The 72,089-nt window shown below is 34.4% G+C and overlaps 6 protein-coding genes across 6 annotated transcripts; 2 read left to right on the top strand and 4 right to left on the bottom strand.

Moving 5' to 3' along the window:
- The first annotated feature begins 26,185 nt into the window (after positions 1 to 26,185).
- Positions 26,186 to 27,003, top strand: K441DRAFT_649220 (NAD(P)-binding protein). Its single transcript, XM_067646930.1, has 2 exons — positions 26,186 to 26,384; positions 26,462 to 27,003. Exons 1-2 carry the CDS (start codon positions 26,297 to 26,299, stop codon positions 26,833 to 26,835), a joined length of 462 nt encoding a protein of 153 aa, XP_067496545.1. The 5' UTR covers positions 26,186 to 26,296; the 3' UTR covers positions 26,836 to 27,003.
- A 792-nt stretch (positions 27,004 to 27,795) lies between these two features.
- On the bottom strand, positions 27,796 to 28,811 carry K441DRAFT_623707 (uncharacterized protein; the record flags this gene model as incomplete). The annotated part of the gene is made up of 1 exon (XM_067646051.1): positions 27,796 to 28,811. One exon carries the CDS (start codon positions 28,809 to 28,811, stop codon positions 27,963 to 27,965), a length of 849 nt encoding a protein of 282 aa, XP_067496544.1. The 3' UTR covers positions 27,796 to 27,962.
- A 2,629-nt stretch (positions 28,812 to 31,440) lies between these two features.
- Positions 31,441 to 32,129, bottom strand: K441DRAFT_377438 (uncharacterized protein). The gene has a single exon (XM_067641483.1). The coding sequence runs from the start codon at positions 32,073 to 32,075 to the stop codon at positions 31,548 to 31,550; it is 528 nt and encodes a 175-aa protein (XP_067496543.1). The 5' UTR covers positions 32,076 to 32,129; the 3' UTR covers positions 31,441 to 31,547.
- A 249-nt stretch (positions 32,130 to 32,378) lies between these two features.
- Positions 32,379 to 33,050, top strand: K441DRAFT_596361 (uncharacterized protein; the record flags this gene model as incomplete). Its single annotated transcript, XM_067645031.1, has 3 exons — positions 32,379 to 32,461; positions 32,730 to 32,782; positions 32,962 to 33,050. Coding segments are annotated over 3 exons (225 nt in total), but the record flags the coding sequence as incomplete, so codon positions are not given.
- Positions 33,051 to 33,091: 41 nt separating this feature from the next.
- K441DRAFT_671380 (Arv1-like protein) lies at positions 33,092 to 34,444 on the bottom strand. The gene is made up of 3 exons (XM_067650418.1): positions 34,235 to 34,444; positions 34,114 to 34,167; positions 33,092 to 34,061 (listed from the first exon to the last, which is right to left on the bottom strand). The coding sequence occupies exons 1-3, from the start codon at positions 34,421 to 34,423 to the stop codon at positions 33,405 to 33,407; spliced, it is 900 nt and encodes a 299-aa protein (XP_067496541.1). The 5' UTR covers positions 34,424 to 34,444; the 3' UTR covers positions 33,092 to 33,404.
- A 406-nt stretch (positions 34,445 to 34,850) lies between these two features.
- K441DRAFT_596277 (uncharacterized protein) lies at positions 34,851 to 36,396 on the bottom strand (the record flags this gene model as incomplete). The annotated part of the gene is made up of 4 exons (XM_067645029.1): positions 34,851 to 34,903; positions 34,960 to 35,349; positions 35,405 to 35,489; positions 35,542 to 36,396. The coding sequence occupies 4 exons, from the start codon at positions 36,394 to 36,396 to the stop codon at positions 34,851 to 34,853; spliced, it is 1,383 nt and encodes a 460-aa protein (XP_067496540.1).
- Positions 36,397 to 72,089: the final 35,693 nt, after the last annotated feature.

The raw sequence follows: 72,089 nt of genomic DNA, 5'->3' as shown, positions 1-72,089 counted from the left end.
TCACTATAAGGAAGAAACTATCTAGGTAGGGACTAAGGGTCCTTAAATACATAACTATACTCCTATAAAATCCTTCTTATACGTAATATACGTCTTATACATAAGGTACGTAAGTTCCTCTCATTCCTCTTGTTTAATACGTAGTATATTATATAACCTTAGTTACCATTCCTCGTTACATAGTTCTACCGGATTTATCCTAAACCGTGCTTAAATTAACTAACTAGCTTCTTCTAACTCCTCTCCTAATAGTCGTAATATTGTACTTAAAGCGTCTATAACACCATCTCCCTCCTCTTTATCTTTATCCTTAAAGATCCTTAATATCTTTAAGTCGTTTACTAAAGGTGTAATATCCATCTAATTAATTTAGTTAATATTGTTACTCATTATACCTAAAGTAACTTCTTCTTTATACGCCCAACGTCGTGCCCGCACTATTACTACAATATTATCCCTTAGTAAGATTATGCTATCTCCGTATTCTTATTATATAAGAGAGGGGTTAGTTTATATTGCGTTAGCAAGTCCTTTCTTACAATAACTATCCTTTTACTTAGAGTGCACTAAAGCAAATATTTATTTATCCTATGACGTTTGCTTTACCTCTAATGCTAAGTATACGCGACCTATTACTCTTAATAGTTATCTAGTTTCCTAACTAATTTGTCTTAGGGTTTTATGTTTAATTTACTACTATATAGCTAGATAGTAAACTGTCTTAAGCCCTTACTAAGTTAGAACGTTCTTATAATACGGAATAGAAGGCCCTAAATACTTACATTATAGCGTCTACTTAATTACTTCGCCTTAAGAAGGTATATAAGAAGGTCTGTTTTAAGGAGTAGAAACTTATAGAATAAGGTCTTTAGAAACTAGGTAATAAAAAAACTGGCTCTCCTTTTATAGTAAAGGGAATAACTCTAAGTAGTTCAGCAGTCGCTCTTCCTAGGTCCCCCTTAGGTGACTTATTTTTTAACAATCCTTTAATATTACCTAACTTGTTTTCTTTTAATACTCCTATACCTTTCCTATAGCGTTTTTTAAATTCTCTAGTAGTTCTTAGATAGTCTTAGTGTAGCCTATTTACTTAACCTTATACTATATTTTATTATTAATGTCCTTATAACTAATAATCCTTAAAACTTGCTATTTGTCTTCTTTTTATCCTCTATACATATCTATCTTGTAAACTAGTAGCTTAATATTTCTATATACTGGCTCTAGTATTACAATATGCTATATAGGGTAGATCTTTATTTTAGCTAGTAGGTTTAACTTAAATATAACCAGTAAAATCCTTTATATAATTTTAAAAGGTCCTAGTCTAATATAGTCCAACTTCTTACTTAGTTATTAACTCTTAAAATTTTTATATAGTAGCTATACTTTATCTCCCTCCTTAAGATCTAGTCCCTTAGATCTCTTAGCGTTATAGTATTTTTTTATTCTTTATTATACTACCTTAGCTATTTCCATAAGGTTTGCATAAAGATTTATTAAAGTCTCTATTCTTTTTTTAGCTCTACTACTTATTTTCTTTGCTTAACGTAGCGATAATAATGTCCTTAGCTTATATCCATAATTCGCCTTAAATAGTAACGTACCTATTCCTTCTTATAGTGTTATATTATATGCAAATTATATAACTAGTAATAGCAATACCCAATTATTCTATACGTAATTAATATAATGTCTTAGATACTACTCTAGTATCTAGTTTAATCTTTCTATTTAACCGTCTATCTGCGGATAATATACGGTAGAAGTTACTACTCTAACTCCTTATTCCGCTAAGAATACCTCCTAGAATACTGCTATAAATCTTAGATCTCTATCTAATATAATTTTATTTAGTGCTCCATGTTTTATAAACACTTCTTTAACATAGATTCTAGCGATATCTTTTACTAATATTTCTTCTATACATGCTATAAAGTATCCCTACTTTATAAGCTTATCTACTATTACTAAGATCGTGTTATAATCTTATCCGGTAATAAGATCTTTTAACTTTAGTAACTTAATAATAAAGTCCCATAATATAACCTCCTATGGTCTCTCTAGTATTTTAATAGGTTGCAGCCCTCTGTATAGCTTGTATCTCGCTAGTTTATTCCTTTAGTAATCTAGACACTCTTTAGTGACCCTCCTAGCTATCCTTTAGATTCTGTTAATAATATACTCCTCCTAGAGTCTTAATACTAAGCCTATAGCTCTGTTATGTCCTTAAGTTAGTTCCTTATAGAAGTTCTCTATAAACTGCTTTGCTATACTTCTTAGGATATACCTTACTTCTTAATTTTTATATATATCCGTCTATAGATCTTCTAGCTATATTTCTAGAATTCTTTATTTCTAAAAGCTTTCTAGTATCTTATAGACTTTTTCTAACTCACTTTCTTAAGTTACTACAATTTTTAGATAATTGTACCTAATTAGTCTATCTATATCTTTTCGCAGTAAAGCCCCTAATGGCTTATTATTATTCTATAGTTTAGCCTTTTAACTTAACGCATTAGCTCGCGTGTTGTCTATGCCCTTAGTATACTAAATCTTAAAATAGTATTCTGTAAGTATTTCCGCCTATCTTACCTATCTCTAGTTAAGTTCCTTTATTATTAGGAATTCTATTAGGTTCTTATAATCCGTTTTAACTATAAATAGTTTATCTATGCCTTATAAGAATGCTCTCTATTTCTTTAGTGCTGCTATTATACCTAATAACTCCTTGTTATAGATGTCGTAGTTTAACTCTAGTGGTGTTATCTTCCGACTATAATATGCCACTAGGTGCTATCCATCTTAATATTTTTATATAAAGTATACCCCTAGTATAAAGTCTAATATATTTATTTCTACAACCGTTTCTAGTCCTAGTTAATAGATTTTAAGAACTGGCTCTTAGGTAAACAACTTTTTAACTTTCTTAAAGAGTTCTCGCTGTTCCTCTCCCCATACCTATAGTTCTTCTTTCTTTATTAATTGCATAAATGGTTTAATATCCTTTAACTATTGCGCTATAAACCTCCTACAGTAATTGTAAAACCCTAAAAACAACCTTAACTATATAACGTTCTCTAGTTCTTGCTAATTTACTATAGCCTTGATCTTTTTTGGATCTATACTAAGTTGGCTTAGTTTAATAATAAATCTAATAAAATTGGTCTTCCTAGTGAAGAATTCGCATTTCTTAATTGCTACTAGCATTTGTTCTTCTTATAGTCTCCTTAAGACCCATTTAATATGTTCCTTATATTCTTCCTTAGTTATTAAGTAGATAATAATATTGTTAAGGTATACTATAACAAATTCATCTAAATGTTCTCCTAATATATTATTAATACGCTTTTGGAACGTTGCTAGTGCGTTTATAAGCCTAAATTGCATAACTAATAGTTTATATAGTCCTTCCTTTAACCTAAAGGCTGCCTTTTATTTGTCGCCTTCCTTAATCCTAATCTAATGGTACGCCTATCTTAGATCTATCTTTGTAAAGATTTGCGCATTGCCTATCCTATCTTAGATTTCGCTAATTAAGGGTAAAGGATACCTATCCTTTCTAGTAATGCTGTTTAACTATCTATAGTCGATGCATAGCCTTAGTTTGTTATTCTTTTTTGGTACGAACAGTACTAGATAACCTACTAATAACTGCGATGGTCTAATATATTCCTTTTATAGGTTTTCCTAAATAAACTCTTTTAATACTCTACCTTCTTCTTCAGTAAGCTTATAGATTAGAAAGAATCTTAGACTTATTCCTAATTCTAATTCTATTTTATAGTCCTATACTATATATTCTAACAGCTTTTTACTCTTAGGTAATTATAGTTTCTTACTATACTTATAGTATCTCTTTAGTATGTAGCTTAGTCCTTTTTCCGTTTCTTTATAGGTTGCTCCTACTTAGTACTATACTAACTTAGCTTATTATTATATCTTATAGCGTTAAGTATCTCTAATATTAACCTAACCTGTAATCTAATTGATTTTTAGATTATATTCCTATAACTAAGGCATTCCTAATACTGCCTTATTATTCCCTAATGGTAATATATTAAAAGACATCTCGACTTATCTTCCCTTAATAGTTAACTAAATAGGTTTTGTTTTAAGATTAATAATGCCTCCTCTATAGGCTATCAAATCTCCTAAAATTATCACTAATAGGTAAGGACGTTCCTTCTATCTATATAGTAACCCTATTCTTTTAACTACTGCTAGCATGATATGGTTTCTTATTACTCTACTATCTATTAACGCCTTAAACTATTAATCTTGTCACTTAATTCTTAAATTTAGGTGCTGTTTTTAAATTCCTTTAAGGGTCTAAGGCTCTATTACTAGCTCCCTCTAGTTTTGTGGGCCTCTACTTTTCCTAACTACTAGCTATTAGATCCTATTTATACTTAGTCTAACTTAGGCCAATACTTAGTTTGCTTTTTGTCTTTAATATACTATAGATAGGTATTCTCTAGATATTCCCACTATTATTATCTATCTAGGCATTCTTCTATAAGGAATCTTCCTAGTTAAAGTATTAAGTCCCCTTATTTTTAAACTTCTACTAGGTGCCAACTATGTATGTATTTAGCGTTTCGATACTTTGCCTTGTCCGTCATCTAATATATCCTTATTAAATACTTCCAATTTTTATCTTTTAGTGCTCTATATATGTTGTACATATTATCCACGCATGCTATCTATAATAGTGTGTAATATGCTTAATGTCTTAGGTTAACTCTTGGCTTATCTTTATCTTTAAGTTTAAACCTTTCTTGTGTTAATCTAAGCGTTATAACTTTATTTATGGGTACTAAGATTCGTCTTTTGCTTCTCTAGTCCTCTAATTACTCCTCTAAATCCTTTAATGTTATAATTAAGGCCCCCTTAATGTGAGTTATAGCCTTCTCTATAATTAGGTGGTCTTAGATAACTTTTTCGTCTAACTATATATAGAAATCTTCCCACTTATTATTGTGTCATTGCCTATACTACTTTTAGTATAGCTACTTAAGTGTATACGGCTCGTCCGTAAAGAAATATCTCTTTATTACTACATTATAACAGCCTTTAGTGTGTCGTTCCTTAAACCTAGTAGGAATCCCTAGATCCTCTTCTTATTCCAGTTTAGTAAGCTATTTAGCTCTTAATGTGCCTATTTTAGGCCTATTAGTAATCCTTTATACTAGCGCTCTGTCCCTTATACGTCCTAATATACTAGATCTCTTATCTAGTTTCTGTTCTTGCTATAAGGTAATTCTTACTCTAAATTCCTCTATGGTTTCCTTTATATTACGTCTTACAAGTAGATCCTTAAAGTCTTCTTACTTCTTAATCTTAATATTATCTTTTTAATCTTTAGGCTAAACACTATATTCCCCTAGTAAGTCCTCTAAGTTTATATATCTGTCTCCCAGTCTAATTACTATTTGCGCTATAGATTCTCTAATCTATAAAGAAGCCCCTTGCCTCTTACTTATAGGTGTCCTAATTCGCGCCCCGAATTCTTGGTCCCTTAGATTCTTTAATCCTAAGCTTACTTTTAACTTAAGCTTAGCCCCTACCTTAGTCTAACTAGGCGTCTATGGTGTTCTTATCTCGTCTTAAGAGTCTTAAATCTTACTTATCTCATCTTAAGAATCTTATGCCTGTAGGAAACTCTATCCCGAGCTTATTTGTATATTTTTGAACTAAGCTACTGCCCTGCTCTATCGGTTTTCGTCTATTATAGGTCCTTAGGTGTGCCTTATCTCACTTTAAGAATCTTAGTTATCTTTTATCTCGTTTTAAGAATCTTAAGCCTTTGGCTTTTTGCCTTTATTAAGTACCGAAGTAGTTTATTATTCTACTTCTCTTACGTCTTATAAAGCGATAGACATCGTATCTAGTAGGGTCTCGATCCCTACTAATGTTCCCTATTCTATAGTGGAATTATCCTCTACCTCTAGTATAATATCTCTAAGGTCTACTCGTTCCTAGTAAACGGCCTGTGTTGCCTTATTGTTATAAAATGTTTCGCCTACGTTAAATTTATTGTCCTTAATGTCCGATCTGCGAACTAGTTTATTAGTTCCTCTTTACTCTATAGATTTTAGCTCCTATAGCCAATAGCTTACGCCATACTTAGCGTCTTTATAAATTTAGTAGGCGTTATTATAATAAAATACAAAACTTCTAATTAAACACTCTTTTGTTCCTTATAGTATACTATTATCCCTCTATACGTATGTGTCTTCTATTGTTAGTCTAGTTCCCTTTATTACATAGTAACTCTAACTATCTTTATAATTCCTTGCGAAGTAACTTTATTTTCCGTAATTTATATAAGCTCCCTTTCTAAACTATTATCTTTATTATAGAGTCCGCCTAAATATCTTCTGCTACTAAGATCCCTAGTTTAGCCTCTACTCCCTAGTCCTATAATTACTAGATCCTTAACCTCTAGATTTCTATAGTTTCTTATTTTCTCTCTTATAGGCTTCTCTAGTACTACTTAGGTCTATTAGCTCTGCGCTATACTACGGTTTCTAACTTGGCTTTAGTTAATGCGTATTATACGTCTTATACAACTATAGAACTCTATCCTAGCCTCTCTTAACCTGTTCCCTTTAGTAGATCTAATTATTAATCTTAATTGCTTAATCTATTAGTTCCTGTAGGGTGTCTATATTTTCTATTAGGATAATTATATCCTAGACTTTAGCCTTAAGTCCCTATTTATACTATGCTATAAGCGCCCTATTATTTTACTTAACTTATATAGCTAACGTCTAGAACTATATTATATACTTAATTGCTAAGGTTTGTTGCGTAATATTTTAGAGTTTTCTTTCTACCGTGGTTACTGCCTCTAGGTCTCTAAATATTTGTATAAGTCGCTCTGCGAATCCCTCCTAGCTTAAAAACATAAATCGCACCTCCTAATTAGTGGTTATTATTCCGTTTACCTGTATTTCTATAAGGTAAGGTTTAAACTATTTAAGTGCCTTCCCTAACAGGAATAGTCCTGCGTAGGCTATTCGATCTATAGGTGTTAGTAGCTTTGCCCCTTCCTGCGTAACCTTAAAGTATATTTGCGTAAGAAATCCCTTAAGCTTTAATCTCTCTCCTAAGTATCTCTTAATTAATAGTAACTTGATCTTTGCTGCTTCTATCCTATTAACCCTTTCTTCCAACGCTGCATTATTAGTTATTAACTGGTTAACTATTTCTTGTAACTGTCTAACCGTTATAGGTTATTATAAGTTAGTATCTGCTATACTGGTATCGTTTCCTAACCTTAAAGTAGTTGCCGCCGTTAATAGCGTTATGGTGGCTGCTTTTGGTGGTATGTTATTTAACTTCTTTATATTTAACACCGTAACTAGGTAGTAATTATATAACGGAACCTTGTAGCAAGTACTACGATGGGCTCGTTATTAGGCTAGGTGTATAAGTAAAGTAAATAAAAGAATTAATAACGTAATAATAACTAGTGGAGTGGTTGCCTAATAGATTAATTCTAATTATATTCTAAGAATTACTATAAGGAAGGAACTATCTAGGTAGGGACTAAGGGTCCTTAAATACACAACTGTACTCCTATAAAATCCTTCTTATACGTAATATACGTCTTATACGTAAGGTACGTAAGTTCCTCTCGTTTCTCTTATTTAATACGTAGCATGTTATATAACCTCGGTTACTATTCCTTATCACATAGTTCTACCAGATCTATCCTGGACCGTGCCTAAATTAACTAACTAGCTTCTTCTAACTCCTCTCCTAGTAGTCGTAATATTGTACTTAAAGCGTCCGTAACATATAGCTTATACCTTATCGGTTTATTTCTTTAGTAATCTGGATATTCTTTTATAACTTACCTAGCTAGTCCCTAGATTCTATTAATAATATACTCCTCTTAAAGTCTTAATACTAAGCCTATAGCTCTATTATATCCTTAAGTTAGTCCTTTATAAAATAACTTAATAAACTCTTTTATAATAGCTCTTAGTATATATATTACTTCTTAATTTTTATACTACTTTAAGTCTGGATCCTCTATTTATATATTTAGGATCTTTTATATCTAATTACTCTCTAGTAATTTATAGATCTTCTCTTCTTATATTACTATAATCTTTAAATAATTATACCTAATTAATCTATCTGTATCCCTTTGTAACAAAGCCCCTAATAGCTTTTTATTATTTTATAGTTTAGCTTTTCTACTTAGAGTATCCGCTTATATATTCTCTATACCCTTAGTATACTAAATCTTAAAATAGTATTCTATAAGCATCTCCGCCTATCTAACCTATTTATAATTAAGTTCTTTTATTATTAGGAACCCTATTAGGTTCTTATAATCCATCTTAACTATAAATAGTTTTTTTATACCTTATAAGAATAATCTCTATTCCCTTAGTACTATAACTATACCTAATAACTCCTTATTATAGATGTTATAGTTTAGTTCTGGTAGTATTATCTTTTAACTATAGTATACCACTAGGTGCTATCTATCTTTATATTTCTATAGAAAGCATACTCCTAGTATATAGTCTAATGCATCTATTTTAACTACTATCTCTAATTATAGCTAATAGATTTTAAGAACTGGCTCCTAGGTAAACAACTATTTAACTTTTTTAAATAGTTCCTTTTATTCCTCTCCCTATACCTATAGTTCTTCCTTCTTTATTAATCTTATAAATAGCTTAATATTCTTTAACTATTAAGCTATAAACCTTCTACAGTAGTTATAGAACCCTAAAAATGACCTTAACTATATTATATTTTCTAGTTCTTGCCAATTCACTATAGCCTTAATCTTCTTTAGATCTATATTAAGTTAGTCTAGTTTAATAATAAATTTAATAAAATCTGTCTTCCTAGTAAAGAATTTGTATTTTTTAATTACTACTAGCATCTATTCTTTTTATAGTCTCTTTAAAACCTATTTAATATATTCTTTATATTCTTCCTTATTTATTAAGTAGATAATAATATTATTAAGGTATACTATAATAAATTTATCTAAGTATTCTCTTAATATATTATTAATACACTTCTAAAATATTACTAGTGCGTTTATAAGCCTAAATTATATAACTAGTGGTTTATATAGTCCTTCCTTTAACCTAAAGGCTACCTTCTATTTATCGCCTTCCTTAATTCTAATCTAATAGTACGCCTATCTTAGATCTATCTTTATAAAGATTTACGCATTGCTAATCCTGTCTTAGATTTTGCTAATTAAGGGTAAAGAATACCTATCCTTTCTAGTAATGCTGTTTAACTGTCTATAGTTAATGCATAGCCTAAGTTTTCCATTCTTCTTTAGTATAAATAGTACTGGATATTCCGCTAATAACTATAATAGTCTAATATATCCCTTTTAAAGGTTTTCCTAGATAAACTCCTTAAGTAATTATAACTCTTTTTTTGTTAACTTATAGGTTAGGTAAAACCTTAGACTTATTTCTAGTTTTAACTCTATTTTATAGTCCTATACTATATAATCTAACAGCTTTTTACTTTTTAGTAACTATAGCTTCTTGCTATACTTATAGTATCTCTTTAGTATATAACTTAATCCTTAATTAGTCTCCTTATATATCGCTCTAACTTAGTACTATACTAACTTAGTTTATTATCACATCTTATATTATTATATATCTCTAATATTAACCTAACCTATAACCTAATCAATCTTTAGATTATATTCCTATAACTAAGGTATTCCCAATACTACCTTATTATTCCCTAATAGTAATATATTAAAAGACATCTTAACTTATCTCCCTTTAATAGTTATCTAAATAGGTCCTATTTTAAGATTAATAATACCTCCTCCATAGGCTATTAGATCTCCTAAAATTGTTACTAATAAATAAGGGTGCTCTTTTTGCCTATATAGTAGCCCTATTCTTTTAACTACTACTAGTAAGATATAGTTCTGTATTACTCCATTATCTACTAATACTTTAAACTATTAATCTTACTAATTAATTTTTAAATTTAGGTATTGTTTTTAAATTCCTTTAAGGGTCTAAGGCTCTACTACTAGCTCCCTTTAGTTCTATAGGCCTCTACTTTTCCTAACTATTAGCTATTTAATCCTTATGCACTTAACTTATTCTTTAGCCAATACTTAGTCCGCTTTTTGTCTTTAATATACTATAGACAGGTATTCTCTAGATATTCCCACCATTATTATCTATTTAGGTATTCTTCTATAAGAAATCTTCTTAGTTAAAGTATTAAGTCTCCTAACTCCTAAACTTCTATTAGATGCCAGCTGTGTATATACTTAATATTCCTATACTATTACTTATCTAGCGCCTAATATATCCTTATAGGGTATTTCCAGTTTTTCTCTTTTAGATTTTTATATATTTTATATATATTATCTACGCATATAATTTATAATAGCGTATAGTATACCGCGTACTTTAGGTTAACTCTTAACTTATCTTTATTCTTAAGTTTAAACCTTTATTACGTTAATCTAAACGTTATAACTTTATTTATAGGTACTAAGACGCGCTTCTTACTTCTCTAGTTCTCTAATTATTTCTTTAGATCCTTTAATATTATAATTAAGGCTCCCTTAATATAATTTATTACTTTTTCCATAATTAGGCGGTCTTAGATAACTCTTTTATCCAACTATATATAGAAATCTTCCTACTTATTATTGTATCTTTGCCTATACTACTTTTAATACAGCTACTAGAGTATATACGGCTTGTCCGTAAGGAAGTATCTTCTTATTACTACGTTCTAATAGCCTTTTATATATCGTTCTTTAAACCTAGTTAGAATCCTTAAATCCTCTTCATTTTCTAGTTTAGTAAGCTACTTAGCTCTTAGTATACCTGTTCTTAGCCTATTAGTAATTCTTTATACAGGTGCTCTATTCCTTATACAACCTAGTATACTAAATCTTATATCTAGTTTCTTTTCTTNCTATATAANNATTNTTNCTCTAAACTCNTNTATNGTTTCTTNTNGTTTACGTCNTATAACTAGATCCTTAAAGTTCTCTTACTTCTTAATCGCTATATTAACTTTTTAATCTTTAGGTTAAACACTATATTTACCTAGTAAGTCTTCTAGGTCTATATATCTGTCTCCTAATCTAACTACTATTTATACTATAGATTTTCTAATCTATAGCAAAGTCTCTTACTTCTTTCTTATAGGTGTCCTTATTCGTACTCTAAATTCTTAACCCCTTAGATTTTTTAACCCTAAGCTTACTTCTTTCTTAAGCTATACTCTAGCCTTAGCCTAATTAGGCTTTACTAGTGTCCTTATCTCATCTTAAGAGTCCTAGATCTTACTTATCTTATCTTAAAAGTCTTATACCTTTAAGAAACTTTATCCTAAGCTTATTTATATATTACTAAACTAAGCTATTACTCTATCCTATCGGTTTTCGTCCGTTATAGGTCCTTAAGCATACCTTATCTTATCTTAAAAATCTTAGTTATCTCTTATCTCGTCTTAAGAATCTTAAGCCTTTAGCCTTTTACCTTTATTAAGTAGTAAGCTAGCACTAGCAGTCATTTACTTACTTAATTGTCTTTAGATATTACTCCTTCCGTCTTATAAAGCAATAGATGCCGTATTTAATAGTATTATAATACCCGTTACTAAACCTTACTCTATAGCGGTCTTAGTCTCTACCTCTATTACGTTATTAAGGTTTAGATACCCCTAGTTAGTTCCTTTACTATCCTTATTACTATTAATTAATAAGTACTCCAACTTTATTATTATTATTACTAATCTTTATCTACACGTTACTATAATATCTTAATCCAGCTTATAGAGTTAATCTTATTCTTTATCTAACTCTTTAGTTTCTTTAAGTCCTCTTAACTTTAGCTCTTATGGCTAATAGCTTATACCGTACTTAGCGTCTTTATAAATTTAGTATACGTTATTATAATAAAACGTAAAACTTCTAATTAAACATTCTTTTATTCCTTATAGCACACTATTATCCCTCTATACGTATATATTATATACTACTAGTCTAGTTCCCTTTACTATGTAATAACTCTAACTATTTCTATAGTCTCTAGTAAAATAACCCTATTTTTTATAATTTATATAAGCTCTATCTTTAAACCATTGCTTTTATTATAGAGTCCGCTTAAACATCTTCTACTACTAAGATCCTTAGTTTAGCCTATACTCCCTAGTCCTATAATCACTTAATTCTTAACCTTTAGGTTTTTATAGTTTCTTACTCTATCTCTTATAGGTTTCTTTAGTACTACTTAGGTCTATTAATTCTACGCTATACTATATTTTCTAATTTAGCTTAGGTTATTATATGCTCTATATCTTATATAACTATAAAATTCTATTCTAGCCCTTCTTAGCCTATTCCCTTTAGTAGATTCTATTATTAATCTTTATCGCTTAATCTATTAGTTCCCTTAGGGTGTCCGTATCTTCTATTAGAATAATTATATCCTAGACTTTAGCCTTAAGTCCCTATTTATACTATACCATAAGCGCCTTATTATTCTACTTAACTTATATTACTAGTGTTTAGAACTACGTTATATACTTAATTACTAAAGTTCATTTTATAATGTCTTAGAGTTTTCTTTCCGCTATAGTTATTACCTCTAGATCTTTAAATATTTACGTAAGTTGCTCTATAAATCTACCCTAGCTTAAAAATATAAACCATACCTTTTAGTTTATAGTCGTTATTCTATTTACTTATATCTCTATAAGGTAAGGCTTAAACTATTTAAGTGCCCTTTTTAATAAGATTAATCCTATATACGCTACCTAATCCATAGGTATTAGTAGCTTAGCTCCTTCTTATAAAACCTTAAAGTGTATTTATATAAGAAATCCTTTAAACTTTAAACTTTCTCCTAAGAATCTTTTAATTAATAGTAGCTTAATCTTTACTGCTTCTATCCCATTAATCCTATTTTTAAGTATTACATTATTTTCCGTTAGTTAGTTAACTATCTCTTATAACTGTCCTACTGTTATAGGTTATTATAAGTTAGTGTTTACTATACTAGTGTCGTTACCTAATCTTAAAGTAGTTGCCGCCGTTAATAGTGTTATAGTAGCTACTTTTAGTGGCATATTATTTAACTTATTAAAACTATAACTATAGTAGTAATTATATAACGGAGCCTTATAGCAGGAACTACGGTAGACTTATTAATAGGCTAGGTATATAGGTATTGCAAGTAAGTTAACAACGTAATAATAACTAGTAGAGTAGTTGCCTAACAGATTAACTCTAATTATATTCTAAGAATTACTATAAGGAAGGAACTATCTAGGTAGGGATTAAGGGTCCTTAAATACACAACCGTACTTCTATAAAATCCTCCTTATATATAATATACGTATTATACGTAAGGTATATAAGTTCCTCTTATTCCTCGCGTTTAATACGTAGCATGTTATATAACCTTAGCTACTATTTCTCGTTATATAGTTCCACGGGTTCCATCCTAGACCGTGCCTATATTAACTAACTAGCTTCTTCCAACTCCTCTCCAAGTAGTCGTAATATTATACTTAAAGCGTTCGTAACAAACTAGGATTAACCCGTAAAGATATTCTATAACGCCTACTAAAGGAGTTTAGTAAATATATTAAGTATTTCCTCCCTAAAAATATAGATAAGCTGCCCCCTTACCGACCATAGGACCATAAAATTAAGATTACCCTTGGAAACTAGGCCCCGTACTATAACAATAGACCACTTTTACCTACTAAACTTAGGTATATAAAAAAGTGGATTAATAAGATGCTAAATAAGGGTTTTATCTACAAATTAACCTCACTAGCTACTACACTACTCCTCCTCGCTGCTAAGCCCGGCGGTAGTATATAAATTTACTATAACTACTAAGACCTAAACACAGTCACTATTAAAAATTAATACCTACTGCTACTAATCCGCGAGATACTTAACGCACTTTATGGTGCTAAGTACTTTACTAAACTTAATATAATTGCTGCGTTTAACTAGATCCGGATTACGGAGGGCTATAAGTAGCTTATAGTATTTATTACCCAGTTCAGACTCTATAAGATGCTAATTATACTATTTAGCCTCTATAATATACCCGCTATATTCTAAAACTATATTAACTATATTCTATATAACGCCCTTAATAACTACTACACTGCCTACCTTAATAACGTCTTTATTTTTTCTAAAACACGCGCTAAGTATACTAAGTATATAAATAAAGTCATCTAAAGGCTCGGTAATGCTGGACTTTAGATTAATATTAATAAGTCTAAGTTCTACTCTACTAAAATAAAATACCTTAGCTTAATTATCTTAACTAATAGTATAACTATAGACCTTAAGAAGGTATAGGCCTAATAGGAATAAAAGGACCCGACATTAATTAAAGAACTATAATAATTTCTTAGCTTTGCGAACTTCTACTAACAATTTATCTAAGGCTACTCTGCTATTACTACACCTATAACAAAACTCCTAAAGAAGGATATTAGATGGCTATAGGGACTAAAATAAGCTAAATTATTTAAGGCCCTTAAGGGAGCCTTTACTTTAGCACTAGTACTAGCATACTATAACTATATAAAGAAAACAGTGGTAGAGACAGATATATTAAATTAGGCTTCTAGCAGAGTCCTTTCCCAGTATAATAATAATGGAAAATTAAGACTAGTCGCATTCTTCTTTATAAAGCACTCTACGCTAAAGTATAACTACAAGATCTATAATAAAGAATTCTTAGCTATTATTAATGCTTTAAAGGAATAGCGTCCTAAGCTATAAGGGACTAAGGAGCTGTTTAAAATTATTACCAACTATAAGAACCTATAGACGTTTATAACTACTAAGTAGCTAAACTAGCGCTAAGTCTAGTAAGCAGAGTTCCTTTTATAGTTTAACTTTATAATTATATATAGACCTAGTAGCAAAGCCATGCTCCCTAATACCCTAAGCTGGCTACTAGGAATAAGGCCTAAGGATATTAATAATAAACGCCTCCGCCATTAAGCCTAAGTTATTATACCGCCCTAAAAAGTTAACCCTATAATCTTAGAAGAATTACTATATAAGCCCCGTAACTTTAATAACGCGGAGTTTATAGCCGCTCTAGACCCTAAAATAGCTAAAAAGTTATTAAATAAGTTAATTTAGCTAGAATACTAGGAGAACAAACTTGTAAAAGATATAGTAGCAGCCCTATGTAATTAGAAAGCTTGCTATTAGCTAAAGAAGATTAGGAAATTACTTTATTATAATAAGTTAAAATATAGTATTATTAATGGACAGATCTACTTCCGCTAATATCTCTTTGTCCCTAACGCCCTAGACCTCTACCTAAAAGTTACCTATTACTCTTATAGCAGCGGCCCCGCTAATTACCCCGGCTAGGTTAAGACTCTTAACCTTTTAAACCGAATATACTAGTAGCTGGGAATTTCCTAGTTCACGGCTACCTTTATTAAAGACTATACCCTATACTTTTACACTAAGACCCCCTATTCTACCCCGCTATGTTTTCTAAAGCTATTAAAATTACCTGCTTACCTATAAACTAATATCTTAATTAACTATATTATAACGCTGCCGGTATACTAACGCTATAGTAAAATATATAAATATATCCTCACTACTATAGACCGCCTAACTAAAATATAACACCGCGTTTTAGTAATAGGACTCTTAATAAAGGAGCTAGTTAATAGCTTTGTTAATAATATATATAAGCTCCACGGCGCACTAAGTATAATTATCTCTAATTGTAGTATATAATTTATTAGCAACTTCTAGCAATAACTAAGTAAACGCCTTAAGATAACCTTGTAACTAAGCTTAGCCTAATATTTAGAAATGGACGGCTAAACTAAAATTATTAACGCTGCCGTAAATAAATACTTTTATACTTTTATTAGCTTTATATAGGATAACTAGGTTAACTACCTACCGCTTACTAAGTTTGCTATAAATAACCAAGTTAATAAGAGTATAGGTATCTCCCCATTTTTTATAAACTATAGCTTTAACCCTTACCTCGGAATTAAGCCTACTAGCTCCCGCCTACTAACACTATTAGTATAAGTAAAAAAGGAGTTCTTCTACGCAGACTTTATAGCCAACCACTTTAAGCGGATATTAATATAGCTTAAGGCCCTAGCCTAGATTTTATAGTAACGCTATAAAGATAATANTAATACCTATAGGGATAAGAGCGCGTTATTCTATAAAGGTAATATAGTTATAGTTAGCTTAGAAAATATAAAAATAAACAGACCTAAGAAGAAATGGGACAATAAATGGGACGGCTTATACCCCGTACTCGCAGTATACTAAGGGGCAGTTATAGTAGACCTTCTAAACTATATTTAAGTAAATAAATCCTTTTATATATCTAAGGTCCGCCTTTAAGCTACTAAAGAGATCCCTAGCTAAGCAAATATTAATACTATAGAGCGCTATAATATATAAGGACGAGTAGTAGAGAGAGATAATAACGGTAATATAGAAGATAAATAGGGGTTTAAGAAAATCCTTAATATATATAACGAAGACCCCTAGGGCCTAACTTATAAGATTAAATAGAAATATTATAAGGATATAACCTAGCAGCTAGAGGAAGACCTAAAGGGTTATAAATAAGCTATATAGCGCTTTTATAAGCAATACCCTAAGAAGCTAGGACTTCTAGACTGGGCATAAGATAAGGAAAAGTTATGCTAAGGTCGCTGTTACGAACGCTTTAAGTACAATGTTATAACTACTTAGAGAGGAGTTAAAGGAAGCCAGTTAGTTAATATAAGCACGGTTTAGGATAAAATCCGTGGAACCATATAACAAGGAATAGTAAGTAGAGTTACGTGATGTAATCCATATAATCTATATAATCTGCGAGATCTATAATAGAGTAAATAGAGCAGATAGAGCAGATAGAGTAACGACTTCCCTAGGAGTACGGTTGTGTATTTAAGGACCCTTAGTCCCTACTTAGATAGTTCCTTCCTTATAGTAATTCTTAGAATATAATTAGAGTTAATCTGTTAGGCAACCACTTTACTAGTTATTATTACGTTATTAACTTACTTACAATACCTATATACCTAGCCTATTAATAAGTTTACCGTAGTTCCTACTATAAGGCTTCGTTATATAATCACTACTACAGTTATAGTTTTAATAAGTTAAATAATATGCTACCAAAAGCAGCTACTATAACGCTATTAACGGCGGTAACTATGTTAGGATTAAGTAACGACACTAGTATAGCAGATACTGATTTATAACAACCTATAACAGTAGGATAATTATAAGTAATAGTTAACTAGTTAATAGGAGATAACGTAGTACTTAAAAATAGGATTAATAGAATAGGAGTAGTAAAGGTTAAGTTACTATTAATTAAAAGATTCTTAGGGGAAAGATTAAAGCTTAAAGGATTTCTTATATAAATATACTTTAAGGTTGCGTAAGAGGGAATAAAACTAGTAATAACTATAGATTAAATAGTATACGTAGGATTGTTCTTATTAAGAAGAGCACTTAAATAGTTTAAGCCTTATCTTATAGAGATATAAGTAAATAAAATAATAATAACAAACTAAGAGGTATGGTTTATATTCTTAAGTTAGGGAGGGTTTATAGAGCGACTTATATAAATATTTAGAGATCTAGAGGTAATAACTATAGCGGAAAGAAAACTCTAAAATATTACGTAATAAACCTTAGCAATTAAGTATACTACGTAGTTCTAAACGCTAGTAATATAAGTTAAGTGGAATAATAAGGCGCTTATAGTATAGTATAAATAGGGACTTAAGGCTAAAGTCTAGGACGTAATTATTCTAATAGAAGATGCGGACACCCTAAGGAAATTAATAGATTAAGTAATAAAGATTAATAATAGGATCTACTAAAGGAAATAGGCTAAGAAAGGCTAGAATAGAGTTCTATAGTTATATAAAATATAGAGTATATAATAACTTAAGCTAAATTAGAAAATATAGTATAGCGCAAAGCTAATAAACCTAAGTAGTACTAAAGAAACCTATAAGAGATGGAGTAAAAAACTATAAAAACCTAGAGGTTAAGAATTAAGTAATTATAGGACTAAGGAATATAGGCTAAACTAAGGATCTTAGTAATAGAAGACGTTTAAGCGGACTCTATAATAAAAGTAATGGTTTAAAAAGGGAGCTTATATAAATTATAGAAAATAGGGTTATTTTACTAGAGACTATAGAAGTAGTTAAAGTTATTATATAATAAAGGGAACTAGACTAGTAGTATATAATATAAACATATAAAGGGATAATAGTATACTATAAGGAACAAAAGAATATTTAATTAGAAGTTTTGCGTTTTGTTATAATAACATATACCAAATTTATAAAGACGCTAAATATAATATAAGCTATTAGCTATAAGAGCTANAGTTAAAAGGACTTAAAGGAACTAAAGAGTTAGATAAAGAATAAGATTAACTCTATAAGCTAGATTAAGATATTATAGTAACATACGGATAATAATTAGAAATAATAATAATAGAGTTAGAGTACTTATTAATTAATAGCGATAAGGATAGTAAAGGAACTAACTAGGGATATCTAAACCTTAATAACGTAATAGAAGTAGAAACTAAGACCGCTATAGAGTAAGGTTTAGTAATGGGTATTATAACACCGTTAGATACGGCATCTATTACTTTATAAGACGGAAGAAGTAATATTTAGAGACAATTAAGTAAGTAAATAACTGTTAGTACTAGCTTACTACTTAATAAAGGTAAAAGGCCAAAGGCTTAAGATTCTTAAAATAAGATAAGAGATAACTAAGATTCTTAAGATAAGATAAGGCACGCTTAAGGACCTATAATAGATAAAAACTAATAGGATAGAGCAATAGCTTAGTTTAATAATATGTAAATAAGCTTAGGACGAAGTTTCCTAAAGGTATAAGACTTTTAAGACAAGATAAGTGAGATTTAGGACTTTTAAAATAAGATAAGGACACTAGTAAAGCCTAGTTAGACTAAGGCTAGGGCGTAGCTTAAGAAAGAAGTAAGCTTAGGGTTAAAGAATCTAAAAGATTAAGAATTTAGAGTACGAATAAGGACACCTATAAGAAAGAAGTAAGAGACTTCGCTATAAATTAGAGAATCTATAGTATAAACAGCAGTTAGATTAGGAGACAGATATATAGACCTAGAAGACTTACTAGATAAATATAGTGTTTAACCTAAAAATTAAAAAGTTAATATAGCGATTAAGAAGTAAGAGAACTTTAAGGATCTAATTATAAAATATAAATAATAAGAGACTATAGACGAGTTTAAAGCAAGAATTATTACATAGTAAGAAAAGAAACTAGATATAAGATTTAGTATACTAGGTCGTATAAGGGACAGAGTACCTATATAAAGAATTACTAATAGGCTAAGAACGGGCACACTAAAAGCTAAGTGGCTTACTAAATTAGAAAATAAAGAGGATCTAGGGATTCTTACTAGATTTAAAGAACGATATATAAAAGGCTGTTATAACATAGTAATAAGAAGATACTTCTTTATGGATAAACCGTATATACTCTAGCAGCTGTACTAAAAGTGGTATAGGCAACGATATAATGATAAGTAGGAAGATTTCTATATATGGTTAGACAAAAAAGTTATCTAAAACTACCTAATTACGGAAAAAGTAATAAATTATATTAAGGGAGCCTTAATTATAATATTAAAGGATCTAAAGGAATAATTAGAGGACTANAGAAGTAAGAGGCGNGTCTTAGTACCTNNAAATAAAGTTATAANGTTTAGATTAGTGNNATANAGGTTTAAACTTAANNATAAAGATAAGTTAAGAGTTAACCTAAAGCACCTAGCATACTATACGCTATTATGGATTATATGCGTAGACAATATATACAAAATATATAAAAATCCAAAGGAAAAGAACCGGAAATATCCTATAAGGATATACTAGATAATAGAGGAATAATAGTATAGGAATGCTAAGTATATACACAGCTAGTATTTAGCAGAAGTCTAAAAGGAAGGAAATTTAATACTTTAACTAGGAAGATTTTGTACGGAAGAATGCTTAGATAGATAATAATAGTGGAAATATCTAGAGAATACCTATCTATAGTATATTAAAGATAAAAAGCGAACTAGGTATTAGCTAAAGAATAAACTAAGTATAATAAGATTAAGTAGCTAATAGTTAGGAAAAGTAAAGGCCTATAGGACTAGAGGGAGCCAGTAGTAAAGCCTTAGACCCTTAAAGAAATTTAAGGATAACACCTAAACCTAAGAATTAATTAGTAAGATTAATAGTTTAAAGCGTTAGTAGATAGTAGAGCGATATAAAACTATATCTTATTAGCAGTAGTTAAAAGGATAGGGCTACTATATAGACAAAAAGAGCACCCTTATCTATTAGTAATAATTTTAGGAGATTTAATAGCCTATAGAGGAGGTATTATTAATCTTAAAATAGGACTAATTTAGATAACTATTAAAGGGAGATAGGTTAAGATGTCTTTTAATATATTACTATTAGGGAATAATAAGGCAGTATTAGAAATGCCTTAGTTATAGAAATATAATCTAAAGATTAATTAGGTTATAGGTTAGGTTAATATTAGAGATATATAATAATATAAGATATAATAATAAACTAAGTTAGTATAGTACTAAGTTAGAGTAATATATAAAAAGACTAATTAAGGATTAAGCTATATACTAAAGAGATATTATAAGTATAGTAAGAAGCTATAGTTACTAGAAAGCAAAAAGCTGTTAAATTATATAGTATAGGACTATAAAATAGAGCTAGAACTAGGAATAAGTTTAAGGTTCTACCTAACTTATAAGTTAATAGAAAAAGAGTTATAGGCACTTAAGGAGTTTATCTAGGAAAATCTTTAAAAAGGATATATTAGACTATCGCAGTTATTAGTAGGATATTTAGTACTATTCATACTAAAGAAGAATAAAAAACTTAAACTATATATTAACTATAGATAGTTAAATAGTATTACTAGGAAGAATAGGTATCCTTTACCCTTAATTAGCGAAATCTAAGATAGAATTAGTAACGCGTAAATCTTTATAAAGATAGATCTAAGATAGGCGTACTATTAGATTAGAATTAAGGAAGGTAATAAATAGAAGGCAGCCTTTAGGTTAAAGGAAGGACTATATAAACTACTAGTTATATAATTCGGGCTTATAAATATACTAGTAACGTTTTAGAAGCAAATTAACAATATATTAAGAAAATACTTAAATAAATTTGTTATAGCATACCTTAATAATATTATTATCTACTTAATAAGTAAGGAAGAATATAGAGAATATATTTAATGGGTTTTAAAGAGACTACAGGAAGAATAGATGCTAGTAGCAATTAAGAAATGCAAATTCTTTACTAGAAAGATAGATTTTATTAGATTTATTATTAAATTAGGCCAACTTAGTATAGATCTAAAGAAGATTAAGGCTATAGTAAATTAGCAAGAACTAGAAAATATAATATAGTTAAGGTTATTTTTAGGATTCTGCAACTACTATAGAAGGTTTATAGCTTAATAGTTAAAGGATATTAAGCTACTTATAAAATTAATAAAGAAGGAAGAACTATAGGTATAGGGAGAGGAATAAAAGGAACTATTTAAAAAAGTTAAATAGTTGTTTACCTAGGAGCCAGTTCTTAAAATCTATTAACTATAGTTAGAGACAGTAGTTAAAACGGATATATTAGACTATACACTAAGAGCGTGCTTTCTATAAAAATATATAAATAGATAGCACCTAATAGCATACTATAGTTAAAAGATAATACTACTAGAACTAAACTATAACATCTATAATAAAGAGTTATTAGGTATAGTTGCAGTACTAAAAAAATGGAGATTATTCTTATAAGGTATAGAAAAACTATTTATAGTTAAGACGGATTATAAGAACCTAATAGGGTTCCTAATAACAAAAGAACTTAATTATAGATAGGTTAGATAGGCGGAGATGCTTACAGAATACTATTTCAAAATTTAGCATACTAAGGGAATAGAGAATGCACGAGTAAACGCTTTAAGCAGAAAGGCTAAATTATAAAACAATAAAAAGCTATTAGGGGCTTTATTGCGAAAGGATATAGATAGATTAATTAGGTATAATTATCTAAAAATCGCAGTAATATAAAAAGAAAAGACCTATAAATTACTGGAAAGTAATTAGATATAAAAGATCCTAGATATATAAATAGAGGATTTAGACTTAGAGCAGTATAAAAATTAAAAAGTAATATATATACCAAGATCTATTATAAAGGAGTTTATTAAGTTATTTTATAAAGGACTAACTTAAGGACATAACGGAGCTATAGGCTTAGTATTAAGACTTTAAGAAGAGTATATTATTAATAGAATTTAGGGTCTAGCTAGATAAGTTATAAAAGAATATCTAGATTGCTAAAGGAATAAACTAATAAGGTATAAGCTATATAGAGAGCTATAACCTATTAAAATACTAGAGAGACTATAGGAGGTCATATTATAGGACTTTATTATTAAGTTACTAAAATTAAGAAATCCTATTATTGGGTAAGATTATAATATAATTCTAGTAATAGTAGATAAGCTTATAAAGTAGGGATACTTTATAGCATATTTAGAAGAAATATTAGCGGAAAATATTGCTAGAATCTATATTAAAGAAGTATTTATAAAATATAGAGCACTAAGCAAGATTATATTAGATAGAGATCTAAGATTTATAGTAGCATTTTAGGAAATATTCTTAGTAGAGTAAGGAGTTTAAGCAGTAACTTCTACCGTATATTATCTACAAATAGATAGCCAAATAAAAAGATTAAATTAGATACTAGAATAATATCTAAGGCATTATATTAATTATACGCAGAATAATTAGGTATTGCTATTACTAGTTATATAATTTGTATATAATATAATACTATAAGAAGAAATAGGCATATTACTATTTAAGGCAAATTACGGATATAAGCTAAGAACCTTATTATTACTATATTAAGTAAAGAAGATAAGTAGTATAGCTAAGTAAAAGATAAAGAGTTTAATAAATCTTTATATAGACCTTACGAAAATAGCTAAGGTAGTATAGTAAAGGATAAAAAAGTACTATAATGCTAAGAGATCTAAGGGACCAGATCTTAAGGAGGGAGATAAAGTATGGCTACTATATAAAAATTTTAAGAGTTAATAACTAAGTAAGAAGTTAGACTATATTAGACTAGGACCTTTTAAAATTATATAAAAATTTTTATTAGTTATATTTAAGTTAAACCTACTAGCTAGGATAAAGATCTACCCTATATAGTATATTACAATACTAGAGCTAACACACAGGAATATTAAGCTATTGGTTTATAAAGCAGACATATATAGAGGATAAGAGAAAGACAAATAGTAAGTTTTAAAGATTATTAGTTATAAGGACGTAGATAATAAAATATAGTATAAAGTAAAGTAGATAGGCTATAATAAGACTACTTAGAAACTACTAGAGAACCTAAAAAACGCTATAGGAAAGGTATAGGAGTATTAAAAGAGAAAAGGTTAGGTAATATTAATAAAGAGAAATTGCTAAAGAACGAGTTACCTAAGGGGGACTTAGGAAGAGCGACTGCCAAACTACTTAGAGTTATTTCCTTCTCTATTGGAAGAGAATCCGTTCTTTTATTACTAAGTTTCTATAAACCTTATTAAATAAGTTTCTACTCCTTTAAATAAACCTTCTTACGGACACGTTCTAAACACTAAAGACGGGCGTAAGCTAGACGCTAAGCTTTAAGGACACATACGGATTCTTCTAAGGCATATTAGACCGTAAGTAACGCTAAGGATAGCTTACTATTAAGCTTTATAGCGGTAGATTAAACACAAAACCCTATAATAAATTACTTAGGGAACTTAGAGACTATTAAGAGTTATAAAACGCGTATACTTAGCGTTAGAAATTAAGCAAATATCGCAGGACAATTAAACGTTTGCTTTAGTACACTTTATATAAAAAGAGGGCTGCCAAGATAAAGGACTCGCTAATATAACGTAAACTAACCCCTCTTTCGTATAATAAGAATATAGAGATAATATTACTTTACTAAGCGATAGAATGGAAGAGACTATACGCGTATAATAAAGAGTTAAAGAAGAAGAAGGTGCTTTAGGCATTATAAGTAATAATATTAACTAAATTAATTAGACGGATATTATACCTCTAGTAAATAACTTAGAGATGCTAGGTATCTTTAAGGATAAAGATAAAGAGAAGGGAGATAGTGTTATAAACGCTTTAAGTACAATGTTATAACTACTTAGAGAGGAGTTAGAGGAAGCTAGTTAGTTAATATAAGCACGGTCTAAGATGGAATCCGTGGAACTATATAATAAGGAATAGTAAGTAGAGTTACGTAATATAATCCGTGTAATCTATATAATCTATAAGATCTATAATAAAGCGAATAGAGCAGATAGAGTAGATAGAGTAACGACTTTCCTAGGAGTACGGTTATATATTTAAGGACCCTTAGTCCCTACCTAGATAGTTCCTTCCTTATAGTAATTCTTAGAATACAATTAGAGTTAATCTATTAGGTAACCACTCCACCAGTTATTATTACGTTGTTAACTTACTTATAATACCTATATACCCAGCCTATTAACGAGTCCACCGTAGTTCCTGCTACAAGGCTCCGTTATAGTCGCGGCCAACTACCGTATTAAAATTTATAGTAGTTAAGATGTTATAGAACTTTAACCAGCGGTTAAAGTTATCTAATTAGCCAAATTCTCGCTAAGAAATGCCATATAGATTAATTTGGGTGGTGGTATAGAGTTCTACTAACCTTACTTACTAAACTAACTAATTAGGATTTTCTATACCCAGTATAGAAAATTGCTATTAGCTTAGTTAAGGGCGGTAAGCGGAACTAATATCTTTATAGTAAAAAATAGGCAACCCCGTATACTACCTATTTTTAAATTATTTATTTAGTTTAGAGACCAAACTATCTAGGGGAGAGGAGTACTGTTACGGCACTAACCTAACGTATACTGTTTTATACTGTCTCGTACTATTTCCTACTATTAGCTGGCCCACCACTAGCGACTTAGCGGCCGGCCCTACTATTTATATATAATACCCCCTTTCCACCTTCTTCCCCTCTTCATACCACAACGTAGTTATTCAGTCTACTTCATTGCAGCACTGTGACATTAATTAAATTCTACTAAAGTCCGTTAAAGACTGTGTATATATATACGTACGCATTAACCGCCAAGACCCCTGACTATTTAATTACGAGATTCTCGCGTTATTCCTTTCTCTTCTTTACGCAACGTCTTGTTCTCTGCAAGAACTATACCCATAGATTTAGATAGAATTTATACTATTCCTTTAAATCTGCTCCGAAGTCTCTTCGCGCCCTTACACTTTTCTATTACCTATTACCTAATGTTAATTAAGTGGCAATAGGGTAACAGTTTTATATCGACGTTAATATCGACGTTAGCCTTTGCCACCTACTTAGTGTGTATAGTGAGGCTCTCGAACCCTTTGCAACGAGACAGAGTCATTGTTCTTTTTATCTTTTAGTCTTCCGATCGACAGATGACATTCTAGATATTCCTGTAAGAGAAGCCAGAAGCCTCCTTGTTTACCATAATCCTATCGGCCACTGGCAAAGGTGATAATTATCAACAATCTAAAAGGCACCAGTATGTCAGGCTTCAAAAAAGAGGAGGCAACTAACCATAACCATTTGGTGAGGCGGGTGGCGTTTAGGCGGCCAACATTAAAACAATAAGGCAAAGAAGGCAAAGAAGGCAACGACGACTAGCCTTACCGGTTGGGCAATTCATGCCCAACTATTCGTATTCCCGAGTCTCAGGTACCATCGACGCAGGGCTCGAGGCGAAAAGCTTAAAACAAGATACCGTGATGATGCTGTCTTGGAGTTGCGAGGCTGTAGGAAGGCATCTTAGCATCCGAGTTCGTTCACACTAGCTAAGATACTTGTAGAAACAGAACTGAGAGCAATTGGAGATTTTTTATGTATATATCATTAGTAAGTGAGAGAATTGAACAGTTCCGAGGTTCAGGGACGGGTCGATTACCTTACCAATAATGGGCTTGGCCCTCAACACCACGCAACTCTCTAACTTCCCTGAATCGTGAAGCAAAGCCAACCAACCCAATTAACCACTTAGAGCGCATCACTGACCCTCACACGACTCATACCCAACATGGAAGCAGCATTGAAGACATTTTTCTCGTCGCCCCGCTTCGCAGTCGCAGGCGCAAGCTCCGACCCAACCAAATATGGCCATAAAAGTACGCCACTCCGCCACTTGTGCCGTGTTTCCCCGTCGAGTTGGACCCTTTAACCTCTCAGACTAACACACCGCCAGTCTTCGCCTGGTATCTCCAACATTCTCTCCCCGTCACCGCCATTAACCCGCGCGCGTCCACCGTCACCGTCCTCAAGAAAGACCACTCGACCGTGTCTGGGCCCTCCTCGCTCCCTGACCCCCCTTCCTTTTCTCTCTCAGTCATCACGCCACCTAAAGTAACGCGCGAGCTGCTCAAGGAAGCCAAAGAAGCGGGTATACCGGCCGTGTGGCTGCAGCCCGGCAGTTTTGACGAAGAAGGGCTGGAGTATGCACGCAAGGAGTTCAAAGCCGCGATTGCAGGTGATGGAGGCGAGGGTGGAGAGGGCTGGTGCGTGTTGGTAGACGGCGAGGACGCGATGGCATTGGCAGGGAGAAAATGGAGTAAGCTGTGAGAAATATGTTAATTAACGAGTGCAGTTATGTGACAAAGCGATGTGGGTTTAGTACTATCGTGCCGCTAATTCATTATAAATAGTGGCTATAACTGGAATTAAGACAACTTCAAGACCTTAATATTGCGTTCCTAGATATTATTAGTAGTAATGGCTCTTTAAAACAGGAATAATAGATATGCGAGCCATAGGCGCATTAGGTTGCTGGCAATCTCAAATAAACCTCTAGATTTCTTTTCGAGTAGAGAAAGATAATAGATAAAGGAGAATTAAGATAGGAGGTCCTAAGAACTAACGATATCTTACAATTGGCCGATTTTAATTACTTCAAGGCGTAGTTTTCCGTTTCTTATAAAGTTAATATGTTTACGGTACCAGGGTTGCAAACAGAAACCACATCAGGGCGACAGTACTGCCTTTCCTTGCTGTTTGCTTCACTTCGTTTACCCCGCCTTTCTTCATAGTGGTACGCTGCTCTACCGATTGGATCTCTATAAATCTCCATCTGAATCGTCAGAACAACCACCATGGCAACGTCTAGTGTGCCCCGCTTTAAGTGAGGCAACCAATTGGCATCTATAATGCCAAGCCGGATACTTGATTTTAACCCTGTGAGGTCCTCCAATTGGTGGACGTGGGTCCAGGTTGGGGCCCTATGGATAGCCACGAATTGACAGCACTTTCATGCAGATGGAGGCTTCGACTTAAGAATATCAATAACACTCGATAAACATGGATACTTTGTTGGCTCTTTTGTTGACTCAAGCTTCTATGCAAGCATGCGTTTTCTCTGCATTAACATGACGTTTTCGTACAGATGCCCATATCGACCGTTGAAACCAATCGGGCAAACCAGCTCAAACGACAGTAGATTACGATTTGTCTGTGCTAGCTGAATCTAGAAGCTTTATTGGTCTAATGCATGCAAAGCTAGCAAGGAAACAAAATGACTATGCCACCCGACCGTTGAGGAGATTCGTAAAGGGGCATGGTAGTTCTTGGTAGCAAATTGAACAAGGACTACCCGGCCGAAAATGACTCCGTACGAGCCCGCTTACGTTCAAATCGGCCCCGAATACCAAGATGTTTTGAATAGCAAGCCAATACTCCTTAGGTAAGCATTCCGTTCAATAGAACACCCTCAGCTCCTGCTCATCCTTTGGCTTCCCTGCCATCCTCCAAAGCTCATCGACCCTTGTAGCCTTTTTGCCTGTATCACCCTCTCTCCAAACACATGAAAATACGACGTTCCAGCCGTTTACCCCCGCAGCATAGAAGGCTTCCGATGCAGCTGCCTCTCTCCGTCCACATTTTACAACCCTATAAATAGTTTTTCCTGTTCCAGTTGCGCTAGTCGTGCCACGATAGATATTATCGAAGGCCTGAAATGTTGACAAAACAAGATAGTAGACGAGCGAGCACTTCTCTAAAGCCTCGGCTTTTTCGTCGGTACACTGATGGCAAGCGCCGGCAAACTCTGCGTCCACGGAATGTCCTGCAACACAGTCATATATATCGTCGTCAGTCGGAGTAATCAGCGCTGCTGACGCCCAAACCTTAGGTACAGGAAGGCTCATTGGGATAGGCTGTTCAACAGCGCTAAGGAAGTCATTGGGGAGGCAACCAGCCTCATGCATGATTTCCATCTGTTTCTGAACTGCCAAACTGGGCTGTTCGTACCATTTATCGGTGGCTCCATAATTAATGATCCAGCTATGCTGTGCAAAGTCGGTTGGCGAGGCGCCGTGAGACACGGTATAAACGTTGCGTTTGAAAGGAACTATGCGAACGTGTCTATCAACTTCAATGTCGGTCTCGCCTGAATAACGAACAGGCAGCAGATCACTATGGCTGCTGATCCGTTCAGGGGCGTGCTTTGCGGCCTGGGAATCATTGTATGACTGGAAAGAGTCGGCGCTAGTACTACGGCTTCGGGTTCGGCCACGCCCAGTTACTCCAGGATTTACAACAATCATTCCTGGAGGTGGTGGTGGTGGTGGGGGTGGAGGAGGAGGTGGTGGAGGAGGTGGTGGTGGTGGATAATAGGTTTTCTTAGTCTTTTTTGAGCCCATGGACATCGGCATTGGTGGCGCCGGTGGTGGTGGTGGTGGGGGCGGTGGGGGAGGAGGTGGAGGCTGTGGTATGCCTCTGTTTTGTGTCTGCCAGGGAAGTGGAGGTGGTGGCAGTACGTGTGGAGACACTGAGAAAAGTGCTGGTGGAGGAGGTGGAGGTGGAGGTGGAGGTGGCGGCGGTGGTGGTGGTGGTTGGTATGTCGGTTCATACTGACAGAAGCATTTTTTCAATGGTGAAGGTGGATTAGGAAAAGTTGGAGTCATAGGCGGCGCAGAACTTGAGCTTATTCTTCCCAGAGCTGATGCTGGTGTTGCCAGACCTGGACCAGATTGAAACACGGCCTCAAGCTGAGGCGAGTTGCATGAGCATTCTTTGTGTGTGTTTTCCTTCTTTATCATAAGAGGGAGGCTGGACAATTTATGCTCCGAACTGTGAGCTCCAGGTGGAGAAGACAGAACATTGTTGGCTATCGGTGGGGGTGGTGGAGTTGTAGAGACTGGAAGACTCTGGTTTTTCTTACTTTGCCCCGGAAGGGCTGGACAGCTAACTACTTCCACGGTTGGCTCTTTTAGTGGGTCTGGTGATCCAAAGCCATTTTCTAATTCAGGTTCAATCAAAACCAAATCCTCGGAGTCGGACATGATTAAGGAGGTTTGAGATTAAAAAAGAGCATAAAAGTAGGAGGAAGAAACGCTGAATTTTCTTGATATTGTATTAGGAGTTTTGGATATCTTAGAAGGACCTAAAGGACATTTTATATCCAGAAAGAGTCAAAACCGGATTGGCCTCTACGAGTATCCCCGAGAGGGTAGGGCACATGGGTTTTGCAGCATCATCACCACCAGTCAAGTCAAGGGTCCTTGTAAGGCAACCTTTTGTTGTCCTTAGTAATGTCAGTAGCTAGAAAACACGAGGCTGTCGGCGCCTTACATGACTTCTGTACGGACGATTTCGAAGGACAAGACTTACTCGGACTCTAAAGAATCGAATGGTCAGGCATCTGCCAGATGTGCTGGCCTCACTAAACAGACTTATGCTGTAAGAGGGTGACATATGTAAGACTCGCCTTATTCGGATACGCCTTAGTTTTCTTATTGGATTATTGCCTTGCAACACGTATGTTATGCCAGGAAAAGTCAGTTGTGAGGCGTCGCCGTGCATTACCCAGGACAGTGGTATCGGCCCGGTGTTTTCGCCCAGAGGTCCACAAAGGCATAACGTTGTCATACTCTTGACAAAAAGGAGCACCAAACATAGATTGAAGCGCTGAATGCGCACACTATTCGCTGCCTTGAATTTCGATACTCTGATTGTACTTTGTAAGCTGAGATCAGAGAGTTGAGCACAACCAGATGTGAAAATACTTGCCGTAAGTCCCGTATAAAGTGAAGAAGATCTCCATATACTTGAAATTGCGGGGCAAGGTTTAGTAACCTACTTTGCTGGGTACGACCGAAGAATTGGCGGTGTGCTGCGAGTCGCCGCATATGCTCGAAAGGCTGCAAGGCGGGGTCAACACAAACGCGAATATTAAGGAGGTTTCTGAAACATGACAGTAAGCCTTGGAAATTTGAGACAAAGAATTCTTTACCACGGTGTGAACCCCGCCATTCAATGCTAGAATTTTCTGAAATCTACTGAACAAATTTACAGTTGCATTGCGTGTTCCGGCAAGAAAATGCTTATTCAATGGTTATTGGCACGCAAACAGATACGATAACTGTGTTATATGCCGTACTCTCGTCACTGCTACAAAACTCCTAGCACAATCCTTGTTAGCACGATGAACAAGCTCGGCCCTTGTCTAAGAGACTAGCTCCTGAGATTACGGGGTGGGGAAGATATCGTAAGGAACAAGGTAAAGATTGTTTGTTAGTGACTGAGAAGTTAAGGCTGCAGATAGGTGTTGATCGCCTTGCCAATAAGGTTAATTTCATTTCCACATACAACATCCAACAACGCAAAAAGGTTCTTGCTAATGTCCCTGACTCTTTGAATGATATTTCGAAAAGTTTATAGTAATAGTGGCTAAATCTAGTTGCAAGACAGGGCCCTACCACTCTGAGCGAGGATTGTGCAGTTGAATGATACTAAGTGTTGGTGAAAGCCAATTTGATTATATTGTTATTATATTCCCATCATGTTTTAATCCCGTAACTGATCGGCGCTAGTGCCGCCTTGTTATTGGGGGGTATCCAATGGGGTTTCAGAGGTCGGCGAAGTCCATTCCACAATTGGTAAACGGATAAGATCGTACCCGTACGACTAAAACTTCGTGCAGCGGGATCGAGTTATCTTCCAGCATAGAAAGCTCGGCATGTTCTATGTTTGCGAGCTCTGAGTGGTGAGATGGCCTAGATGTGGCTGAGCTAGCCATTTCGGTGACCCGGCGTGCGGCCACTGACATTTGAATATGGAACAACCCGAACGATTTGAAACGTGTGGGGGAGTGAGAAGGAGAATTGCTTTCCTACGTAACTAATTCCCAAAGATATCGACGTATAAAGAGAGAATGCTGGGAAAGTGTCATTTTGAGATATGGCGAGGTTAAATTAGGTAGTATGAAGATGAGTTAACTATGTTTCTTGGCATAATTAATTAGGCTTAGCCGATATGTAGCAACTACTATATTTGCCTGATTAAGAGATTAACGCAAACACCATGAAGAATTCAACGCTAACACTCAACGATAATGAACCGTGAGCTACGGCGAAGCAAAGTCCCCCCTCCGCCTCCGGTTGGCCTGCGAGCCGCTTCTGATGATGCTTCACTTTCTGTCGCCTCACTCTTAGCATGTCGATCGACAGATAAGAACCCGAATGGAACAAGCCTGGACGATGATCAATAATGAAATATCCAAGGAGGGACAGACAATGACGGATGAAAGATAAGAGAAGGAAGTCAAGTGAAACTTTTATACCTGTATTTGACCCGTTTCCAAGCTTACCACGTGTTGAAGAACATAAGATCATGAAGTAGCAGAGAAACATATAGGAAGTAAGTAACCACCTCTCTAAGGAGACTGTGAGAGATACAAAGAGACAGACAACTAGAATATGAACGAGAGATTGGTCAAGTAGACAAGGACCGGAGATACTATCAGGGGGATGCCTAGATATATTACTTAAACAAAACACGAAGTTTAGATCATACCTCATGACACTCATACGAATTCTTGTTTGAGCATAGAGTCAAGTCTTCTCTCGCAATTAAGAAGGTGGGATGGCGTTGCCTTGGTAGCTAGTTTTCTGTGCCTAAGGCATAATTTCAAATCACGTGATATTTTATCAGCACCTGCATCATTCCCAGCCGCTAATCTGCTTAGACAGAGCTCCACCGCAGCTCTATCATCAATCTTCAGACATCGTACAAATCGTCTGGATCCACATCATGGCTAACGGGTATGCCATGCTATCCTCGATCAAGTCTCTGCTGCCACAAGTAAGCTAACTGAGCTGCTCTTCTCTAGCTGGAGCCTGATCATTGGGCTTGTATTCATCATCGTCTTTTGCGTCGTATCTTGGTTCGCAGCTCCCAAGGGGGAGAATCAGACGTCAGTAGCTTTTCTGCACCATTCCTTACGCCTCCCTGCCATTTTTGGGTTCTACACACGATATACCCCACGTCTATAGACGATTATCTTTGGCTCCCTTCACATTCAAGTCTTAGACTTGGTCATGTCGTATATCGGAGTATTCCGAGACGTGACATTGGACAATGCATCACAGCAGAATGTCGGAGGGATGATGAAAAGCGATACTCGTGCAGCATAGCAGTAGGCGTATCTAGCGCATGCCAATCAAGCTAACAAGTCATAACAGGGTCTGGCGCTCAACCCTTATACTGTCCGCCGTAGCATGTTTCCTAATGTGGGGTAAGTCTCAAATTTTTCTCAATAGCTACTCAGCGACTTCAACCACGCTCTTTATCCTCTGAACTCGACGTCTTGTCTGGTACACCCTCAAAGCGTCTCGCTTCCGCCACACATCTAACTATATGAGACGCGGGATTCTAAATATATAGGACCATTAACTAATTCTATGTCCTCCCTAGCGATCACATTCCTTGCGCAATGGCATCCCCTCATCGTGCCACGACGTCTGGACCTGAGACCTGAGCATGAACCGTCCCATAGGCTGTAACAACACTATAATATCATACCTCGCAAGCTGGGCGGTGGAAGGGCAAAGAGCGGAACTGTTGAGGGCCGGAATGTGCATATTGGCGCTGAGAATATGAGCGCACAGAAGATGGGGAAGAGCATAAATACTCCCTGGCCTGACTGGGATAATATGTACGAGTGACTATTGGGGAGGTCCTGATGCACATGAGATCTTCGTGCATGGAGTAGTTCCTCCGGCGTTTATAATGGGCTTGCACACATGTATTTCAGAGCAGGAATTTAAAGTCCATAAAACACCGGCCGCAATGCCATTTCATTAAACATATGCTCTGAAAGTGACATACCACCGCCCTCCCCACGGAAAATTTCCCCGTCAACTCCCCCACCCAGCCAACCCTAACTCTCCCCTCCACCCACCACTCCCCGCCAACCCAACCGCCTTCAGCACCATCCCTGCGACGACCGCCCGCACGCTTGCGCCCACAGCCACCAAAAACCCAGCCCGCACATACCCACAGTCCATCAAAATCTCCAGCGCCGCGATATTATTCACGATGACGGCCCAACTGACCGCGCTCGCGCTCGACGGCAAGTCGTACTCCCAGATGATTAGCAGGATCGGGAACAGCTTCGTGCAGCTGGACACCAGCAGCGCGGTCGACAGCGGCGTCGGGTGCGGGTAGTAGGGGACCAGCGGGCGGAGGGAGCGCAGGAAGCGCGGGACGAGGCGGCGCAGCGACGGCGGCAGGGAGAGGGACGGGATGGCCGGCGGGTGCGAGCACAGCAGCCGGATCGGGATGTGGAAGGAGAGCGTGCTGAGGGTGACGAGGAAGAGGAAGAAGAGGTATTGGAGGACGAGCGGCTGGGTAGAGAGGAGCGCGGCGTTTGTTGGGGCCTGGGTCGAGTTTATGGGGGCAGTGGAGGGATGGTGGGAGGAAGGGGGGAGGGGCGGAGAGAGCTTCTCGATGCGCGCCCAGGTTAGGTAGACGTCGAAGAGGAGGAGAAGGATGCTGAGGCGGATGATGGAGCGCTGGAACGGGGGAAGTTAGTTTGAGAGCAGAGTGGGAGGAGAGAGGACGTACGTCGAAGCGGTCATCGTCGCGGCCGAGACGGTTGAAGAGTAGGTGGCGGTAGACCTGGATGTCAGATATTAGCATCCACCGGTTCCATAGCCGTTGGTTAAATGGTGTGAGGCGTGCTCACTTGCGGCTTGATCAAAACTAAGTCGATAAACAGTACGACAAAGTCATGCTCCACATACTTGTCAGCGAAACGCTTACAGCGTGGACATTGCGTTAGCCGAACGCCTTTTCCCAAAGAGCGGTCATCGGCTTTGCTATATGTGGTGTAGAGTGTTTTGACTGGGTATCTGCATTCTATACAGATGGGCATGAGAGCGGAGGTTGAAGTTACAGGTCGTTTGGCAGCTTCGGAGGTTGGCGACGATCCGAATTAACGTCATCCACATATGAGAATTTATTCCGTAAGTTTTCACGAGCACAAGTAATAGAGCATGAAATTATCCAGAGTTCCAAAATCTTAGTCTCGTTATTGGTTGTTACATCCCGACCACCGTTCCAGATACTCCAACATGTCCTAAAACATCCGCGCCTCTACCTGTTACTCGAGAACAGATATTCCAATGCAATACTCTCAGAGCAGAAAATTAGAATTTCAAATTTGAATGGAAAAAGGTCCAGCCATACAGTTATCCGTCAACCAAAACAAACATCGCCGGAGGAAAACTCAAAATTCCTAAACCCAAGAAACACGTCTCTCTCCGAGGGATTCGATGTGTATTGGAAGAAATCCGATTCCTTTAGGTGAGCGTAGCCATCATGGCGGCGATTAATTTCGGGTTTGGGGTTTTCGCTGTCCACCAACATCAACCCCATCCTAATGACTCGATCGGACCAGAGCCAACCTACCCTTGCGATCCTTTTCGATACGGACAACATCTCTTTCTTTGTCCCTCCTCTCCACAATCTCGTACTCGGAGAAGCGATCACTTTCACGCTCATATTTTAATAATTGCCTTTCCGCCTCTAATCGGCGGATTTCACTCTTGATGTCGCGTTCATCACGATGCCGTCTTTCCTCGGGAACCAGTACTGTTAGAGGCCCACCTATGTGATTAGATTCCTCGATACGCTCTTCATATACTTCATGACGAGAAGGAGATGCACTGCGCACAGATTGTGGAGGTGCATAGTGGACGCTAGGAGGCGGAGGTGGGATTCGTATGACCTCAGGTGGTGGAGGTGGCCGGGGTTCAATGGTGTTGGTTTTGGTTTCCTCATAAACATACGTGGTTCGCTCTTGGTGTCATTGTTAGTAAGTCTTACAGATAACACTCCAAAAGGAGGGACTAACCGTTATCCTTGTATGTCTCACTAATCTTGATAATCTCATCAATTTGCTCCTTCACAAGGGCCCGGCGCACAATAATGAAGTCATCCTAATAGAAACCATAAGGAGATGGCTATTTTTATCACATTTAGAAGACTTACCTCTTCTTCAAAAGGATAGCCGAGTTCGATAACCGCCTGCTTCCTCACTAAACGCTTTGGCATTCTCGTCTTACCCTTTTTCCCAGAAGGTTCGCGGGCTAGAGAAACTTCTTCGAAGCTCGAGGTGGAACTTCGGGCAGAAGGAGCTCCTCGCCGGCTCGTACGGCTGAGGCTGCGACGTCGAGTACTTTTCTCCCTTCGCACCTCGACCTCGCGGTATTCTTCTCTAGGCTCTACGTCCCTGTACCTAATCTCTTCGAAATCATCCTCCCTGTATCGGCGACGAGATAGGGATCGGCGACGAGATGGGGAGCGACGTATGGGTAGTGGAATTGGTACATTGGTTGGGGGCCTCCAACCGTCTCGCTCTTGATCGCCATATCGTGTGAATGGCTTTCGATCAAAAGTATCGAGCGAGGACTGCCTTCTGATGTATTGGGGCCTGGCAGGACGTCGAGATGGAGGATCAATATCCTTTTCGATAATAGATTTGCGGCGATATGGAGCGAGGGCGCGGTTCGCCACTTCGGAGGCGGTGGGCTCATCAAGGAATTCGGATGGACGACGGCGAGGACGCTCAACACGATCCTCTTCAAAGAAGCGCTCTCGTTCTTCGACACGGGTTCGAGGTCCTCTGCGATCTATTCTCTCGTCGACTTCCACATCGCGACGACTTCTTCCAGGACCGGAGTGGTCATGCTCTTCGAAGCGGAAAGATTCTCGCTCCTCTGCGGGTCCGCCGCGTCTGCTGAAGCGCTCAAACTTTTCGCGGTCCCATCGTTCTGGGCCACGGCGTAGTGGTTCATCGTGAAAACCGAGATCGCCAGCAGAGGAACGAAAGTTTGTGTGTGACATTGTCGAGTAATTGCGGTTGCGAGTGGCGGATGTTTGCTGGTTGGTTGTGGAGAAGTCGAAGAGGCGGGGTCGAGTTGGAGCAAGGCAAAGAGGAAAGGATGTTGCAGGCGAAGTGGAGAATATATGATGTAGAAAGGATGGCGGACTGGCAACTTCAAATACGAATAGGCAAAGGATTTAAGAGAAACGCGGACAAGGAGAATGTGAGTGTCAGGTTTGGTTGTCAGGTTGGTGTGCATGTGCGTTTTGTCCGGGCGGAATTCAGGACTTCTGCGTTATGTCATAGCTTGGACGCGGGTCGACCACCTTAAAACCCACAACACCATTGCCGCTGTAGAAACATGTACAGAACTTAGAATAGACTTCCGTGCCTTCGTACCTTCTGATTCAATGTTGGGCCTGAATGGGCTCCGCTTCGAGTTCCAATTCGGCTTTGGGCATTCGAGATTGGGCAATGGTTCCTGACCGGAGTCTCTGCTGTACTGAAATCTAGAGCCGACTGACAGGAAAATACCGTGAATGCGCAGCGCATTGCTCCGTTGCAGGGCTCCCTTAGACGCTTGAAGACAGACGTCAACAGCTTTAGTGGATGGGCAATGCAGGATGTTAGCATGCCAGGGTCCCTGGTGAGAGTCTAGTATGACGGAGGTGGCTGATAAAGGCGGCCTGAGCTTTTCCTTGGCCTGGCAAGAAACATCCATCCACGGCATGAATACTACTGGAAATGAGGCGAGCTAAAAGGCTAGAGTTATAGCTTTAAAACAGCAACCGTCTTACCCACTGGGCCTTCAATGATTTTCAAAACCACCACGGCGTGTTCTACATGTACGTAACAGGCAGTCTTCCAGATGTGATGGAAACACTCAGGGTGTCCCTGTCCTACGGTTATCGATAAGAGCCAGCCAATAGAATCAATAGGATCAAGGCTCCATGATCATACGCGTGCTTCTGATAGGACTTCACGGTTGAAAGGGATTTTATCTATTATCCCTTGCACCGCTAAACGCGTCCAATAACTTGTGGCCCGAGCTCGACCAATAAATTAACTGCATTAGTTGGCGGTCAGTCGTTCTGCCATATTTAAAATGAGGTAGTAGTAAGGGCTTAGGGGTAATTTTCTTGCAACCCCACGCGGTGGTTTGGGATATTGAGTAGGTTAAACAAAGTCTTCGTTATTGGTTTCTCGATTTTAAACCATTATAGTGGTTAATTTAACAATTAAAGCTTGGTATTACTGCTGGTGTTATCGAAATCGATATTCCTAAGCGCTGCGCACAGACTACAAACGCTTTGGACGCTAGCGGTGCAAGGGATACTGTTCTTACGTCTGCTGTCCTAATGCTATCACGTAGGGAACACCAAAACCCCCGACATCTTCTATAGTACTGAATTAACTTTTTTTAATTAGTTGTTATTTATCGGGTCACCTAATAAGGGAACGTGCGCTACCCCATTAAATTCGTGACCGAGTGACCTCTTTTCCTACCCTTATTACTTAAATATCTTCTACCCTAGTTGCTACTCCCTATACCGCCTAAATGCCTTCCGATTGTATATTTTGTACTACCTATAAGCAGTATCGCTCTTCTACTAACTTTGTAATAAACTGTCGTGGAGCTCTATATAAGGCTTATAACTTCTATAGGGTTAATTCTTTATTTACTTTTTTTAGCTTACTATCTTTCTAACTTTATATATATAGGAGAAAAGAAATAGACGGTCCTAACGACCTTTAGCGGACCTTCCGAAGCCTATAAACTAAACTATAACCACTACTACTTCTACTGCTACTTCTGCTGCTACTTCTCCTTATAAGGGATATTATTACAGTTACCTTAAGTTGCCCTTAGGACAACCCCTAGACGCCTCTTAAATAGTCGCCGGTTATATACTAGAGGTATATACCCGTAGTATATAGTCTCTACAATCCTAGAGGCCTTACCTTCTTAAGGATTTATCTCCTCTACAATCTATTTTATTCCTATAATTATGCCTTATAGCACCCTATCTATAAAGTCCCCTTATATTTAAATTCTTCCTACTCCCTTTTAAAAGGGTAGTTAGCTTTAATGACTAGATTATTTATATCTACTATTTCTCCTTTAAAATATTGTAATAACTTATATAACGAAGCCTTGTAGGAAATACTACGGTAGACTTGTTAATGGGCTGGGTATATAAGTATAGAATAGTTAACAATGTAAATATAACTAGTGGAGTGGTTGCCTAACAGATTAACTCTAATTATATTTAAAAATTCACTATAAGGAAGGGAAACTATCTGTAGAAACCATACGTCCTTAAATATATAACTCTCCCCTATAGTAAAGGGTTTAGTATATTAGTACGTTAGTATGTTAGTACGTTATGTTCCTACGTCCCTATATTCCTATATTCTAAACTTATAACATAACTAGCTATATAACTTAGCTACCTTTTATCCTATAGCTTAATCGGTTCTAGCGCCTCCTATACTATCTTAACTAATCCGTTTATGTCTACTCTTAGTAGTTATACTACTGCTAATATAAGGTCCGTAATACTATCCCCCTCCTCTTTATCTTTATCCTTAAAGATATCTCCTATCTCTAAGTTGTTTATTAGAGGTATAGCATTTCTATCTTTAATTTAATAACCTTTATTATTTCTAATACCTTCTATTAAATCTTCTACGTCTAATTATTATAACTAGCTAGTAACGTTTATTCTATTACTTAGTAAAGTTATACTATCTTATTCTTATTATATAGAGAAGAGGTTAGTATATATTATAATTATAGCTCCATTTAGTTACTAATCTTCTTTTTATACTAAGTATACGCGAGCGAATATGCGATTATCCTATAATATTTAATCTATCTCTAATGCTAAATATATACGTCTTATTATTCTTTATAACCGTTTAGTTTCTTATCTAATCTACCCTAGGGTTACGCGTAGTAGTAGCGGCTAAAAGACTAGAGAGTAAGCTGGCCAAGGCCCTTACTAAGGTTTAGCGTTATTTTAATAAGGCGTCTTAGGCTCTAAAGGCTTAACTAGATACTTATACTCGCCTAAGCCATTTAATAAAGGTTTATAAAAAGGTGCGCTTAAAAGAGCTTTATTTAGTAGAGTAAAGTTTGTTTAAACTTAAGGCTAAAGAGGCTGAAAAGGATTCTACTTAAGAAGAGGCGGAAATAGCTTATACGCTAGTAGTGGATCCCTTAGATAATCCGGCTCTTCTATTACCTTTAACTAATTTTTTTTACCTTTAGCTCCTTCTTAATATTACCTAACCTATTCTCCTCTAATACTCCCATACCTTTCCTATAGCATTTTTTAAATTCTATAGTAGTTTTTAGGTAGTCTTATTATAGCTTATCTACTTAACCTCGTATTATATTTTATTATTAACATTCTTATAATTACCGATTTTTAAAACTTATTATTCGTCTTCTTCTTATCCTCTATATATATTTGCTTTATAAATTAGTAGTTTAATATTCCTATATACTAGTTCTAGTATTATAATATGCTATATAGGGTAGATCTTTATTTTAGCTAGTAAGTTTAACTTAAATATAACTAATAAAATCCTCTATATAATTTTAAAAGGTCTTAGTCTCATATAGTCTAATTTCTTACTTAGTTATTAACTCTTAAAATTTTTATATAGTAGCTATACTTTATCCCCCTTCTTAAGATCTAGTCCCTTAGATTTCTTAGTATTATAATACTTTTTTATTCTTTCTTATACCTTTTTTACTAATTCTATAAGGTCTATATAGAGATTTATTAATATCTTTATTCTTTTTTTAGCTATGCTACTTATTTTCTTTACTTATTATAGTAATAATAATATTTTTAGCTTATATCCGTAATTTGCCTTAAATAGTAATATACCTATTCCTTCTTATAGTGTTATATTATATACAAATATAATTAGTAATAGCGATACCTAATTATTCTACATGTAATTAATATAATATTTTAAATACTATTCTAGCGTTTAACCCAATCCCCCCGTCTATTTATCCGTCTGCGGATAATATATAGTAGAAGTTGCTGCTCTAACTCCTTATTCTACTAAGAATACCTCCTAAAATGCTGCTATAAATTTTAGATCTCTGTCTAATATAATTTTACTTAATACTCTATATTTTATAAATACTTCTTTAATATAGATTCTAGTAATATCTTCTGCTAAGATTTATTCTATATATGCTATAAAGTATATTACGGACGCTTTAAGTACAATGTTATAACTACTTAGAGAAGAGTCGGAAGAAGCTAGTTGGTTAATTTAAGCATGGTCTAGGATAGAGCCGATAGAACTATATAACGAGGGGTGGTAACTAAGGTTATATAATGTGCTACGTATTAAACGAGAGGGATACGAGGAACTTACGTACCTTATGTATAAGACGTATATTATATATAAGAAGGATTTTATAGGAGTATAGTTATATATTTAAGGACCCTTAGTCCCTACCTAGATAGTTCCTTCCTTATAGTAATTCTTAGAATATAATTAGAGTTAATCTGTTAGGCAACTACTCCACTAGTTATTATTATATTATTAACTTTAATTTGCATTACCTATATACCTAGCCTAATAACGAGCCTATCGTAGTACTTGCTATAAGGTTCCGTTATATAATTACTACCTAGTTACGGTGTTAAATATAGGAAGTTAAATAACATGCCACTAAAAGTAGCCACTATAACGCCATTAACGGCGGCAACTACTTTAAGGTTAGGAGGTAATACTAGTATAGTAGATACTAACTTATAGCAACCTATAAGGGGATCTTGTAAATAGGGGGCTATAAGGACACGATTGGAATAGGATAGATTGGTGAGAGAGACGAATCCTTAAGGAGGTAAGGCCTCTGGGATTGTGGAGACTATATACTACGGGTATATGCCTCTAGCACGTAACCGGCGACCATCTAAGGGGCGTCCGGGGGTTGTTCTGAGGGTAATCTAAGGTGTCCGCAATAATATCCCTTATATTACCCCCCCCCTTCTTACGGTTGGCCCCCAATCGCCATTACCTTACGGTAGGGAGATTATAAGGGCTTATCCCGAAAGAGGTTTAGAAAAATATTAAAGAGGTGTTGGCATGCCGCTATATATTATCTATCTATCTAACCCCTACTTTGAACTCCTGAAAAACCTTAATAAGAAAAAAATATAACTAGAGAAAAGACGCGAGGATTACTAGGAGACCTATTGGAAGCCTACTAGAAGTATACTAGTGACTACTTAGGCTAATATAGGGATTTTTATGTAACTCTGCTTCTAAGCCTTTATGCTAGTCTATAATTAATTACAAGTATTATAGGCAATTTAGTGTTCTAGTATAGTTCCGTAGAACCTTTTAGTATAGGATTTAATATACGGAGCCTTGGCTTGCCGTTGTCTTTAACTGCTAAAATGTAGTCTGTAATCCTTTTTTATAATCCTTTTTTTATAATCCCCTGCGTTACTAACGTATTGCTTCCGTATTTGCCCTTAGGCTATTAAATGCGGTTAAGGTATTAATTAGTTAGTTAAAGAGACTTATCTCTTAAGATTTAGTATATATGGTTTTAAATCTGGTAGTCCTATGCCGTATATTTGGCGTAGCTCTACTACCTAGTAAATAGGGATATTTCGCGATAGTAATTGTAGCTATTATGCGATTATTAAGAACGTCTATAACGTTATTCTTTGATACTATAGTATCGTTTTAGGTCTAATTTAACCTATATACGTCTTTAATTTAACGTCTTAATTGCCTTCCCCTAGCCGCGTAGTTAGTTTTTCTAAGGAAGTAATGGTTAAATAACTTATATGCGTGTTTCCTTTTTTTTTTAAATAGCGCTATTATAATAGAGTTATATTGGTAAGGTTCCGGCTATTTACTAAAAGGGTATTGGACGGTGAAGTATAAAAACACTTTACTCCTTAAGCTTAATCCTTTTCCTTAATACCTTACTTCCTATTATTAACCTTTGTCTAATTTAGACGTATCTTTAATATATTATTAAGATTTCCTTTTTTTCTATTATTAATTTAATATGCCTCTTTGTTCTCCTGCTAACTGCTCTTCTAAGTAAATTTTACAGCGTATTCTAGCCCTGCCTTTATATATAGAACCCTAACCCCCGCTAACCCGTAACTAGTGCTAGTCCTACTTAAATGATTTTACTTACACGTCTTTAAAAGATTAGAAATCTAATAATAGGATTCTGGAGGCTTATAATAAGACGCACTGCGTTAAATCTAATACCTTTAGTCCTTGTAATTAATGTATGCGTACTAAAAGCGGTAGTTATATTAAGGTAAGCTTTTCTATTCTTAATAGATTTCTATTATTAACTTTAAGCTTTAATAGCCTGGGCCTAAGTGGCGACGTTCCTTTAATGTCCTTAACTACTATATTGCCCAAGCTCTCTCTTATTTTAGCGTAAATGCTAAATAACTTAGCCGAATTTAAGACTATGCTATGGCCATCTATACTGCCTATAATTTCTAGTAAGCTAGCTAGTAACGCCTAATATAAGAGTAAGGTTAGTATACTAAGGATAGGGTNNNGGATAGGGGTAATNANAAGAAGGTNGCNGNCTACTATANGAAGNAGTTNNNGNATACGCGTTAAGTTTTAAAAGAGTATAATATAATGCGGTATTAGGTAGGTTACCCTTTAGGTACCTAGCGGATAGGTAACTAATAGTTGCCGTAGTAAGGTCTTAGTGGTTCTGGACTATGCTAGCTAGCTAACGTCTCTATTCATTCTAGGCTTAAGCGTGTCTTTATTGACTATAAGCTTACGCCGTAAGAGCTTTATTAGTATTGGTTTGGACCTAATATTAGTATTAAGCGTTTAAGAATCTTTGCCCTAGCTATACCTTATTATCCTACCCCTATTTTTATACCTACTCGTACCTCTACTAAGGGGTCTAAATCCTATTTTTGTTAGCTATTGCTTAGTAGCCTAATAGATACTGATCCTACTCCTAATAATAATAAGGCATAGTAGCTTTTTAGATTAGGCATTTGTAGTTTAGACTTTTAGGATTTGTTTTTATATATAGTAGTAATTAAGGACCTTGATTAGGTGCTTAGAAAGGCCTTATAAGGCTTTTAGAAAGGGCTTAAACGCCCTAGGAACTATATTTTTGATATAGATTAATAAATAGGAATGTAATTCTAGCAAAATGCCCTATTAACTCTATGCTATATATATAAAAAGGCTAAGGACCTATTCTGCCTTGGGCCGTAGCCCTATCCCTATAGTTTCTGGAGCTTGTCTATACTATATCCGATTTGACCTATTTACTCTTTAGGGCCTTTTGCGGCCTATTATAAGCTTTCTTTATAGGTTATAATAACACCGTAGTATTAGAGCGCTTCTTGCGATTTGTAGATTGTGGACCTTAGTCCCAATATTCTTTTAGAATATCTTTATAATAATTGAGGTGGTCCTCTAGTTCCTATATAGAGTTTTTAGTGGGCTAGCCTAGCTATTTAACTTTAAATTGAAGCTTATTCTTAATAGATTTATAATATAGTATAGCTTTAACCTCGTACCGCTCGCCTACTACCTTAGGGTGTTTAATTAGGCCTAGACGGAAGTTCTTTTCCGGTGGTGGTCTATACCATAGCTCTAGTAGGTTTATATAAAATACTAGATGTATATAGGCTATAGATAGGGGTAGCTAAAGACAATAGGCTAGCTTACTAATTCATTCCTTAACTTAGAAGGGACCTAGGTATCTTATATTAAGCTTCTTTAATAGTTAACAGGTTTTAATATTTGTTAAACGTAGTAGAACCTTATCGCCTACTCTAAAATGCTTGTTTTGGTGCTTATAGTTGTACTAAAGTCTCTGCTACTTTTAGGCATCTTATAGGCTCTACTCCGCATACTTCTATTACTCCTCCTATTTCTAAAAGTATCCTTATACTCTTTAATAGATATCCTTAGACTTCCTAGTAAGATCCTATAATTAATTATACAGCCTTAGCTAGTAATTATTAGGTATACTATTAAATCCAAATAGTCGGACGCTATAGGCAATCTGGATTGGTATATACTTATACAATGCGTATTACTTTAAATTGTAAGCGTACTCCGCGTACGGAAGTAGCTCGTATTAGTTATCTTGCTGGTAGTTTAAATATATCTATAGGTAAGACTCTAGTTCCTAGTTCTGGCGTTTTGTTTACCCGTCCGTTTGTAGATAGAAAGCTATACTATAACGGTAGTCTATCTTTAAATGGAAGCATAGGTCCGACTAGTATTGGCTTATAAAGACGCTGCCCCTATTAATAATAATAGAGTGTGGTTAATCTACTTTAAGAAAGTTTTTCTCCTTAATTAGGTTAGCGAGCTCTTATATATTGATTGTCTTGTTAACGGGAAGGTATTAGACGTACTTTAAAAACCTATTAATAAGTATAAGGACCGAATTATATATTCGTCCTTAGCTAACTTTAGATAGCAGGAGATCCGTAATGAAGTCTATAGCGTAATGTCGCTATAGCTCACTGGCGGGGGGAACTGATTTAAGTAGACCCTATGGCTTATGCCTGTAGATCTTGTATACTTAACACTTCTTATAATAGCTGATGTACTCCTTTGCTTCCTAATTAAGCCTTAGCCAGTAGTATTTGCGTTAAAGTAATTCTACTATTTTTACTTAACTATAGTGGCCGCCTAGAGGATTATTGTAATTCTTTATAAGAATCTTCTATTGTAGATTTATTTTTTATAGCACCTAAACCTTACTACCTCTATATAGTAGGCCCATTAGGTTTAGTTCCCAATAGTAGCGCCTAGTAGCTTTCTTTCCGTTACGTTTCCGGTCTACTTCCGTATTAAGAATAGTATAGGAAGCGTCCTTCTGTTGCACCTTATAGATAAGATCTATTAACCCTTCGGATAGTTCCCGGGTAAAAGCTGTTTTGTCCTATACTGCTCTAAGTATAAGACTAGATGGTATTATAGATCTTATAACTCTTTAATGCGCGTATATTAGGAAGGCTGCTATAAGATTAAAGTCTTTTAGTTATTATAGGGCTCTGAGTTCTAATTGCTCTATAGCTTCGCTATTGGTTTAAGGGGATAGCTTAGTAATTAGGGATGGTGTATTACTAGGTTCTAAGAATGTATTAGGGACGTCCTGTCTAGGTATATTTAGACCCTTATTAGTAATGGACCAGGTATTAGCCGGAACGTTAGTAGAAACTAATGGGGCTTATACCGCCTAAGACTTAGTATATAGAGCTGTGGGTGCTTAAGCATCCTATACCTAGAGCTTGTTCTATAATATAGGGAGTAAGATATCTATTATCTATTTTTCTTCTCCCGTTTTAAAGCCTTTGGTATAGTCTAGCTGTTATAACGGTTTATTAGTAGGGTTGTTTTCCCCTAGCTTATATTTAATTTTAAAATTAAACCGTATAAGCTCCTCTGCCTATTTAGCTTATTAAGGTATAAGCTCCTTTATAGTTATAAAGTAGCGTAAATTATAGTAATTTAAGAGTATATAAGTGGTATAGCTCGCGTACTTAAGGTAGTATTGCTACTATTTAAAGTAGTTAACTATGGCTAGCAGTTCCTTATTATAGGTATAATATCTAACTTTAGGTCCCTGGAATTTTCTGCTATAAAATACTACTAGTCTTTAATAGAGCTGGGTAGCGTCCGGATGCCTATTGGGTTATAGTAGGATACTAGTAAGGGTAAAATTTAATATATTAGTGATTATTATTAATAGCTAATCTGGGTTAAAATGCCGTAGTAATAGAGCTTTTATAAACTTTACGCGAAGTTCCTAAAAGGCCTCCTAAACCTTTCTAGGCTATAACTATGGCTTATACTATTTAGTTGGTCCCTTTTTAGTTTTCTTTCTTACCACCTTTAAGCTTTTTGCTTCTTAGGTTAGGTCTTAGGAAGCTTCCGTAATATAGTTAAATAGGTATTAAGCGACGTCCGAGTAGTTATAGATAAAGCGCCTATAGAAATTGGCAAAGCCTAGGAACACTTAAACATCTTAGTAGCTTTTTAGCTCCGGCTACTTTTGGATCGTTTGCACCCGTACTAGGTCTATAACTATACCTATAGGCGTTATAATATAACCTAGGAACTCGACCTATTTGGTGTTAAAGATATACTTTAACGCCTTAGTGTAGAGGCCCTAATTATCTAAATGTTCTAGTACTTTGCGGATATATTGCTTATATTAATTCTTATCTTCTAAGTAGATTAAGATGTTATCTAAATAGATAATATATATGCGGTTGACTAGTCCCCCTAAGGCTTTGTGGATATGCAATTAGAATATTATAGGCGTATTAGCTAGCCCAAAAGGCATTACTAGATACTTAAAGTAGCTATATTGGGTCTTAAAAGCGGTCTTTTATTTATCCCCTTCTTTAATACAGAGCCTATAATAGGCGTCTTATAGATCTAACTTTGTAAAGATCTTTGCCCTAGATAGTTAATTTAGCATTTCACTAACTAGTAGTAGTAGGTAACGGTTCTTAATTATAATCTTATTAAGACCGCGATAGTCTACGTATAGCCTTATAGTTCTATCTAGTTTTAGGACGAAGAGGATTAGCGCGCCTAATAGCGACTTACTAGGCTAGATCTATCCCTTTTCTAGTAAGCTATTAAGGTACTCCTATAGGATCTTAAGCTCTTTACGCAAGAGGTTATAGATAGGAAGGTTCGGCAGTTATTTGCCTTCTTCCAGATTAATTACATAATTGTACTCCGAGTTCTGCGGTAGGACTTTAGCTCTCCTGCCTAAAAATACCCTTAGTAAGTTTTTTAGGCCTACTGAAATATTTAATAAATTGGGGTTGCGTTTATCCTCTGTGTTATTATTAGGTAGGTCCTAGAGCTCCCTTAGAATGCTCGCGGGTAGTATTATACGCTATAGTAGTTACTTATATATAGTTGCTACTATACGTTAAACTGTTTTATACGGTAGCTAATAAAGGGTAAGGAACTCCTTAACGCAGCGTTTAAGATGCTGTAGTATACTCTCTATATATTGCTTAAGCTAGAGTAACCTATAGCGGTTAAAGTATCTTATAAGATTCTTAAAATCGCCGCCTCCCTATAATGTCTCTATAACCTATCCGGTAGTTCCCTATAGGGTCTCTGTTATAAAGGGGTTATTACCTATACTAGGCTCTATACCTATCTTACTATTAAATAGGGGTTAGATTTAATACTCCTTTAGATGTAGAGCGTATACTATTTTGCTTAGGGCTATATTCTCTAGGATATCCTTTAGGCTTATTAGTAATATACGCCTTTCTAAATCTTCATCGTTCTATTATTTAAAGGCTCTAGTTTTAAAGCATATCTTAGGATCTACTTCCGCTAGCTAAGGGTATTTAAGGATAAGGTTATAACCTACAAAGTTAGCTACCTAGAAGGGTTATGGGCTGACCACCTTAGTGCGGTTGTATATATTAGCTACTAACACTATAAGCTTATAAGCACTATATAGTTTGATCCAATGCTTATCTAGGAAGCCTATAATAGGTTTCCGCTACCTTTACAATAGGATGAGTTTATGCTCTTTTACCAAATTATATTATATAAAATTGATTTTGGCGCCGCTATTATATAGTGCTTAGAACTGTTATATCTTACCTATAGGGAGTATTATTTCTGGCTTAATAGTAATACGGAGAGTTTCTCCTTTTATATCTTGCCCTAGTTGCAGCCAAGAGAGGTTTATAACTAGGGCTTTTTTTTTAAATTATTAGTACGGTTATTACCCTACTTATTTTTCTAATAGGATCTACCTTTAGAGTTTTCTTTTAACTTCTTAGAGTGTTCCTATAAGGGTGCTAGATGGGTATTAGGTTAACCCTAAAAGTCTTTCCCGTTATTTAAGGTTCCTAACTTTAACCCTTCCGAAGTTCTCTTTAAGAACGGCTTCTTTAAAGGTTAGATCTACCCTATATTACTACTAAAGTGCCTATACTTCTAGTGACCCCCTAGCTTCCTACTAGAAGAGGTCTAGTTCCTTACCGTATCTTTAGTGTTTAGAACTACTCGTTTAAAATCCGTATATATAGTAATCCGCGATAGGGCTTCTACGCGCTTTATTTTATTATAAATTACTAGCTTAATTCTAGCCTAGATAAACCTGATCTTCTCCTTCTTATAAATGCTACCATTCTTATTTTTAAAGGGCTTTAGATCTATCTGCTAAGCACGAGTTTCTATAAAGTTTATAAACTAGTAGAAGTTATAGTGGTCTAGCTATATCCCATTCTAGAATAGCTCTATATTATTATATTATATTATATACGGATCTTAAGTCTATTTCTTTAGGAAGGTTTACAGCTGTGGCTATATAGTAATTTACTCTTTATTAAGCTAATTAAATGCGATCTAGTTTAGTAATTGGTCTTCAATCTTGCTGATAATCCAGCGTGTACGCTCTTTGGTATTATCTCGTATTATTAATATTTTAAAGAAGTTGTCTATTTTATAAACCTAATCGTCTAATTGCTAGGCGTTAGGTTTATAGCGGAGTTCTAAATTACTAAAGGCCTTAGCCAGTCGGTTTATATCTTTTTTCCATTTATAGCGTAAATAACTCTCTAAGTCTTCTATACCTTCTTAGGTAGGTACTAGGTAGCTCCTAAGAAGCCCTTAGCCTTAACTAGGTTGTAAAAAAATTTACCTAGCTTAGATTAGACTCTATTAGATTTAGATTTACCCTTAGAGGGTTCTAATATATTTATTAGTGGCTTCCTCCCATATAGCTTCCGAGAGCCTTATAACAGCTTACTAATATCCGTTTTAAAGGAGATTAATATAGAGCTCTTAACCTTCTAAACTTAGGCCTAGGGAGGCTCCTACTATAGAGGTAGTGTTAGTACTAGTAGCTAGTATAGGCTTTCTAATAAGGCTCGGGTCTTAAGTTAGTAATTAGCTTAAATTACCTAAAGGGGTAGGCCCGCTTGGCTTGTAAGCAGTCTATACGCCGCTACTATGCTAATTATAGGCTGGTGGTCTTCCGGGAGGGTTCCGGTTGGTTCCCTAGTTAGACGCATTAGTATATTCTTCTAGCATTTCTAGCTTAGGGGAAGATCTTAGAGTTACCTCTAGCGCTTAATCTTTTAATTGGCCTAGGTAGGGCTAGAGGGGTTCCGGCTACTTTTTAGCAGTATTATAACCGTTATAGAGGGTGTCTATATTTTCCTTAGTGTTGCCGGTAACTATAGGTGTGCGAGAGTCTTTAAGCTCCTAGAGCATCTGGGTATTAGGGCTCGTTCAGCCGTCTTACCTAGAGGGTTATATTGTTACAATCTCTCGCTATTAGAGGGACCTTTCTACCTTTACGCAACGGCTTTCTATAAGGTATCCGTAGAGTTTCCGTTTAGGTTATCGCGAGATTTTAAGGGAGAATAGTAGTTATAAAAAGGAGTAGGAAGGATTTGAATATAAGGGGATCTTATAGATAGGGGGCTATAAGGACACGATTAGAATAGGATAGATTGGTAAGAGAGACAAATCCTTAAGGAGGTAAGGCCTTTAGAATTGTGGAGACTATATACTACGGGCACGTGCCTCCGGCACGTAACTGGCGACCATTTAAGGGGCGTCCGGGGGTTGTCCTGAGGGCAACCCAAGGTGTCTGCAATAATATCTCTTACACAACCTATAACGGTTAGATAGCTATAAGAGATAGTTAACTAGTTAATAACAAATAATATAGCGCTAGAAGAAAGGGTTAATGGGATTAGAGTAGTAAAGATTAAGTTACTATTAATTAAGAGATACTTAGGAGAGAGATTAAAGCTTAAAGGATTTCTTACGCATATGCACTTTAAAGTTATATAAGAAGGGGTAAAGCTACTAATATTTATAGATCGAATAGCCTATACGGGACTATTCCTATTAGGAAGGGCACTTAAGTAGTTTAAGCCTTACCTTATAGAAATATAGGTAAACGGAATAACAACTACTAATTAAGAGGTGCGGTTTATATTCTTAAGCTAGGAAGGGTTTACAAAGCGACTTATATAAATATTTAGAGACCTAAAGGCAGTAACTATAGCGGAAAGAAAACTTTAAGACAATATATAACGAACCTTAGTAATTAAATATATAACGTAGTTCCAGACGTTAATAATATAAGTTAAGTGGAATAATAAGGCGCTTATAGTATAGTATAAGTAGGGACTTAAGGCTAAAGTCTAGGACGTAATTATCCTAATAGAAGATGCGGACACCCTAAGGGAACTAATAGATTAAGCGATTAAGATTAATAATTAAATCTACTAAAGAGAACAGGCTAAGAGAGGTTAGGATAGAGTTCTATAGTTATATAAGATGTAGAATACACAATAACTAAAGCTAAATTAGAAACTATAGTATAGCGCAGAGCTAATAGACCTAAGTGGTACTAAAGAAGCCTATAAGAGATAGAGTAAGAAACTATAAAAACCTAAAGGTTAAGGATCTAGTAATTGTAGAACTAAGGAGTAAAGGCTAAATTAGGGATCTTAGCAGCAGAAGACGTTTAGGTAGACTCTATAGTAAAGTTAATAGTTTAAAGACGGAGCTTATATAAATTGCGGGAAATAAGGTCATTTTGCGAGGGATTATAAAGATGGTTAGAATTACCACGCAATAAAGGGAACTAGACTAGTAGTAGAAAATATATACGTATAGAGGGATAATAGTATACTACAAGGAATAAAGGAATATTTAATTAGAAGTTTTGCGTTTTATTATAACAACGCATACCAAATTTATAAAGACGCTAAGTATGGCGTAAGCTATTGGCCGTAGGAGCTAAAATCCTTAGAGTATAGAGGAACTAATAAACTAGTTTATAGATCGGATATTAAGGACGATAAATTTAATATAGGCGAAATATTCTATAATAATAAGGTAATAAAGGTAGCTTACTAAAAGCATATAGACCTTAGAGATGTTATATAAGAGGTAAAGGATAATTTCACTACAGAATAGGGAATATTAGTAGGGATTAAGACCCTACTAGATACGATACCTATCGCTTCGCAAGACGTAAGAAAAGTAGAATAGTAAGCTACTTTAGTACTTAATAAAGGCAAAAAGCTAAAGGCTTAAGATTCTTAAGATAAGATAAGGTATACCTAAGGACCCACAATAGACAGAAACCGATGGAGTAGGGTAATAGCTTAGTTTAAAGATATACAAATAAGCTTGGGATAGAGTTTCCCATAAATACAAGATTCTTAAGAAGAGATAAGTAAGATTTAAGACTTTTAAGATAAGATAAAAACACTAAAGCCTAGTTAGATTAAAGTAGGAGTAAAGCTTAAGACAGAAGCCAGCTTAAAATTAAGAATCCTATAGAACTAAGACTTTAAGATATAAATAAGGACTATTAACAAGATTAAGAAATAAGAAGACTTTAAGGATCCGCTCGTAAGACGCAAAAGGAAAGAAACTATAGAGGAATTTAAAGCCAGAATTACCTTATAGCAAGATTAGAAACTAGATAAGAGAGCTAATATACTAGGTTGTATAAGGAACAGAGCACCTATATAAAGAATTACTAATAGGCCTAGAACAGGCATACTAAGAGCTAAGTGGCTTACTAAACTAGAATAAGAAGAGGATCTAGGGATTCTAACTAGGTTCGGAGAATAATATATAAAGGGCTGTTATAACATAGTAATAAGAAGATACTTTCTTACAGACAAGCCGTATATACTCTAGCAGCTGTACTAAAGGTAGTATAGGCAAAGGCACAATAATAAGTAGGAAGATTTCTATATATAGTTAGATAAAAGAGTTATCTAAGACCACCTAATTATAGAAAAGGCTATAAGTTATATTAAAGGAGCCTTAATTATAATATTAAAGGATCTAAAGGAGTAATTAAAGGACTAGAGAAGCGAGAGGTAAATCTTAATACCTATAAACGAAGTTGCAACGCTTAGATTAATAAAAGAAAGGTTTAAACTTAAGAATAAAGATAAGCTAAGAGTTAACCTAAAATACTAGGTATATTATATATTGGTATAGATTATATATATAGATAATGCGTATAATATATATAGAGTACTAAAGGATAAAAACTAGAAGTACCTAGTAAGGATATATTAAGCACTAGATAAGGCGAAATATAGAAACGTTAAGTATATATATAGTTAGCACCTAGCGGAAGTATAAAGCTAAGGGGACTTAATACTTTAGCTAAGAAGATTCCTTACAGAAGAATACCTAAATAGATAATAGTAGTGGGAATGCCTAAAGAATACGTGTCTATAGTATATTAAAGATAAAAAGCAAACTAAGTATTAGCTAAAAGTAAACTAAGTATAAATAAAATTAAGCAGCTAATAGTTAGGAAAAGTAGAGGCCTATAAAACTAGAGGGAACTAGTAATAGAGCCTTAGACCCTTAAAGGAATTTAAGGATAATACCTAAACCTATAAGTTAAGTGGCAAAATTAACAGTTTAAAGCATTAATAGATAGTAGAGCAATAAGGAACTATATCTTACTAATAGCAGTTAAAAAAATAGGGTTACCACACGGGAAAAAGGAGCACTTTTACCTATTAGTGATAATTTTAGGAGACCTAATAGCCTACGGAGTAGGTATTATTAATCTTAAAATAGGACCTATTTAGTTAACTATTAAAGGAAAATAAATCGAGATGTCTTTCGATATATTACTATTAGGAAATAATAAGGTAGTACTAGGAATACCTTAGTTATAGGAATACAATCTAAAGATTAATTAGGTTATAGGTTAAGTTAATATTAGGGATACTTAACGCCGTAAGATATAATAATAAGCTAAGTTAGTATAGTACTAAGTAGGAGCGACCTATAAAGAAATGGAAAAAGGACTAAGTTACGTACTAAAGAGATACCACAAGTATAGTAAGAAACTATAGTCACTAGAAAGTAAAAAGTTATTAAAGTATATAGTATAGGATTATAAAATAGAATTAGAACTAGGAATAAGTTTAAGGTTCTTTTTAATCTATAAGCTTACTAAAGAAGAAGGTAGAGCGTTAAAAGAGTTTATCTAGGAAAATCTATAAAAGGGATATATTAGACTATCGCAGTTATTAGTAGGTTATCTAGTACTATTTATACTAAAGAAGAATAGCAAACTAAGACTATATATTAACTATAGACAGTTAAACAGTATTACTAAAAAGGATAGGTATCCTTTACCCTTAGTTAGCGAAATTTAAGATAGGATAGGTAACGCGTAAATCTTTATAAAGATAAATCTAAGATAGGCGTACCATTAAATTAGAATTAAGAAAGGCGACGAATAAAAAGCAGCTTTTAGATTAAAGGAAGAACTAGATAAACTATTAGTTATATAATTCGGGCTTATAAATGCACTAGTAATATTTTAGAAGCGTATTAATAACATATTAGGAGAATACTTAGATAAATTTATTATAGTATATCTTAACGATATTATTATCTACTTAATAACTAAGGAAGAGTATGGGGAACACGTTAAATGGGTCTTAAAGAGACTATAAGAGAAATAGATGCTAGTAGCAATCAAGAAATGTAAGTTCTTTACTAAAAAGACCAATTTTGTTAAATTTATTATTAAACTAGGCCAACTTAGTATAGATCTAAAAAAGATTAAGGCTATAGTAAATTAGTAAAAACCGGAGAACGTTATATAGTTAAGATTATTTCTAGGGTTCTGTAATTACTATAAAAGGTTTATAGCGCAATAGTTAAAGGATATTAAGCTATTTACGTAATTAATAAAGAAAGAAAAACTATAGGTATAGGGAGAGGAGTAATAAAAATTATTTAAGAAAGTTAAAGAATTGTTTACCTAGGAGCTAGTTCTTAAGATCTATTAATTAAGACTAAAAACGGTTATAGAGACAGATATATTAAACTTTATACTAGGGGTATACTTTATATAAAAATATTAAAATAGATAGCACCTAATGGCATACTATAGTCGGAAGATAATACTACTAGAGTTAAACTATAACATCTATAATAAGAAGTTATTAGGTATAATTATAGCACTAAAGGAATAAAGAGCATTCTTATAAGGTATAGAGAAACTATTTATAGTTAAAACGGACTATAAAAACCTAATAGGATTCCTAATAATAAAGGAACTTAACTAAAGGTAAGTTAGATGGGTAGAGATGCTTATAGAATACTATTTTAAGATTTAGTATATTAAGGATACAAATAATATATAAGCAGATGCTCTAAGTTAAAAAGCTAAACTATAAAATAATAAAAAGCTATTAGGGGCTTTACTGCGAAGATATATAGACGGATTAATTAGGTATAATTATCTAAAAATTGTAGCAACTTAAGAAAAAATAGATAGAGTTTATAAGTTACTAAAGAGCTTTTAGGTATAAAGAATTCTAGAGGTATAGCTAGAAGATCTATAAGTAGATATATACGAAAATTAATAAGTAAAGTATATCCTAAAAAGTATAGCAGAATACTTTATAGAAGATTTCTATAAGGGATTAACTTAAGAACATAATAGAGCCACGGGCTTAGTGTTAAGACTCTAAGAGGAGTATATTATTAATATAATCTAGGGCTTAGCGTAAGAAGTTATAAAGGAATATCTAGATTGCTAGAGGAATAAACTAATAAGGTATAAGCTATATAGAGGGCTATAACCTATTAAAATACCAGAAAGACTATAGGAGGTTATATTATAAGATTTTATTATTAAGTTACTAAAGTTAAGAGACCCTATTACTAGATAAGACTATAATATAAATTTAGTAATAGTAGATAAGCTTATAAAGTGGGGATACTTTATAGCATATATAGAAGATATATTAGTAGAAGATGTTGCTAGAATTTATATTAAAGAAGTATTTATAAGATATAGAGTACTAAATAAGATTATATTGGATAGAGATCTAAGATTTATAGTAGTATTTTAGGAGGTATTTTTTAGCAAAGCAAGGAGTTAAAGTAGCAACTTTTACTATATATTATCCGCAGATAAATAGTTAAATAAAAAGATTAAATTAGACACTAGAGCAGTATTTAAGGCATTATATTAATTACGTATAGAATAATTAGGTATTATTATTACTAGTTATATAGTTTGCATATAATATAATACCATAAGAAGGAATAGGCATATTACTATTTAAGGCGAATTATAGATATAAGCTAAGGATATTATTATTACTATAATAAGTAAAGAAAATAAGTAGTATAGCTAAAAAAAGAATAAAGACGTTAATAAATCTTTATATAGACCTTATAGAATTAGTAAAGAAAGTATAAGAAAGAATAAAAAAGTACTATAATACTAAGAGATCTAAAGGACTAGATCTTAAGGAGGGAAATAAAGTATAGCTACTATATAAAAATTTTAAGAGTTAATAACTAAGTAAGAAGTTAAACTACGTTAGACTAGGACCTTTTAAAATTAAGTAAAGGATTTTACTAGTTACATTTAAGTTAAACCTACTAGCTAAAATAAAAATTTACCTTATATAGTATATCGCGATACTAAAGCTAGTATACGGGAATATTAAGCTACTAGCCTATAAGGTAGATATATACAGAGGATAGAAAGAAGATAAATAGTAAATCTTAAAAGTTATTAGTTATAAGGATATTAATGACAAAATATAGTATAAGGTAAAGTAGATAGGCTATAATAAGACTACTTAGGAACTACTAGAAAACCTAAAAAATGCTATAAGAAAGGTATAGGAGTATCGAAAGAAATTAGGTTAGGTAGTATTAATAAAAAAGAATTACTAAAAAATAAATTACCTAAGGGGGGCCTAAAAAGAGTAGTTGCTAAACTACTTAGATTTGTTTTCTTCTTAGCCGAAAGAGAATCCGTTCTTTTATTACTAAGTTCCTATAGACCTTATTTTATAAGTTTTTACTCCTTAAAATAAACCTTTTTACGAACCTTCTTAAGACGAAGTAATCAAGTAGATGCCGCGATATAAGCATCTAGGGCCTTCTGTTCTGTATTATAAAAACATTCTAATTTAGTAAGGGCTTAAGATAGTTTACTATCTAGCCGCGCAGCAGTAGATTAAATATAAGACCCTAAGATAAATTAATTAGGGAACTAGACGACTATTAAGAGTAATAGGACGCGTATATTTAGCGTTAAAGGTAGAGCGAATATTGCAGGATAAACAAATATTCGCTTTAGTATACATTAAGTAAGAGGATAGTTATTATAAAGATGGGTTTACTAACGTAATATAAACTAACCCCTCTTTTAAACAACAAGAATATAAAGATAGTATAATTTTACTAAGCGATAATATTGTAGCAATGGTATGAGCACGACGTTAGGCGTACGAGGAAGAAGAAGCCTTAGGTATAATAAGTAATAATATTAACTAAATTAATTAGACGGATATTATACCTCTAGTAAACAACTTAAAGATATTAGGGATCTTTAAGGACAAAGATAAAGAGGATGGAGATGGTATTACGGACGCTTTAAGTATAATATTATAACTACTTAGAGAAGAGTTAGAAGAAGCTAGTTAGTTAATTTAAGCACGGTTTAGAATAAAGCCGATAGAACTATATAACAAGGGGTAGTAACTAAGGTTATATAATATACTACGTATTAAATAAGAGGGATAAGAGGAACTTACGTATCTTATATATAAGATATATATTATATATAAGAAGAATTTTATAGGAGTATAGTTGTGTATTTAAGGACCCTTAGTCCCTACCTAGATAGTTCCTTCCTTATAGTAATTCTTAGAATACAATTAGAGTTAATCTATTAGGCAACTACTCCACTAATTGTTATTACATTGTTAACTTTAATTTATATCACCTACACACCTAGCCTAATAACGAGCCTATTATAGTACTTGCTACAAGGTTCCGTTACAAAGTAGCCCTATTTAGTTAACTTATCTATTATTACTAGGATTATATTATACTCCTCTTTAGTAATAGGGTCTTTTAACTTTAGTAACTTAATAATAAAGTCCTATAATATAACCTCCTATAGTCTTTCTAGTATTTTAATAGGTTATAGCCCTCTATACAGCTTATACCTTATTAGTTTATTCCTTTAATAATTTAGATATTCTTTTATTACTTTTCTAGCTATGCCCTAGATTTTATTAATAATATATTCTTCCTAAAGTCTTAATACTAAGCCTATTACTCTATTATGTCCTTAAGTTATTCCCTTATAGAAGTCTTCCACAAAATGCTCTACTATATTCTTTAGGATGTATTTTACTTCTTAATTTTTATATATATCTATTTATAGATCTTTTAGCTATGCCTTTAGAATTCTTTATATCTAAAAGCTCTTTAGTATCTTATAGACCCCCCTTAGTTCCCTATTCCCCTAAGTTACTACCAGCCTAAGGTAATTATACCTAATTAGTCCGTCCTTGTTTCTGCGTAGCATTACTTTTAATAGTTTTTTTATTATTTTATAGTTTAGCCTTTCTACTTAGCGCGTCTACTTTTGCATTCTTAGTGTCCTTAATATACTAAATCTTAAAATAGTATTCTATAAGCATCTCTACGTTAGGAAAAAATTTACTAGCATTTTTACAGCATTTAGCAGCATTTGGCGGCCAAATGCGCATTCCGCGCACTATAACGTGTAGCGTATAGTATTAACTAAGGTGCGGCATACTGCTGCGTACTACTATATTTAACAATATAGTGCGGCATACTGCTATATTTAATAATATAGTATAGTATACTGCTGTATTTAATAATATAGTATAGTATACTGCTGTATTTAATAATACAGTGCAGCTAATTACGCATTTTGCGCATTTTGTATATAATGCCCTCCTTATACATTCTGTACATAATGCCCTTCTTATATATTCTGTATATAATGCCCTTCTCGCATATTCTATATATCTTGCTTACTTTAAGCAATAAATAAATATTGCTCTTCTTACGCAGTTAGTGCAAAATAAATTATATTATTTTAGATAATTTAATATAATATAGCAATGGTTCTCCCTTACCCGCCTACCTACTAACCTACCTACCTACCTACCTACCTACCTACCTACCTGCCTACCTACCTGCCTACCTACCTACCTGCCTACCTACCTACCTACCTACCTACCTGTCTATCTATCTATCTATCTATCTATCTATCTATCTATCTATCTATACCTACCCGTCTATGCCTACCTATCTATGCCTACCTATCTGTGCCTACCTATCTATGTCACCTTAATTCGATCGATCAATCGAATCGTTTATTGTGTTCGCTAGCTGGTCGTTTAAACGGTTGTCGTGTGGCTCTGGCGACGGTTATATGGCGATAACGACGGTCGTCTAGCTCTGGCGACGGTCATCTGGCTCTGGCGACGGTCGACTAGCTCTAACAACGGTCGTCTAACTCTAACGACGGTCGTCTAACTCTGACGACGGTCGTCTGGCTCTAACAACGATCGTCTAGCTCTGGCGACGGTCATCTAGCTCTAGCGACGGTCGTCTAGCCCTAACGACGGTCGTCTGGCTCTGACGGTCGTCTAGCTCTAACGACGGTCATCTAGCTCCGGCGACGGTCGTCCAGCTCTGACAACGGTCGTCTAACTCTGACGACGGTCGTCTGGCTCTAACGACGATCGTCTAGCTCTGGCGACGGTCACCTAGCTCTGGCGACGGTCGTCTAGCCCTGACGACGGTCGTCTGGCTCTGACGGTCGTCTAGCTCCGGCGACGGTCGTCTACTAGCTGTCGTTCTGGTGTCTTCCTAGGTAGGGAGGATATAAGGAAAGGTAAAAAATAAGGTGGCTACCTAGGTATATATAGGGGGGTATACTTGGCAGAGGCATGTGTAGAGGCTATTAGGAATATAGTGGGGACCTAATACGGAGCTTTGTGTAGAGCCTCTATATATAGAGCTTCGCGCAGAGCCTTATGCAGAGCCTTTTTACGTAGAGCTTTATATAGAGCCTTATATAGAGCTTTATATAGAGCTTTGTATAGAGCTTTATATAGAGCTTTATATAGAGCTTCGTGCAGAACTTTATATAGAACTTTGTATAGAGCTTTATATAAAGTTTCGTATAGAACTTCGTGTAGACCTTTATATAGAGCTTTATACAGAGCTTTTTATAGAACTTTATATAGAACTTCGTGTAGAACTTTATATAGAACTTTATATAGAACTTTATATGGAACTTTGTATAGAGCTTTATATAGAGCTTTATATAGAGCTTTATATAGAACTTTATATAAAACTTTATATAGAACTTTATATAAAACTTTATATAGAACTTTATATAAAACTTTATATAGAACTTTATATAGAGCTTTATATAGAGCTTTGTATAGAGCTTTATATAAAGCTTTATACAGCATTTAATTTTAATTTTTTACTATTTTAGCATTTTCTAGCATTTAGCAGCTAAATGCTAATACTTAATTATAAATGTAGCATTTGGCGGCTAAATGCTAGTATTTAATAATAAATGCAGCTAAATGCTAATACTTAATTATAAATGCGGCATTTGGCGGTAAATGCTAGTACTTAGTAATAAATGCGGCATTTAGCTGCTAAATGCTAGGAAATGCTAGAAATGCTAAAATAGCAGAAAAGTAAAATTAAATACTAGTAAATTTTTTCCTAACGTACCTATTTAACTTATCTCTAATTAAGTTCTTTTATTATTAGGAACCCCGTTAAGTTCTTATAATTTATCTTAACTATAAATAGTTTTTCTATACCTTATAAAAATACTCTTTATTTTTTAAGTGCTATAACTATACCTAATAGCTCCTTATTATAGATATTATAGTTTAACTCTAGTAGTATTATCTTCTAACTATAATATGCTACTAGATGCTATATATTCCCGTACTTTTATAGCAAGTATACTTTTAGTATAAAGTTTAATATATCCGTTTTTATAACCGTATCTAGTTCTAGTTAATAAATTTTAAGGATTAGCTTCTAGGTAAATAACTCCTTAAGTTCCTTAAATAGCTTTTTTTATTCGTCTCCCTATATCTATAGTTCCTCTTTCTTTATAAGCCTAGTAAATAGTTTAATATTCTTTAACTACTATACTATAAACCTCCTATAGTAGTTATAAATTCCTAAAAATAACCTTAACTATATTACATTCTTTAGTTCTTACTAACTTACTATAGCTTTAATCTTCTTTAGGTCTATACTAATATAACTTAGTTTAATAATAAATCATCGTTAGGAAAAAATTTACCAGCATCTAATTTTACTTTTCTGCTATTTTAGCATTTTCTAGCATTTCTAGCATTTTTTAGCATTTAGCAGCTAAATGCGGCATTTATTACTAAGTACTAGCATTTAGCGCTAAATGCCGCATTTATAATTAAGTATTAGCATTTAGCTGCATTTATAATTAAGTATTAGCATTTAGCTACATTTATTACTAAGTACTAGCATTTAGCCGCCAAATGCTGCATTTATAATTAAGTATTAGCATTTAGCTACTAAATGCTAGAAAATGCTAAAATGGCAGAAAAGTAAAATTAGATGCTAGTAATTTTTTCCTAAAGTTCTATATAAAGTTTAAAGTTCTATATAAAGCTCTGTATAAAGCTCTATACAAAGCTCTATATAAAGCTTTATATAAGGCTCTATATAAAGCTCTATATAAAGCTCTATATAAAGCTCTATATAAAGCTCTATACAAAGCTCTATATAAAGCTCTATATAAGACTTTACATAAAGTTCTATATAAGGCTCTATATAAAGTTCTATACAAGGCTCTACATAAAGTTCTATATAAAGTTCTGCATAAAGTTCTATACAAAGTTCTATATAAAGTTCTATATAAAGTTCTACACGAAGTTCTATACAAAGTTCTGCACGAAGTTCTATATAAAGTTCTACACAAAGTTCTATACAAAGCTCTATATAAAGCTTAACGCAAAGCTCTATATAAAGCTCTACGCGAAGCTCTATACAAAGCTTTACGCAAAGCTCTATATAAAGCTTTATATAAAGCTCTATATAAGGCTCTATATAAAGCTCTATATATAAAGGCTCTGCATAAGGCTCTATACAAAGCTCTATATATAGAGGCTTCATTAGCATTTTATTAGGGTGCTAAGATCCTAGAGGCCTCCTAATAGGATTTTAATTGTCCTAGAGGTCCTAGAGGTCCTAACAGGCTCCTAATAGGCTCCTAGTAGGATTTTAATTTTCCTAATCGTCCTAGTTGTCCTAACAGGCTCCTACTAGGATCTTTAATTTTCTATTAGGGTCCTATTAGGTTCTAATAGGAAACTAGTATTTCCTAATCATCCTGTCAGGTTCCTAGCAGGATACCCCTAAGCAACACCCCTCCTAATACCCCCCCCAAAAGCAATACCTCTGCACACCCTTAAGCAAACACCCCTAATGCGACACCCCCCCTCATGCAACCCCCCCCCCCCCCTTACCTTAGGTGCGCGCGCGCGCGATATATAGTGCTATTAGGCGCGACACACAGTGCTATTAGATCCCCGCTATATTCCTAATAGCCTATACATGCCTCTGCTAAGTTACCCCCTTTATAGCCACCTTATTTTTTACCCTTCCTTATATCCTCCCTACCTTAGGAGGCACTAAAACAGCAGCTAATAGAGGACCGTCGCTAGAACTAGACAATTGTTGCTAGAACTAGATAACTGTCCTAAAGCTAGACAACTATCCTAAAACTAGACAACTGTTACTAGAACTAGACAACGACCTTTTAAATAACTAGCTAGTAAATACTATAAACAATTTAATTAATTAATTAATCGAATTAAACCAGAGCTTTAATATCGGCCCATTACTAAATTAAATTAAGGCCTCCTAGGGAGGCACCTTAGATAACTACCGTTCGAATATATAGCTAGCGAACGGCCATAGAGAACGATCTAAATTAATTAGATCCTTTAATCGGGCCAACCCCTCCCCTGAATTAAATTAGATACTAACATAGGCAGATAGACAGGAGGTAGGTAGGAGAGGACCGTCGCTAGAACTAGAGACCGTTACTAGAACTAGAGACCGTCGCCAAAACTAAAGACCATCGCCAGAACTAGATAACCGTCGTTAGAGCCAGACGGCCGTTATTAGAGCTAGATAACCATTACTAGAGCTAGACGACTATCGCTAGAGCTAGATAATAATTGTTTAAATAACCAGCCAGCGAACACTATAATTAATTTATTTAATTAATTAAATCGAACTAGGGCCTTAATATTAGCCCGTTACCGAATTAAATTAAATTAAGGCCTCCTAAGGAGGCACCCTAAACGACTACCGTTTAAATATATAGCTAGCGAACAACTATAAAGAGCGATTCGAATTAATATAATCAATTAAATTAAGCAGAATCTTTAATTAGGCTAACCTCTCCCCCAAATTATAGATATAGATAGGTAGGTATAGACAGGTAGGCATAATAGGCACAGGTAGGCATAGATAGGTAGAATAGGTAGAATAGGCAGGATAGGCAGGCAGGCAGGCAGGCAGGCACTAGGCTTAGTTAGGAAATCAGCACACGGCCGGGTCGTCGGGAATACCGCCAATTAACGATTTAAAGCCTCCGCGAGAGGCTCCTTAGTTAATTGCCTAACGCTTAAGCAATTATAGAGCTCTATAATAGACACAGGCGGTAAATAGAAAAGATTAATTTAGATTATTTAGATTATATATAATTAAATTTTAAATTATATATTTTTTTCACTAGCTGCAAATACTGTTATTATTCTTATTTTTAAATCTAGAATTTTTATTATTATCCTAATAGTCCTAATTATCCTAATTATCCTAATAGTCCTAGAGGTCCTAGAGGTCCTAGAGGTCCTAAAGGTCCTAAAGGTCCTAGTAATCCTAGTAGTCCGGGCGACCTCCTAATAGGCTCCTAGTAGGATGCCGAGTATAAGTGTCTCCTAGAGCTCCTAACAGCCCTAATAGGACCTATTAGGACCTATTAGTACTATTAGGAGGCATAAACATTTTGCTAATATTTACATAAAGCTCTATATTAGGTCCCCGCTATATTCCCAATAGCCTCTATATATACCTCTACTAAGTATACCCCCTATATACACCTAGGTAGCCACCTTATTTTTTACCCTTCCTTATATTTTCCCTACCTAGGAAGACACTAAAATAATAGTTAATAAACGACCGTTGTTGAAGCTAGATGACCGTTAGAGCTAGACAACCGTCGTTAGAGCTAGATAACCATCACTAAAGCTAGATAACCGTCGCCAGAGCTAAACGATTGTCGTCAGAGCTAGACGACCGTCATTAGAGTTAAACAACCGTTATTAGAGCTAGATAACTATTGCTAGAGCTAGACAACCGCTGCCGGAGCTAGATAACTATCGCCAGAGCTAGATAACCGTCATTATCACTATATAATAACCGTTTAAACAACTAGCTAGCGAATATAATAAACGATTTAATTAATCGATTAAATTAAGGTAATATAGATAGGTAGGTATAGATAGGTAAGTATAAACGGGTAGGTATAAACAGATAGATAGATAGATAGATAAACAGATAGATAGGTAGGTAAATAAGTAGGTAAGTAGGTAAGTAGGTAGGTAGGCAGGTAGGTAAGTAGGTAGGTAGGCAGGTAAGTAAGTAGGTAGGTAGGTAGGTAGGCGGGTAAGTAGATAGGTAAGTAGGTAGGCAGATAGGCATATAGGTAGGTAGGTAGGTAGGTAAATAGATAGGTAGGCAGATAGGTAGATTAGTAGGTAGGTAGGTAGAAGAGAACCGTCGCTATATATTAAATTATCTAAAATAATATAATTTATTTTACACTAACTGTATAGAAAGAGCAATACTTATTTATTACTTAAAGTGAGTAAAATATATAGAATGCGCGAGGAGGGCATTATATATAGAATGTGTAAGAAGGGCATTATATACAGAATGCGTAAAAAGGGCATTATATATAGAATGCGCAAGGAGGGCATTATATATTAATTGCGCATTAAGTGCAAAATACGTAGTTAGCTGCACTATATTGTTAAATACAGCAGTATGCCGCAGTGTATTATTAAATATAGCAGTATACCGCAGTATATTGTTTAAATATAGTAGTATACTACACTATATTGTTAAATATAGTAGTATATAGCAGTATGCCGCACTATATTATTAAATATAGCAGTATATAGCAGTATGCTGCACTGTATTGTTAAATATAGCAGTATGCCGCACCTTAGTCGATACTATACGCTACACGTTATAGTGCGCGGAATGCGCATTTAGCCGCTAAATGCTGCCAAATGCTGTAAAAATGCTGGTAATTTTTTTCCTAACGTTATAAAATTAGTCTTTCTTATAAAGAACTTATATTTCTTAATTGCTACTAGTATCTATTTTTTTAAATAGTCTCCTTAAGACCTATTTAACGTGTTCTCCATGCTCTTCCTTAGTTATTAAGTAGATAATAATATTGTTAAAGTATTGTTGGGAATGAGGCAAGCGATCGTTACGTGTTGCCACGGCGCTAGCGTAGCGAGGAGCCCTAAGCTCCTCGCCCTCTCTTATTCTAACAATAAGCATATTAACCATTATTACTATAACCTACTCAAGTAGTCGTTATTAGTAAGTTACCCTATGTAACTAATACTAATCAGTGGTTAAATATATAGTTAACTATAAAGCAGCTAGGTTTTTAAATAGAAGAGATAGTCTTATATAGGGGTGCTATATACGCTTATATAGAATAGATCCCGGCAATACTATACTATCTTAAACTAATAGAAAACTAGTAATAGAAGTGTTATTAAGTACTAGGAGATACCAAGTTGCGTCTATTATATAGAATAACCGCGTTTATAAAGATTTGGTTAAGTACTTTAGGTTAAAAGTGTTACTAAACCTAAGGTCCTAAGTTAACGTCTAAAACGCGTTAAATAACTACCTTAATACCCTCTATATACCTTCATAGACTATAGGATTACAATTAATACCTAACTACACATTAAATAACCTTTATTTTCCTTAGGGGTCGTTTAGTTGCAAAAGCGTTAGATTGAATCTAAACTGAAAGTCCGGCAGAATAAACGCGTTCCTTCCCAATTTAATACGCGTCTGTGTCTCTACGGGTTACACGGACATATGCAATCTAAAGCCTTTAGATTTAAATAAAGAGCTTAAAGCTCCTTATTTAAACTAACGCTAAGACCTTAGTTCAGATTCTATATATGGTAAAGTTGCCAACTTTCTAGTAACTTTTAGCGTGTTTTTTGGGCGGTCAGAGGAACATTAAAAATTTGTGGCTGAAGTCAAGTTGAACTAGAATTCAACCGAACGGTCGCCTTAAAATCAGATTAGAGCTCTAGATCAGATCCATTCTAAAGCCCTCATTCTGATCTAAACTTGTAACCGAACGACCCCTTAATCTTTTTATTAAAACGCGTTAAACAACCCTTAAAAACAGCTATTATAGCGTTAACCTACCTAAAGAAGTACGAGGACGACATTAACCTAGAGATATAGAACACCGATATAACTAACCTTAAAGATATTAATTAGCAAGACTTAAACGGATTCTTATTATACCGTATAGTATACTATAAAGAGAGCAAATATAATAACACTATGCTATAGTACTATGTAAAGGAGGACTTTATTAGATGGATAAAGGGAACATAAACTTTTATAAAGAAGGATATTATATAAAACTTCTGTAACTTCTTATGGGAGTATAGAGTGTTTATACCTATAGACGGGGGTACTATTAGAGATAACATTTAGAAGTAGGTTATTAATGTAAAAAAAGAGCACGAATAGACTCTGTAAGAGATTAAACACCAACTACGCACTATAAGGAGGCTTAACTTACGATAGAATCTAAGTAATATACCTCTAGAGACGAATCTACCTCTACCTTTAACTCCTCTGTATCTAATTTAACCTATAACTTTAACTTTAGATACTATACCCCAATAAGAGCAGGTATAGGATCCTATTACTTTATAATTTACTAACCTTTAAACTCCACCGATTAGACTTATATCCCCACTATAGCCTATAATATAACTCCTACTTCCTCTATCTTAATCTTAAATTAAAAGTAGTTTAAAATTGCTTATAAAGCTTATAAAGCTCTATTTAAATTAGGAGAAGAAGTTTAGTAGGGAATTATATAATATTCTTAATTCGAAACTACGTATCTTTTATAACTATTACTAAAAAGTAAAAATAGAGTCTAATTAATACTATAACGCCTATTCTGTTATGCTTAAGGGCTAAGCTAGTATCTTCTATTATAATTGTTTAGCAGGAAAAGGATATAATTTTAACCGTATAATATATAAGTTAAGATACTACTTTAAAACAGAAGAGAATAAATAGTAGTATATATTAGAATAGAGAGAGACTACCTTTTTAAGGATTATTACTATAAACCCAGGTGTTCCTCGGCTTAATTATCTTTAAAAGCTCTTTAATTAACTTTAATTAATTTAGCGTAGTTTATCCAAATTATATTAAGAGGATTTTAGCCTATGTAATTAAGTTATTAGCGTATATTAAGGTGTTAAAGAATATAATCTTACTCTCTTTAATCCTGTAAATACTTATAAAGGTATATATACTTAATTAAGATCTTTTATTAGCACTGCTCTACGCTCTTAAGAAGTATAATAATTTAACGCTTAACTTTAACCTACTTTAATTAACCCGCCTAACTAATATAATTATAACTAGACTAATTAAATATATAGTAGCCGTAGTAGGTAATACGGCAGAGGGTATAATTAACAACTATAAGATAAAGGTAGAGGTCCTTATAGAGGTTTATTTTAAAGTAATCGCTAAAAGAAGTGCTATGTTTACAAGAAACCGAATTACTAGTTAATTAGGCATTCTCTTAATAAATAAAAGGAGGTATATAATAAGTTTCGCTAAAGTATAAGAAATGTTAAAAATTATAAGGTTGCTACGGCCTACTTTTAAAGCTTTCTAGTTTAATATAAAGGCGTAAAAGATCTTAAGGGTAAGGTTAATAAGGCCGAATAGCTCCTTATAGATATAGAAATTAAGGATTACTTACCTAACTAATACTTTACTAAGTATGGTGTAAGCTTTACAGTGTGGGTATTAAACGACCGACTTAATTGTAAATCTATGGAAATCAAGTGGTATAAATACATAAAAGTAAACCCTGAACTCCAAAGCCCATAACCCATTTCAAACGTATCTAAGACATATAAGGGTAGTGCTGACGTAGGTGAAATAGGGTAATATACAAGGTCCGGTAGTCGGTTATATATAGTAAGGTAGATGATATATAAGCTATCGCTATTCTTAATAACTAATCTACGCTCTATTCTATTATAAAGTTAGATATCTTTAATAAGCTAAAGAAAAGCTCCGCGTTCTCCTTTAATAATAGATACTTAACGAATATCTTATATAGTATTATACTAGATACTAAAGTCGCAGGAGTATTTATAATAGAAGAACCTTAAGTTTAAGCCCTTTAGTAGCTTAATAACTTTGTTTAGATTAACTATTTAACAGTAGGCTAATATACAATTTGTTTTAGTAAGGGTACTATAATCTCTCTTAGCATAATTAGGGTCTAAATCCCCTTAGGGTGCATTACTTTCTATATTATTCCCATAAATACTTTATTTCTATTTTGCATTAAAGATATAAACAAATTAATAATAATAATAATTCATTGCTTAACGTCCGATTTGGATCCCTATTAGGCCCACGCGGACTACTCCTTATTTACATATAGGGAGAAAACTCTATTTAAGAAAAATGAGAAAACCCCGTGATCCATCTCCCCGCCTTTTAGGACTCGCCTACTTAGCGCCTACAAGTTACCTATAGTGCTCTACTACCTTACTATTTAACCTCTTTAGAAACCACTGCTGCCATAATAAGCCTACGGACGCGCTAGTATTATAAACTATTACTCTACTACTATAGAGTTACTAGGGGGTACCTACTACTCGCCCCCTTACCTTCTATTACTATTTCCCTTATAACCCAGAACTAATTTAGTATATTTTAACTAATAAGCCACTAGGTAACCACCTTAAGGCCTTTTTATATTAAGAGCAGTATATTATAGTTCTCTATACTAGCTGCTAAGAGTATTATTTCTTAATTAGTGCGTAGGGGGTATAGCAGTATTACGTATTTTGGTGTCTGTCTTAGCCAGCTATATTTATATCTTAGGCTACCTACTAGAATACCCACCTAGTAAAGCCAATCTTTTAGTCCTATTATTCCTATTCTTAAGAGTATTACTATTATATTTTCTGCCTTTATTAGGCCTTCTCAGAGCCCTTAGGTATTTACCCCCTATAATATTAACTATGCTATAGCTTAGGTTCGTCTTGCCTAAATTAGCCTCTATACCTTTAACTTCTATTTACCTCTCTAGTATTAGTCTAACCAGTATTATATTACGGTAGATGGTTTCCTAGCGTTCTTATATATTCTACTTTAGCTCCTTTTTCTATCTTGCTGTTATCTTTGCTAACCTCTTACGTATCTCCCTTCCTCCTCTATATAGGCCTAGGCCCTAAAGCAGCACTATTCTTCTTCTGCTTTTTTTTTACATATTTCTTTAATATCTCTTCCCTACTTTAGGGTTATTAGTTTATTCTCCTATAGGGCACCCTAAAATCCCTCTATAGTTTACTTAGGCGTATCTTAATATACTTTATAATATTAGAGTTGCGTTTATTTTATATTCTTTATATTATAGCGGCTTTAATATATAACTATATTAGATTCCTTTTTAAGCAGTACTGTGGCCGTTTGCTTATACCCGCCTATAATACTCTAGAGGTAGGCTGTCTGGACCTTTTAAAGTGGTTTAAGGAGTAATTTAGGGGGGCCCTTTTTAGTTTCTCTAATGGCCCAAATACTAGATTTATATATTATGGTTGGCCGGATAACTACTGTATATAGTAGGCATAACCTTTAAAAGCATGGACCCTATATAAAATTAATAATCCTAGATAAAGCAATGAACTGTGCTTAGCCTTTATAGGCCGCTTATACCATATATACGCTCCACCAGAGCTTACTATTTACTTATACTCCTAATACCCTTAGGCCCTAAACTAGTTAACCCCTAAAGCCTTAAATATAAATTATATGCTAGAGATCTGCAGATTTGTTGCGTTTTCTTATAAAATAGATTAGCTAGTATTTCTCTAGTAAGAATTAAACTTTATAACGTTTTGCCTATTTTATATAAGTATTATAGACTTTCTCTAGTGTTCTGTAATTCTTTACAGCTGTTGGCCCGTATATAATTAGGTTTATATTATTAATAAAGCCTATTCCTTAGGTCGCCCCTTCCTTAAAAAAGTTAAGTAGGTTACTTATAAAGAAAAGGAAGAGTATAGGCAAGAGGGGTAATTCTTATAGTATTCCTATTGTAACTATAATAGGGGGGCTCTAGTATCCGCTAAAGACTAGTAATATTTCTTTCTGGCCTATAAACCCTTAGATAAATTGTATAATCTATTCTAAAAAGCCCTTTACCCTAAGAATATATAGGAGACGCTCGTAGGGTATATTATTATAGGCACCACTAATATTTAGGCTAAGTATTAATACTATAAAGTCCTTTCGCATCGCCTATATAGATTTAATAGTAGTAGCGAGTAGCGTAAGTGCTAATAGTGTTAAGCGGTTCTTTCTTGCCCCTATTTAGCTTTATAGTAGTAGGGCGTGTTCCTCTACCGTGTCTGCTATATATTCCGCTATTACCCTTTCTAAGATCTTACTAAGGGTATTTTTTAAGGCAATAGGGTGGTAGCTTCCTAGGATTAAGTAATCTACTTTACCTTCTTTTTATAAGATAACCGTCGTTATAGATCTTCTAAGTTATAGGTAGTAGCCTATAGTAAAGTATACTTTGGCTATATCTGCAAGCTAAGGTACTATAAGTGGCCTATAGGTTTTTAGGGCCTTATTTAGAATCCTATCTAGTCCTAGTGCTATATTATTTAAAAGGCGGCTAATAGTTCTAGCCATTTCCTCTATTGTTATGTCGCTATTAACCCATAGGTAAGTTACTGGTATTTTGCCCGTAATATTACTAAGGTCTACTAAAGCTAGTTAGGGGAAGAACCTTTCTATAAGGATCTTTGCCTTCTTATCGTTATTATTTATAGCCTATAATTCTTCTACTCTTTATAGGGGTAGTAGGTGTAGGTCTTCTGCTAGGCGCCCTACCTTTTTCTTTACCCATTTCGCTATAGCCTAAAGGCCCTTATTATAGGGGAGGCTTAGGTTAAAAGTATACTTATTTATAAACCGTCTCCAGTTATTCCTTGCTTCTTTTTTTAGGGTATTCTTTAGCTAGTTTCTTATATCTTTATATTATCTCTCGTCTTTAGGGTTATAGCTACTTATATATTTCCTTCTTACTTATTATTAGCTGGCAACTAGAACTGCGTATTATATAGACTATATATATCGCGTATAGGGGCCCAGTTTTAAGATTAGGTAGTGCTCTTCTAGCCTATTTTTAATCGCTACCTAGATCCTTTCTAGTCTTTAGTTAATTTCCTTAGGGGTAGCTAATAAGCCTCACTTGTTTAGTATTGGGTGGATTTCTTCTAGGTCTTAAAGTTATTATTTAACTATATTAAGGAAACTGTTTATCTTAAGCTTCCTTATTACGTATCTTTTTCTATTTAATTACGCTTTAGTATTTAGGTTTAGCTATATCTAGATAGGGATATAGTCTAGGGTAAGTGCCTATTTTTCTTTAGGGTTATACCTTTTAAGTCTCTAGTATAGGCCTTCGTCTATAAATATAAGGTTAATTATACTTCTAGCGGTGCCTTATTGCCATATAATTGCTCCTAGGGGGGTAGCTAGCTTAAGGCCCTAGATATTTATAGCTCTTAGTAAGCACTTTAACTGTTAATCTGCAGCAATATGGATACCCCCCTACTATAGGTAGTGGAGGTTTATATCTTCTAGTAGGATAAACTCTATACCTTCGGTTTCTAGTAAGCTTATTACCGATATAATATTCTTTATTTATGGGACCCCTTTAACCCTAGGGTTATATACATTAATAATTTATACCGGTCCCCTATATGTTTAGATTATTATAACTATAATATCTGGGTTAACTACCTACTATAACTATAAGGATAGGCTAATAGCCTTACTAATTATAAAGCATACGCGTATGGCTGCTTTTAGTTTATATAGGAGCTGGAATCCTTAGGGGCAGTATATTAATTATATAAAGGTATTATAATACGGTTCTTATATAGCAAAGATATAATATTTCTCTAGGTCTAGACTATCTAGTAGGGGCCTTATAAGGCGGTAGTTTATATTGCCGCAGTTATACTATATAATAGATAGGTAGCGGACCCCTAGTAAGGGTCCTTTAACTTTTCTTTATTTCTTACTTCTTCTATTTTTACTTTCTTTAGAATATTTAGAGCTTCTGTCTCTTATATCTATACCCTAGTTACTACTTATTTTATATAGAGCTTTCTATTCCCGTGTCTTATATTCCTATTAGCGCTTCTATATCTAAATCTATTATTATTACCAGTTCTTCCCCTGTTTTTACTAGTTGGCTATATACCCTTTATAGGTTGGCTATAAATGTTATATTTGCCGTATTAAGTTTAATTCTTAATTATCTTGGTTTTAAGCCTGCTGTTGCTATCTATAGGGGTCTTCCTATAGGGCGTTCTCTCCCTTATAT

Source organism: Cenococcum geophilum, assembly GCF_001692895.1.
Source record: "Cenococcum geophilum 1.58 unplaced genomic scaffold K441scaffold_98, whole genome shotgun sequence".
Taxonomy (NCBI): Eukaryota; Fungi; Ascomycota; class Dothideomycetes; order Gloniales; family Gloniaceae; genus Cenococcum; species Cenococcum geophilum.
Note: the sequence above shows the minus strand (reverse complement) of the source record. Positions and strands in the feature narration are given on the sequence as shown.

Excerpts from the sequence above, each read along its gene's own strand:
- K441DRAFT_671380 (XM_067650418.1), bottom strand. The coding sequence starts at position 34,423 with ATGCCCATCTGTATAGAATGCAGATACCCAGTCAAAACACTCTACACC. Across the intron at positions 34,168-34,234 it reads TAGTTTTGATCAAGCCGCAA|GTCTACCGCCACCTACTCTT; the intron begins GTGAGCACGCCT and ends TCTGACATCCAG. Across the intron at positions 34,062-34,113 it reads GCGACGATGACCGCTTCGAC|CGCTCCATCATCCGCCTCAG; the intron begins GTACGTCCTCTC and ends CCCCCGTTCCAG.
- K441DRAFT_377438 (XM_067641483.1), bottom strand. The coding sequence starts at position 32,075 with ATGAGTGTCATGAGGTATGATCTAAACTTCGTGTTTTGTTTAAGTAAT.
- K441DRAFT_649220 (XM_067646930.1), top strand. The coding sequence starts at position 26,297 with ATGGAAGCAGCATTGAAGACATTTTTCTCGTCGCCCCGCTTCGCAGTC. Across the intron at positions 26,385-26,461 it reads AACCAAATATGGCCATAAAA|TCTTCGCCTGGTATCTCCAA; the intron begins GTACGCCACTCC and ends ACACACCGCCAG.